We start from the raw sequence: 57,500 nt of genomic DNA, 5'->3' as shown, positions 1-57,500 counted from the left end.
GAGAGAGAGAGAGAGAGGCTGAGTGCTTGTGGTTTGTGGTGCCATAAAGAAAGGAGGAAGAAGAAGAAGAAGAAGAAGAAGAATTGTGGTCTCTGGTCACCCTCTGAATCTAATAAAGAGGCACCGATAAGTCTCTCTCTCTCTCTCTCTCTCTCTCTCTCTCTCTCTCTCTCTCACACACACACACACTTTTTAACCTTTTACTTTACCTCCATGCCCCTGTCAGGAGAGGGTGGAAACTAAGACAGAAGAAAGGGAATATGGACGGAGGTACAGTAAAAAGAATGAAAGGGGTTGCAGTTGGGGGCCATAGGGACGCCGCGAAGACTTCAAAGTAATGTCTACGGTGGGACGCGTGAGGTACTCTGACGGCCCTACCCAGCTACGGAGATATTAAGAGAACAGTGAATGTAATTAGTGCCATCGATGTCCAATGACAGATATGGCGAATGTGGGACAAAGGGAATGAAAAATAACTATTTTTAAATCCATCTAATTTCCTTGTTCTTTGTAAATACCACCCGAATGATCTTTGTCTAAATGTTATCTTTATCTGAAAAGGCATTGTTCGTTCAGCGTCGATATGAGTAGCTTTATCCTCGATCATTATTTAAACTGTATCTGCATTCTATCTATTGTTACAGATTAGCTATGCGTTACCACCCTAGTACAATTTTTCCTTGTATTTTAATAATTTACTTGCATTTTTATATATTTATTTATATTTATGTTAATTTATATGTTTTTTCTAATTTACATGTTTTTTTCAAATGAACAGCTTTACTTTGGAAGCTTGAATCTCAAGTAATAATAATAATAATAATAATAATGATTCCCATGACAAAAGTACTACAGAAGATGGATGCCGGGTACCAACTCAAGAAAAGAGGCAACAAAATCAACCATCTGATGTTCATGGACGACATCAAGCTGTATGGTAAGAACATCAAGGAAATAGATACCCTAATCCAGACTGTAAGGATTGTATCTGGGGACATCAGGATGGAGTTTGGAATAGAAAAATGCGCCTTAGTCAACATACAAAAAGGCAAAGTAACGAGAAACTGAAGGGATAAAGCTACCAGATGGGGAGCAACATCAAACACATAGATGAGACGGATACAAATACCTGGGAATAATGGAAGGAGGAGATATAAAACACCAAGAGATGAAGGACACGATCAGGAAAGAATATATGCAGAGACTCAAGGCGATACTCAAGTCAAAACTCAACGCCGGAAATATGATAAAAGCCATAAACACATGGGCAGTGCCAGTAATCAGATACAGCGCAGGAATAGTGGAATGGACGAAGGCAGAACTCCGCAGCATTGATCAGAAAACGAGGAAACAAATGACAATACACAAAGCACTACACCCAAGAGCAAATACGGGCAGACTATACATAACAACGAAAGGAAGGAGGGAGAGACTACTAAGTATAGAGGACTGCGTCAACATCGAAACAGAGCACTGGGGCAATATCTGAAAACCAGTGAAGACGAGTGGCTAAAGAGTGCATGGGAAGAAGGACTAATAAAAGTAGACGAAGACCCAGAAATATACAGAGACAGGAGAAAGACAGAAAGAACAGAGGACTGGCACAACAAACCAATGCACGGACAATACATGAGACAGACTAAAGAACTAGCCATCGATGACAATTGGCAATGGCTACAGAGGGGAGAGCTCAAGAAGGAAACTGAAGGAATGATAACAGCGGCACAAGATCAGGCCCTAAGAACCAGATATGTTCAAAGTACGATAGACGGAAATAACATCTCTCCCATATGTAGGAAGTGCAATACGAAAAATGAAACCATAAACCACATAGCAAGTGAATGCCCGGCACTTGCACAGAACCAGTACAAAAAGAGGCATGATTCAGTGGCAAAAGCCCTCCACTGGAGCCTGTGCAAGAAAACATCAGATACCTTGCAGTAATAAGTGGTACGAGCACCAAACCTGAAGGAGTGATAGAAAAACGATCAGGCAAAGATCCTCTGGGACTATGGTATCAGGACGGATAGGGTAATACGTGCAAACAGACCAGACGTGACGTTGATTGACAAAGTCCAGAAGAAAGTATCACTCATTGATGTTCGCAATACCATGGGACACCAGAGTTGAAGAGAAAGAGAGGGAAAAATTGGATAAGTATCAAGATCTGAAAATAGAAATAAGAAGGATATGGGTATGCCAGTGGAAATCGTACCCATAATCATAGGAGCACTAGGCACGATCCCAAGATCCCTGAAAAAGGAATCTAGAAAAACTAGAGGCTGAAGTAGCTCCAGGACTCATGCAGAAGAGTGTGATCCTAGAAACGGCACACATAGTAAGAAAAGTGATGGACTCTAAGAGCAGGATGCAACCCGGAACCCCACACTATAAATACCACCCAGTCGAATTTGGAGGACTGTGATAGCCAAAAAAAAAAAAAAAAAAAAAAAAAAAAAAAAAAAAAAAAAAAAAAAAAAAAAAAAAAAAAAAAAAATAATAATAATAATAATAAGAAGAAGAAGAAGAAGAAGAAGAAGAAGAAGAAGAAGGATATGGGATATGCCAGTGAAAATTGTAGCCATAATCATAGGAGCACTAGGCACGATCCTAAGATCCCTGAAAAGGAACCTGGAAAAACTAGTAGATGCCGAAGTAGCTCCAGGACTCGTGCAGAAGATTGTGCCCTAGAAACAGCGAACATAGTAAAAAAAAAGTGATGGACTCCTAAGGAGGAGGCAGGATGCAACCCCCGGAACCCCACACTATAAATACCACTCAGTCGAATAGGATGACTGTGGTATGAAAAAAAAACAATAAATAAATAAATAAAATAAATAAAATAAAATAATAATAATAAAATAATAATAATAATAATAATAATAAAGCTACCAAGATGGGAGCACATCAAACACATAGATGAGACAGGATACAAATACCTGGGAAGAATGGAAGGAGGAGATATAAAACACCAAGAGATGAAGGACACGATCAGGAAAGAATATATGCAGAGACTCAAGGCGATACTCAAGTCAAAACTCAACGCCGGAAATATGATAAAAGCCATAAACACATGGGCAGTGCCAGTAATCAGATACAGCGCAGGAATAGTGGAATGGACGAAGGCAGAACTCCGCAGCATAGATCAGAAAACCAGGAAACAAATGACAATACACAAAGCACTACACCCAAGAGCAAATACGGACAGACTATACATAACACGAAAGGAAGGAGGGAGAGGCCACTACTAAGTATAGAGGACTGCGTCAACATTGAAAACAGAGCACTGGGGCAATATTTTTTTTCGAAACAAAACCCAGTTGAAGACGACGTGGCTAGAAGGACTAATAAAAGTAGACGAAGACCCAGAAATATACAGAGACAGGAGAAAGAACGAAAGAACAGAGGACTGGCACAACAAACCAATGCACGGACAATACATGAGACAGACTAAAGAACTAGTCCCAGCGATGACAATTGGCAATGGCTACAGAGAGGAGAGCTAAAGAAGGAAACTGAAGGAATGATAACAGCGGCACAAGATCAGGCCCTAAGAACCAGATATGTTCAAAGTACGATAGACGGAAATAACATCTCTCCCATATGTAGGAAGTGCAATACGAAAAGTGAAACCATAAACCACATAGCAAGTGAATGCCCGGCACTTGCACAGAACCAGTACAAAAAGAGGCATGATTCAGTGGCAAAAGCCCTCCACTGGAGCCTGTGCAAGAAACATCAGACTACCTTGCAGTAATAAGTGGTACGAGCACCAACCTGAGGGAGTTGATAGAAAACGATCACGCAAAGATCCTCCTTGGGAACTATGGTATCAGAACGGATAGGGTGATACGTGCAAATAGCCAGACGTGACGTTGATTGACAAAGTCAAGAAGAAAGTATCGCTCATTGATGTCGCAATACCATGGGACACCAGAGTTGAAGAGAAAGAGAAAAGGGGAAAAAATGATAAGTATCAAGATCTGAAAATAGAAATAAGAAGGATATGGGATATGCCAGTGGAATCGTACCCATAATCATAGGAGCAATAGGCACGATCCCAAGATCCCTGAAAAGGAATCTAGAAAAACTAGAGGCTGAAGTAGCTCCAGGTCTCATGCAGAAGAGTGATCCTAGAAACGGCACACATAGTAAGAAAAGTGATGGACTCCTAAGGAGGCAGGATCAACCCGGAACCCCACACTATAAATACCACCCAGTCGAATTGAGGAAGGACTGTGATAGAGCAAAAAAAAAAAAAAAAATAATAATAATAATAATAATAAATAAATAAATAAAATAAATAAACAAATGACCTCTGTGGTGGGCTTGTTCTATATGAACAGGATTCGTCTTAATAATAATAATAATAATAATAATAATAATAATAATAATAATAATAATAATAATAATAATAATAATAATAAATTTTGTTTAACATTAGGAGTTCCAGAGAGAGATCCGAAGTGAAGAGACTGCAAATCTTAAGGAAAATTATACTTTTTCCTGGTTCAGAAATATACACAAATCAAATACAAGCAACTGAAATGGCTGACCATTCAAATTATGAATGTTCACGGCCAGTTTATCCTTTCAGAATTTAAATAAACGTTAAGTGATGCTTCTGCTTTTACAAAATGTATGTATGCATGCATGCAAGCACGTCTCAGAGTTATGCCAAAAATAATGTTACTGCATGATTATGGAAAATAATGTTACTGCATGATGATGAAATCGTTAAATGTTTTGAACATTAGTTGGCACAATGAATAAATAAATAAATAAATAAATAAAATAAATAAATAAATAAATAAATAACTAAATAAATAAATAAATAAATAAATAAATAAATAAATAAATTCATTAATTAATTGCTAAAAATAAAAACTAAAAATACCTTCAATCTGGGTATCGTGGTTCCCAAAAGAATTGCTAAAATTCGGGAACGCACACCCTTCTGGCCTTAAACCATCTATAAGAAATATATACGCTCGTAGCCCTGATAAATTTGATGGGCCTTATGCCAGCGCCAGGTCGCCATCCTCCTCAATTCAATACATACTTTAGGTATGAATGGCTTGGAACAGACCATACAGGAAATAGTTATTTATTTACAAAATGTACCCGTGTATACATTGAAACATTAAAATCGTGTATGTGTATATAGTAAGATATATTATATACATATATATAATATATATATATATTATATATATATATATATATATATATAAACGATTTTAACGTTCATTGAAACATTAAAATCGTATATATATATATAACAAACTATCCAGAGAGATCAAAGGTCCATACCCCCCATTCAGCCCGTGGAAAATCTCACACCCCCAAGGGGTATGGATGCCCCTTGCTAAGAACCCCTGGTCTGAGGAATCAAAAGCATGTATAGTTATTAACAAAATGTACCCGTGTATACATGGACACATTAAAATCGTCTATATACAAATATCCAGAGATCAAGTTCCATACCCCCAGCATGTGGTTCTCATACCCCCAAGGGGTATGGATGCCCCTTGCTAAGAACCCCTGGTCGAGGAATCCAAAAGCATGATAGTATTAACAAAAGTACCCGTGCCATACATGGCACATAAAATCGTCTATATACAAATATCCAGAGATCAAGTTCCATACCCCCAGCATGTGGTTCTCATACCCCCAAGGGGTATGGATACCCCTTGCTAAGAACCCCTGGTCTATAAGGAATACGGTCTACGGTCTGTCTCCCGTGATTTCCACCGGTAATTGACCGCTTAGTCAGGAGATTTCGTCCGCATAGGAACGGTCATAGCTGGTCAGGGCGGCGCCCTTTGAGTTCATAATGAAATTCGTCTTAGCTTTGGTTACGTCAAACGTTGAATTTTTTTTTTCTCTCTCTAACGTCTAACTGAGAGAGAGAGAGAGAGAGAGAGAGAGAGAGAGAGAGAGAGAGAGAATATGATTTTAGATGTGCAACGCTACAATGACAGGGAATAATCTATAACCAGGAAAAGTAAAAGTAAGAATAAAAAGTGTGGAGAGAGAGAGAGAGAGAGAGAGAGAGAGAAGAGAGAGAGAGAGAATGTGATTTCAGATGTGCAACGCTATACAATCAAAGGGAATAATCTAAAACCAGGAAAACTAAACATAAGAATAAAACAGGTGAAGAAAAAAGGAGAGAGAGAGAGAGAGAGAGAGAGAGAGAGAGAGAGAGAGAGAGAGAGAGAGAGAGAGAGAGAAAGTACGAGCGTTAAAATGCTTTGCAAATTCTGAATGAAATATAAGAAATTTATTAAACTAACAAAATAAAATAATTCAATCTTTTAGTTTTCATTAGTATAGTTTTTTTTTAAACACCCAAACCCTATGCAGTGTAAATTTATGTAAATTTCAAAGCGTTTCATTTACGCTCAGCTAGAACCATGCTTTGTATATGTGATTCACTTCAATCTTAAACTTTCTTATTTTACTGTCTAAGCTATGAATTGTCATCCCATATTTCCACAACCTTGCAGTTGTTTGAAAAACAACAACAGTAATATATTACCTTGGCACTATAACGCAATCTAGAACCTTGCAGTTGTTTATAACAGTAATATATCACCTTGGCACTAAAGTACAAAGAGCCAATCACATGCAACCTTATTTCTATATGTTTATCCATTTATTAGTTAATTTATCTTTCTTTTCTAATGAATCATCTCTTCTTTCTTTATTTCCCATTCCTCGAATCTTCTGTAATTCTTTGAAAGCTTGAATTTCTAGTCAGTGGTCTCTGTATAGCTGTTCCATAAGAATACGGTTCATCTTCTGAATATAATAATAATAATAATAATAATAATAATAATAATAATAATAATAATAATAATAATAATAATAATAATAATAATAATAACATTAATATTTCGGTAGAAGACCCTCTTTTATGCAAATGCTGTTAAAAAGAATGGCAGAATTAAGCGAGTTGATTTTATATGTTGTTTTTTCTATTTTCCTTACAATTCGCTTCTCAATATGAGTATTGGCCAGTTACTCAGAAACATCGCTGAGCCTGAGAAGCGAATTGTAAAAAAACCATTATAAAATCAACTCGCTTAATTCTGCCATTCTTTTTAACAGAATAATAATAATAATAATAATAATAATAATAATAATTAATAATAATAATAATAATAATAATAATAATAATAATAATAATAATAATACACGAACTCTTCACATTTTTTTTATTATTGTGGACCCCTCAGAACAATATATACTCTCGTGATAGAGTTTTCCCCCCAACCCAAATAGTAATAATAATAATAATAATAATAATAATAATAATAATAATAATAATAATAATAATAATAATAATACTGGTGGTGTGTATCACAGAAACAAATAACTTGACATATGCAGGAGCAAGATTAGTAGCAGAACTGATGGGAATCCGAACACCAACACCACCAGCACAACCAACCCAACAGAAACCAAAACAGCAACCTCCTTGGAAAAGGCGCCTGGAAAAGCAAATCATGGTGATGAGATCTGACTTGAGTAAACTGAAAGAGATGGCAGAAAAAAGGCTAAGAAGCAAGAAAACAAGGGAGGAACTCAACGAGAAATACAAAGTACAAGAGAGGGGACTAAACAACACAATAGAAGACGTAAAACAGAGGCTTAAGGCCAAAGCACATAAGATCCAACGGTACATGAACAGGAATAAGGGATACCAACAGAACAAACTATTCGGAACCAACCAGAAAAGACTATACAGCCAACTAAGAGGGGAAGACAACCACCCAGAAATTCCTGAAGCCGAACCAAGTAAGAGACTCTGGGAAAACATATGGAGCAATCCGGTATCACACAACAAACATGCAACATGGCTCCAGGAAGTCAAGGAAGAAGAAACAGGGAGAATAAAACAAAGATTCACAGACATCACGACAGACACAGTCAGACACCAACTAAAAGAAAATGCCAAACTGGAAAGCCCCAGGTCCCGATGAAGTCCATGGATACTGGCTCAAAAACTTCAAGGCCCTACACCCACGAATAGCAGAACAACTCCAGCATTGTATCTCAAATCACCAAGCACCCAAATGGATGACCACAGGAAGAACATCCTTTGTACAAAATGACAAGAGTAAGGGAAATATAGCCAGTAACTACAGGCCTATCACCTGCCTACCAATAATGTGGAAGTTACTAACAGGTATCATCAGTGAAAGGCTATACAAACTACCTAGAGGAGGAACAAACACCATCCCCCCCACCAACAGAAAGGCTGCAGAAGGAAGTGTAGGGGCACAAAAGACCAGCTCCTCATAGACAAAATGGTAATGAAGAACAGTAGGAGAAGGAAAAACCAACCTAAGCATGGCATGGATAGACTATAAGAAAGCCTTCGACATGATACCACACACATGGCTAATAGAATGCCTGAAAATATATGGGGCAGAGGAAAATACCATCAGCTTCCTCAAAAATACAATGCGCAACTGGAATACAATACTTACAAGCTCTGGAATAAGACTAGCAGAGGTTAATATCAGAGGGAGGGATCTTCCAGGGCGACTCACTGTCCCCACTACTCTTCGTAGTAGCCATGATTCCCTTGACAAAAGTACTACAGAAGATGGATGCCGGGTACCAACTCAAGAAAAGAGGCAACAGAATCAACCATCTGATGTTCATGGACGACATCAAGCTGTATGGTAAGAGCATCAAGGAAATAGATACCCTAATCCAGACTGTAAGGATTGTATCTGGGGACATCAGGATGGAGTTTGGAATAGAAAAATGCGCCTTAGTCAACATACAAAAAGGCAAAGTAACGAGAACTGAAGGGATAAGCTACCAGATGGGAGCAAACATCAAACACATAGATGAGACAGGATACAAATACCTGGGAATAATGGAAGGAGGAGATATAAACACCAAGAGATGAAGGACACGATCAGGAAAGAATATATGCAGAGACTCAAGGCGATACTCAAGTCAAAACTCAACGCCGGAAATATGATAAAAGCCATAAACACATGGGCAGTGCCAGTAATCAGATACAGCGCAGGAATAGTGGAATGGACGAAGGCAGAACTCCGCAGCATAGATCAGAAAACCAGGAAACATATGACAATACACAAAGCACTACACCCAAGAGCAAATACGGACAGACTATACATAACACGAAAGGAAGGAGGGAGAGGACTACTCAGTATAGAGGACTGCGTCAACATCGAAAACAGAGCACTGGGGCAATATCTGAAAACCAGTGAAGACGAGTGGCTAAAGAGTGCATGGAAGAAGGACTAATAAAAGCAGACGAAGACCCAGAAATATACAGAGACAGGGAGAAAAGACAGAAAGAGAAGACTGGCACAACAAACCAATGCACGGACAATACATGAGACAGACTAAAGAACTAGCCAGCGATGACAATTGGCAATGGCTACAGAGGGGAGAGGTAAAGAAGGAAACTGAAGGAATGATAACAGCGGCACAAGATCAGGCCCTAAGAACCAGATATGTTCAAAGTACGATAGACGGAAATAACATCTCTCCCATATGTAGGAAGTGCAATACGAAAAGTGAAACCATAAACCACATAGCAAGTGAATGCCCGGCACTTGCGCAGAACCAGTACAAAAAGAGGCATGATTCAGTAGCAAAAGCCCTCCACTGGAGCCTGTGCAAGAAACATCAGCTACCTTGCAGTAATAAGTGGTACGAGCACCAACCTGAAGGAGTGATAGAAAACGATCAGGCAAAGATCCTCTGGGACTATGGTATCAGAACGGATAGGGTGATACGTGCAAACAGACCAGACGTGACGTTGATTGACAAGGTCAAGAAGAAAGTATCACTCATTGATGTCGCAATACCATGGGACACCAGAGTTGAAGAGAAAGAGAGGAAAAATTGGATAAGTATCAAGATCTGAAAATAGAAATAAGAAGGATATGGGATATGCCAGTGGAAATCGTACCCATAATCATAGGAGCACTAGGCACGATCCCAAGATCCCTGAAAAGGAATCTAGAAAAACTAGAGGCTGAAGTAGCTCCGGGCCTCATGCAGAAGAGTGTGATCCTAGAAACGGCACACATAGTAAGAAGAGTGATGGACTCCTAAGGAGGCAGGATGCAACCCGGAACCCCACACTATAAATACCACCCAGTCGAATTGGAGAACTGTAATAGAGCAAAAAAAAAAAAAAAAATAAAAAAAAAAAAAATAATAATAATAATAATAATAATAGCATTGCGGCAAGATACGTTTACGTGTTGCTCTCTCTCTCTCTCTCTCTCTCTCTCTCTCTCTCTCTCTCTCTCTCTCTCTCACACAAACGCTGGATTAGGGAAACAAGAGCCTGGTGCAAGGCCTATAATCCCTACGGTGCAGCGACGGTCACGAATCGACCATCATCGTAAGAGAAACATTTATATACATTCAACACTTGTGGGAAAAAACTGAAATGAGAGGGACAGGACCTCGAAAAATACAGAATTAACGATGATTAGCTTGTTGTGATAATAATAATGACAAAGATCTACTTTTGCAATACACCCTAAAGCCAGTTTTCCTATAAGATCCCTTTATATCAACGGGGTCTGTGAGACGATATCCTTACTCAGCCTAGGGACAGGATGTTAATTTATACTGGCGTCCATTGATTTGAGGTTCGTGTTCTTAATTAATTCTGTGATTGATTAAACCGACAATAGTACCCAGTTATGTTTATCCACACCGGAAAGACCTCATTATAGCTATACCAAGGCAGTTGTGAATTTCCCCCCGCCCCCTCCCCCGGCGAGTGCGTCTAGTCTATAAGTCTCATATAGCGAGAGGAACAGTACCACACTCCTCCTAAAGACAATCAATAATCTAATGCTGTTTTAGATAAACCATAAGTACTCGAACAGCTAAAACAATCTGCATCCGTCAAGTATCTTAAAAGCAACGCCATAACAACAACAACAACAACAACAACGGAGTCACAGGGAACAAACATGCGTCTAGGCTTTCTTTGTTTCCACGAGTCTACTGCAGCAAAAGGTCAACCTTTGGCGCTGATGCTGCTGCTGCTGCCTCCTCCCCTCCTCCTCCTCCTCTGCGTTTGAATCTGGGGGGAAGGATTTCGCCCCTGGGTAAGCTGCCACAACCAGAATCCTACCCCCTACCCCCAACCCACAATCCCATCCTCCAATACCCTCTACACCTCCAGCAGATCCACGTCTGCACAAGGATGACAATGATGCTCTGTCGTGTCCTTAACTCCTTTCCATCCTTCGCCTCTCAAGTTTCGTAGGGCTACGCTTAACCAACATTACCAGAATCTAAAACTTCTCATCGTAAACATGTTAAGTAATCGCCAACAGCGACGATAATGGCAATAGGCGCAGCATTATTTAAAATATCACAAAATGCACCCTCCATGATGCTGGTACCATGATGCTAAGTTTCTGTGTATGTCCTCTTTCCTCACGCCCTTATGTCAAGTTCCTTCTTCTCCTTCTCTATCCCCAACACCTCCCAACCCCCATCCCCCTCCTACCCACCTCCAATCACCTTTTCATATATTTCCTAAATCAAGCAGGCAACCTAATTAAGGTATTCATTTTATTGCATGGTCTGTGAGTCGACCGAGTATTCAGGAGATAGGCCGAGTCATTTCAAACTTTCAATTTCCTCTCGGCGAAAATCTCGCTGCATAGCTAACTTCTCCGTTGCTTCCTTCTCTTACCCCTCCCTCCCATCTCCCTCTCTCCCTCGGTATTTTCTCTCCCTCCTCCCCCACATCAGGCCATATTGCAGCTTATGCTGTTGCCATCGCCTTCCGAGAGAGGATATTCTGTCGTAAAAGCGGGCGTGATAATCGGTCTACAAACAGATATGGGTCTAGCGATGAAACCAATATGGCGAACTTTCAAATTGATTCCATCAAGAAACATTTAGCATAATGGGCGTGAAATCAACTTTCAAGAAAGGGCACGAAGCATAGTGTATATATAGAGAGAGCCAATGGTCACTCAGCCGGGGAAACCAAGGTTCAAGGAGAACCATTCTAGGCGTGAATGACACCGACAGTCCTGAAAGGCTGTCTACGTATGTTGCCATGCCCGGTGCTACAGGTAGCACTAGACCTTGAATGCGCTATGCAGTTTTCAAAGTAACATACAATTAATGGAATCAAGCTTATAGTGGTGTTATATGGTGAATTCGGTTCCTCAGGGCCTACTAATGAAATATTTTTATCGTCACTAGACGTAGAATTGTGTATGTAAGGTTACGAGGCATTGTGAGAGTAAAATATATAACTATGTTTTGATAGCAGCCAATCTTATGATGAACACACCAACTGCTTCAAACCGAGCAATTCTATATATAAAATACTAAATTTAAGCTCAATAAAACTAAAACGTTTTCTAAAATCAAGAAACTGCAAAACTTTACTAAAGAAAATAAAAAATAAAATTTAAAAAAAACTAAACGTGCACCTAATTTGAGAGGATAAAAAAAGGATGTAAATTCAAGAAGAACACGGGTTTACGCTCTATACACATTATTATGATAATAGACACCAATGACTCGTTCGTATATTTATTAATTCATTTATTCGTCTATTTTTAGGTCAAAGAGACGTATTGAAACAAAGCAAGCTCATCCACAGGTCATGACTGCATGCATATCTCGGGAACTGTTGTGGTGGATGAGATTCAGATGAGGGTAGAAGTGGTTCATTATACATCTTTTTGGGGTTGTTTAATTACTTATATGCAAAGTAGGTCGAGAGGGGATGTTGGTACTTATACTACAGGCATGATGGATGATGCACAAGACGTATGATAATTGATTTTATGTGAATATTAGTAGCAAATTCTGGGTGAGTTTTTAATGGTGAGCGTTTAGGCCTACACGAAAGATTCCACGTTTCCAAACCCATTTTAGCATCGCAGCTGTAACTTCGAGAACAGTTCATCAAACGCCACACATCGCGCCCTCTTTTCCTCTCTTGGAAGCCCCTCCCCCCTTCTTTTAACCTCCCTCGACAACAAACCCCCGCCCCCCTATAATTCTCCCTCTCCCGGAGCGAGTCTGCTCGCCCCCCCCCCCTCCCCCCCCCCGTCCCCCTCCCCTCCCACAACCCACCTCCAGCGATTATAGTAACGGCTAACTCGTACCCGCGGTGCACTTGTTATTGTTGCATTTGCCCGGTTTTTTTTATGTTGTTCTTCTTCCCCCTTTGTTTCGCTGCTTCTACTTCTTGTTATTATTCTCTCCCAGTTTCCTTAGAGATAAAAGCATATTGTTCTTGTTGAAAGTGGTACTAAACCTTGCGTAAATGTACAGACGGAGGAGAAATGAGATGTCTATCAATGGAAACAAAAAGGGTTTCGTCCATTCCCAGCTTCGGGTTTGTTTATGCTCCGATAAGCGACAGGGCTTGAAGAGTTGCCAATTCGGGTAATTACCGCCATCTTGCTGCCTGCATCGGTCTCATTAGGACTCAATGCTTGATTTAATTGAGCATACGGGCCTTCAATAGCCTTTAAAAAAACATGCATTCAAAGGTCATCGTGCCTCTACTTCAAAGATTTGGATTATTGCATAACCAGCCCCCCTACATTCGCGTTCGTCCGGTTGTAGACTATAGACTCAGAGGCGTTAGGACGCTCGCAAGATGTAAGGTCTTATATTGGGCATTGTTAGTGTCATTAGATGCTATTCTTCTTAAAATGAATAAAAGTTCTCTTTGAAAAGACTGGATGATGAACATTGTTCCTTTCAAATTTATATATATACAAAAAGGACAGGTCGACGAGGCTAGAAGCACACCATGTAGTACTATTATACATAGAGTTCACTAAACTAAAGATTCAGCATCCTGTCTCCCAGTTATATAATAATGGCAGTGACTTTCATTTCTCTCTCTCTCTCTCTCTCTCTCTCTCTCTCTCTCTCTCTCTCTCTGGAATAAAAAACCTCTTGATGATGAGGTTTGCTGAAGTACTACGTTTTAAATGCAATGTCTTTTCCATACTTCGTGGAATATGCTGGATAAGAAATTCTTTTTGTTAAGGTGTTCTTAGTCCTAACCTGTTTCCAGAATTGTGAAGATGTTTATACAATATAAAATCGATAAAAGATTCATTTACAAGCATTTGAAACCCAGAAATTATACTGAGAAACTAAATTACTAATATATTTTCCTACGTGTTAGTCTAAAACTAGCTTTCGCGCAAGTTTTTGGTCCAAACATGAGTCTAACGCCGAGATGAACTTACCGGCTGTGTAGGCGTTGGTAAGCCCAGGAGAAATGGAGACAGCTTTCCGTTTGTGTTATCTCGCTGGACTGATAAGTTGTTTAAAAGACTAAAAAAAAAAAGAAAAAAAAAAAAGAAAAAAAAAAACGAATCCCGGTGGTATTTCTATTCAGTATGACTTCGAATCACAGCCTGTGGAAGAAAAAGGCGAGAGAATGATTGGTTAGTTTTATGTAATATGGCGTCGATATGATTATGGCAGCCGACGCGAAAATAAGTTTATTATAATTGATTTGGTTTAACAAATTAATCTGGGAAATTGTGGTGAGATGATACTGGAGATAAAAGGTTTTTATGGTATATTCTTATTCCAGAGCATCAATTAATAAAACATTAATAATTTAGACAAAATACCTTCACATACGCCTAAACATATCAATGTCACTTATAGGAAATTGTGTAACCAAGCTTATTTTGGACATTCTACACGAACTGAAAGGCAAAATAAACCGAAAACTACGAGCAAGTTGATTTATTAGAGCAAATATAACCTAAAATATTGTCTAAATTCAATGCTCGCGCCCCGCGGGCAGCTGAGAGAGCAACATGAGACCATATGAGCTGCACGTTGAGGCTAACGTGGAATACAAAGATTGAATTTAAATACCCACGATGCCTGTCTGACACTCTCTCTCTCTCTCTCGGGTGGCAGGGTTGCCATTCCGCAATGTCGACTTCAGGTTATATTTCTCTATATACTATTTACGCACTCGTATTTCTTAATATAAAGCAAGTCTAATTGTGAGGACAAAGCTGCTTTACATTTAGAATCGTCTATTAACAGGTAAAATGAGAGATAAGATCATATAAAATGAAATACACGATCCCCAAATCGAGCAAGAATTGCCAACATCACTCTTCATATTGCACAGTCAAGCAAACCAACACTAGACCTAATGGAATCGCTAGATGAACTTGAGCTATTCACGATACATTTGAACATAAGAAACTAAGATATTTGAAGACACTTGTTCATGAAGGTTGGAGGACACACCCTAGGCATCACAAGTAAATGGGAAATACCTGTTGCTCAACACGTGAAGATCGGAAGGCTATATTTAGCTGTTCACTATACCAGCTCACCTGAGAATTTGATGGTGTGCAAAGTTACAGTGAAACGTGATATGCTTTTAATGGAAAGACCAGAGTAACATATCGTCAGAATTATTATTATTATTATTATTATTATTATTATTATTATTATTATTATTATTATTATTATTATTATTATTATTCAGAAGATGAACCCTATTCATATGAAACAGGCCCACCAAAAGGGCCACTGACTTAAAATTCATAGCTTCCAAAGAATATTATGGTGTTCATTAGGAAGAGGCAGTAAGAAGTGGTCTCACTTATTAAAAAGAAAAAAATATATAAGTTAATAAATAGATAAAAATGTCTTAAAATGCAAGGAGTTTTCCCTTGAACTTACAAAGAAATTATTTATTTGACACAACAGGACGAACAAGAAACTTGACTGAAAATCAATTAACCTAAAATGAAGAAGAAGAAAGACAAGGCTAACTATTATACGCCCAACATCGGCCTAAAGATTCATAAAGATACGAGATTATTTTAAGATTTTTTTTTATGGCATCACGTACTCTTAAAACTTAATGGACTACTAATGACAAGTGAATCATTAGGGAAATCTCTGAATTATCCTAAGGGTAATTATTAAGTGCTACACTCACTCGTAACTCTCAACTGTCAAGTTTATCATTATATCTTAAAGTGGGCATGATACACTTTTTTTGTATTATTTAAAAAAAAGTATTTTAGTTAATGTTTTGATAAGGTTTGACATTTAGGCGTGTATACACACACACACACAAATAATATATATATATATATATATATATATATATATATATATATATATATATATATATATTATATATGCATATACACACATATAATATTTATTTATTTATTTGTCTATTTGCGTGCATGTGCATGTGATAGACAGACAACAAAATATATTTATTTTTATTTTCTTATTTATCAATTTGTTTTTATGTGTCTACTTGCCCATTATTTGTTTTCCTTCCCTATACTCTGTCGCCTTCAGCCTAAGCAAAGTAAAGCAAAGAGATTTTAATAATGGTATTTGTAATAAATAATATTAAAAGAAATGTTTTTTTTTTCATCTTGATGAGTAATAAAAAGTTATATTTTTCTCGGTATATTATAACAAATTGCAAAGTAAGTTTAACTTTAGTAAATAAGATATAAATGTCAAAATCTCGCCAAATAATAATAATAATAATAATAATAATAATAATAATAATAATAATAATAATAATAATAATAATAATAATTGCATTACACCCTATAATAGGTATTTCAGTCAGCTAATTATTTACACTAATTGCAAAAACATAAGCGCAACTTCCTATCCGGTTAGAGAGAGAGAGAGAGAGAGAGAGAGAGAGAGAGAGAGAGAGAGAGAGAGAGAGAGAGAGACTACCAACCGTCCATATAAGCCTAAGTTGTGTTGGCTTCGATAATACTTCGTACGTTCAGCCAAATAAGGTTCCTGACTCTCCAAGCATAGATTCTCTCTCTCTTTCTCTCTCTCTCTCTCAAGAACTGGAAACGTAGAGATAACCACGTGACCGCTGCTGCTGGTATGTCTCTAATGTCTCTTTCGTAATTACCAATTATCTCAGTAATGCTCTCTTGTATTATCTCGGTTTACCGATACGAAGCACTCTGCCTTCTCTTAGGCCTAGTCTCAATACGAAATCTAAATTTACCAGTGAAGTCGTTCTTAAAAGATAGTATTAACTCATAGGTCTACAGAAGACATAAGAATAGCGGAAATCAGTCTCACTGCTCTCTCCTAATATTCGATCCCACGAGGGAGAAACGAATTGGGACCCTGTAGGTCTAAGCACACACGCACATACATATCACGTGCACACGTGTGTATGAAAATGTGTACATGCTGTTCACATCCATATAAGGAATGAGTTATAGTGAACCTTATCTTAATCTATCGAGTTTCTTTAGTTTTTTTGCGAATTCTGAGGGTTCCAGAGCCAATAAATTCTGCCTCAATTCTAGGCAAGTGTTAAATTCCACGTTAATGCTTCATAGACCTAGGCCAGATTAGACAGAAGTGAATTCCAAGTCTACCAAAACAAACAACTTATGAAGGATTGAAAATATTGTTTCTCCATTTTATTGTCATAATGTTTATTGAGTGTATAACCGTTTCTAGTCCTAGCTATTTTTGTAGTGCGAGCGTATCTCTCAGGAAAAGTTACACTGGGAAATCCGTAGCAATTTTTATTGGTCTATTAGGTTTTTACGCCCTAGGAAGCTGTATAAATAAATACCCCACCTGCAATATATTACAATGCCTCTCAAAATGCATAGCTGACTCCCATCTTGAATTACCCATTTAGTTTCTCGTTCTAACCAAACTAAAATCATCTTCAACGTAGTTTTGGCGTTACATTAATATATAAAATAGATAGTCTCATGAGTCTACGGTTTTATTTTGCCATTGCAGAACCCTTACCCTTCTTGATAAAGGACATTTCGTGTTAGTTACCGTGCCATTGTCTTCGATGTCAGGAGCTGACAGCTTAGCATCTAAACAAAAGAAGGGTTGAAGCCCTAGACTCAGAGACTAGTCATACTATATATATACCAAGTTTTCCTTCAACCAATGCTTAAGAGGATTAAAGAAGGATTATCAGTGGGAGTGACCTAAATTGGCTTAACTGTGGATGGATCTCTTGGTATAAATACCACCTTTTCTGTAACTTTTCTCGTTCATCTACCTGAAGAGAGAGACAGCAGTCTCTGAAATAGGGTATTTTCTCTCTATATTTTGGCGTTTTATGGGCTCCTCTTATTAGATGGAATGGATATCCGATGGAATTCTGTTGTAACAGCGCATTTCTACCGGTCATACCAAGAATACGTTCAAGTTGTGTGTTTTTTTTTTAACAATGGTGTCAAGAAACATGTCTTTTGCCGTCGTATGTCTCGCATAAACCAGAAACGCAACCAATCCAACAGGACATTAGACTCCATGGCATAGCTTAACTGACGCTCTTAGGAAGCTGGAGGAATGAACCTTTCATTTAGTGCAAATCGCGTAGATTTTTTTTTACTGTTTCACATGGTCACGACGTAATTTCAAGATGAAACTATATAAGTCTAATGCCCATGGCAAAAGGCGTATATATCAGCAGCGTTCTATTCTCCTGGAAATGTTTGTGACTTCGGTCTGACTATACTCTATTTTTTTCCATCTGTCCATCCGCCTGTGGTGTTTGCGCATGGGAACACTGCACCTCGGGCTTTAAATAATATCCTATTTCGAATCTTAACGGTGTAATTCGCATACAGTAAATTATTAAAACACTTCTCAGTTGCAAATGTACACCCAGATATTCTTTTATTAACCTAAAACTTACACAAAGCGTAACTATTTACAGCCTGGGACGCAGTGTTACCAAGCGAAAACACAACAGGCGGATGGACAGATGGAAAAAAACAGAGTATAGAGACGAGAAAGTGAAGTTTCAGTCTAGAGACGAACACTTAGAGCTTTCGGTCTAACTAGAGAGAGAGAAAAAGAATAAAAAAGTTGATTTTCGGTCTAATTAAAGAAAGAAATAAGGGGGCCGAATTTTCGGTCTTATAAAAAACAAAATAAAAACAAAAAGCGAATTTTCGGTCTGACTAGAAACAAACCAAACAAAAAAAAAATGATTTTGCGGTCCAGTTAAAAAATAGAAAGTTACTTTTCTGTCTAATTAAAGACAAAAATTTTAATTTTCGGTCTTACCAGGAAAAAAAAAAATAATAATAATTCTTCGGTCTAGTTTAAAACCAAAAAAAATTACTTTTCTGTCCGATTAAAACAAAAAATGTTAATTTTCGGTCTAACTAGAGAGAGACGAAAAGAGAGAGTTTTCGAAACCATCCTGGAACTCCACAATCCTTGGAACCGTCTCCCGTTAGCGATCGCTTACCGCTGCAGTTCTGAAGTAGCCGTTGGCATAGTACTACTGTGTTGTTTATATATTTCAGCGCCTTTTGGCGCCTAGATTGTTTTTAAAACACGTTTTTTTCGTTTTACTTTTGTAAATAAGTGTTTTATAAGTTGATTTTAAGTTTGGTGATCGAATTGCTTGCCAGGAAAGCAAACTGCAAATACGGAGCGGTATACATCAGCCTAGGGTTTTCAAAAGTACCGATGGTTTCGTATTACAATACGTCAAACTTAGTGTATCAAAGCGCATATATAACTCATGAATAAAGAAATGTCCTAATTTCTTTTATATGTAAATAACTTTTGACAAATATTTTATCGGTTAATAAAGAGTGGATGTGTCATCTACGTGTTTTTTTAAATCTTACACCATGGGATAAACTGAATAAGAGGACTGGAGCAGAATTATGTATTAATGTACCAAGCGGTGTCGTCATGCTAAAGTGAACTTGAAAAGTAATTGTTTTCTCTCGACCAAATCCTGGATGTACACAACAAAATGGCGAGAAGGACGTCCATAAATATTCCTCCTATACGAAGCGTCTGCAGTTGGGAGCCCCAAGCGCTGGTTTTCGAGTGAGTAATGTCATAATATTAGCATAGGCCTAGGTTAACGGCACTTGTTTGAGTTGGTATTTAGTATTCAATGTTTTAAACGTGATATATGTATTGTCCATGCTTTGTTTTTTTTTTTTTTCTCTCTCTCTCTCGTGTCGTTTTGTTTTTTTTCCTTGTCATAGGTCTAGGGCAAAACATGCTTCTGTCTTTTACTCATGTCAAACTCTCTCTCTCTCTCTCTCTCTCTCTCTCTCTCAATTACCATAAACTTAAGAGACAGGTCGTGGGAAATACGATCTCGCGGCCTACGGGTAAATTTACCGAGTCAGGCGCACGTCCTTGAGGTCAGGTCAGGTCCAAAAGATTGTCCCTGGGGTAACCTGCTCCGGTTTGAACCCGATCTCTACCTCGTAAACAACTCTCAACAGAAGAGAAAGTTCAGCTTCGTTCAGTAGAGTTCATTTTCGCGGGCGTCTTTCTAGGTATGGAAAAACTTTCCTTTTCTTAGTGATTGACATTAGTTATGTCTAGCGTAAACGAAGCTTTATACTATTTCAGTATCTGGAATTGATTACAAGTACTTTGAAGAAAACTGACCGATAGATCACTAGAATCTAGGATGATATTGAACACTTCTTAGGCTAGTGAACGAGGCTTTTGGACATTCGCCGGCAGACTTGCCGGCCTGGGTCTAATTATGCAGATTACTTATCGCCGGAATAGGATGGGATATCAATGGGATGTGTGTTTCGGTATGACAAATTTTAGGGTAGGTACCTTTTGTATGCTGTTGGGTATCGAAACTGTCGTTTATTTTGAATGGTTACAGCTTGTAATCAAAGATATTTACGTGTATGTTTCCTCTGGTTTGCTGTTTTTTGTGTCATATAGGTCTAGGTCTATATTGCGAACGTGTAGTTTCCTCTGGTTTGCTGTTTTTCTCTCATATAGGTCTAGGTCGAAACTAAGACTTCGGCTCTCTCTCTCTCTCTCTCTCTCTCTCTCTCTCGTCTCCTCTCCCCCTCTCTCTCTCTCTTCTCTCTCTCACAGCCGGCCTCAAAGGATAGGGCGCCCGCGGTGACGCAAAACCACTTAATCGACAACAACAAACGAAACTGGAGTGGCGTCTCTGTTTGTTGTGCTCGGAGATCGCCTTTGTTTTAATAGCGTATTCTACAGCATTTTGAAAGTTGTTTTTGTGCGCGTTGCTTATTAATGAAAGCTTTTTGAGTATAACTTATTTGGTAGTACATTATCACGGGTTATTGGCCGGAAAGCAAACCCCGGTTATAGCCAACAGTTCTTGAGGACTGTAAATAAAAAGGTTGAGATTATATTACGACCCCTAAAACTCCTATGATATTATTGTTTTCGACTAAATTCGCTCATTTTGTCAAGGAGTTGGCTGCGAAGCCAATAGGCGGTGAAATCAATGTTTATATAGTACTATCGTGATTTCCAGGCTACTGCTCACACGCAGACCCACCAACAAAAACAAACATTAATGCTTGCTTCCTTAACCCGGGGCCATTGTTGGTTCATAAAGGAAGGAAAATCTCTCCACGCTTACAAGGAGAGGTCAAGCTGCCTCTCCTGAGAGAGAGAGAGAGAGAGAGAGAGAGAGAGAGAGAGAGAGGAAGGACGCGCTTGGTGATTGCACCATTCTCTCCCCACCTTACTGTTTGTTCTCTGGCTTTTAAATGTTAGCACGAAGGAGCAGCAGTCAGTGGCGTGGCCATTTTATAATTAAAGAGCTAATTTTATATATAATATATATATATATATATATATATATATATATATATATATATATATATATATATATATTATATATATATATATATATATATATATATATATAAACGGAAAATATCTTAAATATCAGGAAAACTGTAGAGTTTGACAATTTGTATTTCGTACGTGTTTTGTTTAGTACCTGGATAAAACTAAGAGGATCTTTCGTTTTATGGTTCATTCAATAGTAATATTCTTACAATTTTTACTTTAGCGAAGTTATATGCTCATTCGTACCTGGTTCTAAGGTGATGTATAAGGTCGAACACTTGAGCATATAACACTGGGCATTTGCATTAGGGATAGATAGGTCTAATTCTTGCAGCCAACTTATACTTTTAAGGAGTGTTAGACCTAACAATTGCACTTGGCGTCCTAAAGCGGAAATGCCTGGCGATCTCAGTCTACCGGTTTTAAACCGGCTCTCTCTCTCTCTCTCTCTCTCTCTCTCTCTCTCTCTCTTGGTGGTGTCAGGCTTCGAGGTACGATGTCAAATGGTTCCCCATAATTATTATACCTTATCATCGAGATATAAGTAAGAACTACCTTTTTATAGATAAAAGAAGTATAACTTTTGACTAAGTTAGAATTGAAAGCATCCATATCTAACCCCTTTAAGATGACAGGAATAAGTTAATTTGTTCGAATAACTAGTTGTAGTACCACGTCTGGTTGTTGGAAAACTGCGCAGAAAGTTATAACTCTTTAATGTTTGCTCGGAAGCCTGCCAGATGTTCAATTCTGAATGTTAATCCGTGTTTAGCTGGTCACTGTAGCTTTCTGTATAGGCCTATTTCCTGGTACATGTTGGTGTTGTACAGTATGATGATTCATGGGTCTTGTGTTTGTGATTAAGTAAATTTGATTTTTAAATTTTTTTAGTGGAATATTATCCATTTTCCAATTATATTAGGTTAGAGGTGTGTGTGATTTTCACGTAATTAAAATGTGCGTCCTCTGTGTTGGAAAACTAGCCGCAGAAAGTTCAAAAACTGGCTTTACTGATTTGCTCGGAAAGCGTGAGCAGATGCAATTTCTGAATGCTTTAAATGTGTGATATCCCGTGTTAAGTCTGGTCACTTTGGTAGACTTTCTGTAATAGGCCCTTTCCCTTGGTACAGTTGTTGTGTTGTACAGATATGATAGAATTGCATCGGGTCCTTTGTGTTTGCATGAATTAAGTAAATTTGATTTTTAAAATTTTTTGTAAGTGCATAGAATGTATCGCATATTTATCCAATTATATTAGGTTAGGTGTGTGTGTGATTTTCACGTAATTAAAATGTGCGTCCTCTGTGTGTGTGTGTGTGTTTGGTAGCGGGTAACCAGTAGTCTATAGGTACGAGATGAATTAAATTGTTCCAGAACACCAGTTAATTTCATTTATGAAATACTGGACATAACATAATTCTCTTAACTATTACTAAATATTGAACTCCTGTGATTAGTTATTTATCCTACTTACCCAAAAAGACTTTAATTATATGTAATTCACATAAAAATATTCTTCAACGCTAAACGTAATCCCCAAAGAATCAATTTTGATCGTTACATGTCCTACGGGAATAAGCTAAAGATAAAAAGAACTTCCCAGTAAAAATTTCTTTAGCGTAGAATTGAATTTAGCGTCCAAAGCAGAGCCAAGAAATCATATACTCAAATAGGAAGGAGGTATAGACGAAAACTTAAAATTTTCAGATCAAGGTCTGAGAGTGATCTTGTGCAAAGTGGTCTACTAGACCTAGACGAATCGACCAAAGATCTCCATATGTACACATACATATAATTTTCGCAGGTTCTTAAATAAAGACAATTGCCTCGATCTTGACAAAACTAACGACATTCTAGTCTGCTGTTACATCTATCAGTTCGTGATAGAGCTATAGTAGATTTTTAGCAGTGTTACATATATTCCTCGATTCTGTCAATTCGCCGAGGTATGTTACTCTTAGACTGTGATCATTTTGGGCTGTTCATTCTATCAATTAATAGAAAGTAGCCTATCTAGACATTTAAGTGGCAACTTGTGTCCATCAAAAACATGTGTGAAAACTTAATGAATTAATGATAAGTTTAATTGTTAAAAAAAAAATTAGATAATATTATACAAAGCTTGGGTGCGACTTACTGTCAACCCAAAAGCACAGCCTTTGAAATGGCCTATAGGATAATGATTTTTAAAATTAAGCTGGCTATATGCCATCTGCAGCTCTTGCACCAGGGTAGGCCGTACACTTTGAAATGGCTCCCAGATTATAGGTTTTATAATTGCATGGTTACCTTTCACTTATTAACTTTTAATTATTTTTTTTTTACTTTTTATTCTTAACTTTTCCACAAATGATGTCATCCAGTATTTTTACAAGTCGGTAGAATATCCATTTTTTTCCGTACAGTCAAAATTCGTTTCATTTTCAGTTACTAAATTTTTTTATAGTGTTTTTTTGTGTGTTCGTGAGGACTATGGACATCACTGCTAGGTCTACAGTGTATTTCTATATATTTCAAAATGCTATTTAGTTTCGGGTTTCCTTCTTAAATATTGAATCAAATTTTATTTTCGTGGATTTTTGTCTTCAGGAAAAATAATAAATAAATAATAAATAAACTAATAATTATTCATAAAAAATCATCATTAACCATTAATAATAATTATTAATTAAATAATTAAATGAATAATTGAATAATTAAATAGTTAAATGAATAGTTGAATAATTAAGTAATTTTTAAATTATTAAATAAATTATAAATAATTAATTAGTAATATTAATTAATACTATTTCCTGCAAAAATATGGCCAGCCACAAAATTCTGCATGTTGCATTTATAAACCCCCGTTGCATTTAATTCCAGATAAGGTGACCTATCTGGTTATAGGTGGAGATTATTTTTTTTTTTTTATTGAGCTGGCCTTTTGCCAGCACGGGCTCTTGCTCATAGAGCAGCAGCCCGTAGGGTGGGTGGGGGGAAACAGCCCAGGTGAACAATTCCCGCCTTGCCATACTCTGCTCAACTAAGCGTTCCCTATATTTTCATCATTAATAGCATAATTCCCCTTGGGCGTAAATTATTCTCTAGGTCAAGTGAACTTGCCATGAAAGGAATTTGTGATATATGCGAATTTTGCCTCACTAGATGATTGCCTTATCTGGAACCTTTTTTTAACAAGAGGTATTACAAATGCAATATGCAGAATCGTCGTCATATTTCTGCGTATATGTAATAGGCTGGGTTTACTGACCGAAATGTAAAATATATAGGCTTAGAATTTTTTCAAGTGCACTTTAAGGAGAATATTTAACTGCTTATATCTACATGCACACACATTATATATACATATCTAATAAAAGGAGCCCTTAAAAACGCCAAAATATAGAAAATAAGTGCTATATTTCAGAGACTACTGCTCTCTCTCTCTCTCTCTTCAGGTAGGTAAAATTACCTACCTGAAGAGAGAAAGCGACAGCCGTCTCTGAAATACAGCACGACTTTAAATATTATTGCGTCTTTATGGGCTCCTTTTATTAGATGGAATTCTGTTGTAGCAGAACATTTTACGAGTTATATATATATATATATATATATATATATATATATATATATATATATATATATAAATTATATATATATATATATCATATATCTATATATATATATATATATATATATAATATATATATAATATATAGATATATATATATATATATATATATATATATATATATATATATATATTATATATATATATTATATATATTATATATAGATATATCTATATATATATATATATATATATGTATATATATATAATATATATATATATATATATATATATATATATATATATATATATATATATATATATATAGTTTGAACATACACAAGAGAGGAAGCACTCTACGGACTGAAAGGTTCTTAATTCGCGAATTCCAATTCATCCACTTGCTTTGTATATCCTTAACTGACTTAATACCTGTTAAGTGTTATATATTACAGGTATAAACCCCAGGTGAATGCACCTTTTAAGCTTTACAAGGATTAGGTCTTAATTTTATTGTGTGTGTATATATATATATATATATATATATATATATATATATATATATATATATATATATATTGCATACGAAGTACGTTCACGTATCAGTTTCCGAAGAAGTCCCATTGTTTATACCAAGTAATTTTACGAAAAACTCATATAAACGACAAAACATGATTATAAATTACTAAAAATTAAAAAATTACTATAGAAACATTAATAAACAACTTCACTCTGAATAAATAACGTAAGAAAAAAAAAACTCGAAAATACATCCCGAAGTTCTGTTAAGATTTAATCCCAAGAAAACCTGATTTTCAAATTTGCCGCTGAAATTGATCAGCTGTTGCACAAGGGCATTGCCTCTCGCGAGCGCGCGAGTTGCCAAGTGTTGCAATTGACATCTGTTCGATGTTATTACATTTTTATCAAATTTCTTTTGACGTTTAGACTTCTAGGTTTCCTCGTGCAATTTCACTGGGATAATATTGTATTTCGAAGTTATATATAAAGCTACAATAAGCTTTGCTAACATATTTTAATCAATTAGGTCGGTTTAGATAACCGAGGTTTTGTTAATTTTTAATCCTGGAAAATTATTTTAATACTGACGAGACTAGACAAGTGAACAGTTAACTTTTGTAGGTAATTTAGAGTAGACAGAGAGCTGCCTGCGCACGATACACATTCTTCATACTCTTCCAAGTTAATAAGAGAGAGAGAGAAAGAGGGATTACCCCCTGCACACACTCCCAGCCCCTCAAGTCGAGCCAACCAATCAGCTGTCAGCAGACGGCGCGCTTGGAAAACCTCAGGGCGATATTTACATCGAATAGTCGGTCGCTAGAACGCACCTTTAGGCACCTTCACTAAGTTCACTTACCTTCGGGACCTTGAGTTGTGCAGACGTGCTTGGATTTTGTTTATAAATTGTGCTTAGAAAATATATCTTTATTTTCGTAAACAAGCTATGATATTTTTAGTAAGTCCCCAGTGTGAGCATATATACTTTCTTACTAATGATTATTAATTTTCTTTAGGTGAATCGATTTTATAACTTGTGCACTTAGCTTTATTTTGAGATTTTTCATTCGTAGGTTATTACATTTTTTTGATTACGAATTAACTACAAGAATACTTACTGGGATAAGTTCATTGTCCTTCCGAAACCACCGCCTGTGTTAGAACGCATCTAAGATGGCAGACGACACTCGATGAGGATCTCGTCAAAAATGTATTTACCAAAATAAGGCTGAAGAAAAGTGATAAATCAAACGAGATATGGACAGTCAGATGTTAAATTACGATTTAGAAACAATGGCGGCAGCCACAACCTTCGAAAACGACCTGAAAATGCAGAAATAGCGTGAAAAGTAAACGGCGTACCTCGTTCCCAAAATGGCCGTACCCAACAGGGCGGCAGATGTGAATTAGCGTCTCAGTTTGCTACAGACAGGCTGGGTGGGAGGGTGCGAGCCTGATTCCCTCCCTTCTTTTTGACTTCAGCCCTCCCCACAAAAACCAAATCTAAATTCTTTCCATCATGAAGTGCTAGAAAATTATTAAGTCTCATTCTCTCGACATCAAGTTTCGCAAACAATTGGACTTTATTTCGGAATATAATTCGTGTAAATTTACTGAAAATTTGTTTTTAAAAAGGTAAATTGAGTGAAGCCCGAACGAGGGTAGTGTATAGTACGTGTGTGTGATGCATGTCTGAAAATACGTGATTTTTTAATACGTATAAGCTGTATTACGTGTTTGTTTAGTGGCTGTTTGAAATATGCATTTAATTCATTGTTAAGTGGTGTTTATAATGTGTTTAATATAAAGCTAAAATGGTCTACCAGAAGCCCAGGCTATTCCCATTTTTACCGAATGAAATAGCCCGGGCTATTGTTTACGTTTTACTGAGGAAGCTTTATTGTTTACATTTTAAGCAAGAAGCTTTTTTTACATGGTGGTTTAAAATCTAGACTCTAATTAATAACAGCCTACGATCAACTACATGATAAAAAGTTATCTAGAAAGTGCATCGGGTACATCTAAAAAAAACTGATGATTAAGATTTTTGTTACTTTGGGGAGGAAACAAGGGTCCAATTTATGTAGCTTTGCCTTATATTGTGGCCCCCTGTATTTATCGATTTATGCAGATGGATATTACCTTTTGAGATTGTGTATACAGTGGTGGAAATGTATTATGAATATTCCTAGCAATGACCTGTATTTTATAAGTACTAGTAGCAATGACCTGCATTTTAAAAGTACCCCTAGCATGGCCTGTATTTTATAAGTACTCCTAGCAGTGCCCTGTATTCCATAAGTACTCCCAGCAATGATCTGAATTTTAAATCTAAAGCTTCAGATTTTGTTTTGTGGGTTTTTTAAACTATCCCGAATTATTTAGGCCTTAAATTTTGCCGGCAAAAATATAAAACTTAAATATTTGGAATGTTCTTTATGGTAGATTGTAATGAAAAAGGCCTCGTCTAGTCCCTGTTGGTTAGGATATGGTAAACTTTTAGGAATTCCGTTCTTAAGGTAGCTACCCTTGGCTTACACCATGTATGCTAGGTTAGGCTATAACCTAAAGATATCGCTGTTTATTTTTTTATTTACTTTTTTTTTTTACGAAATAAGATGTTTAACAATGAGTTTTAGCACCTGAACAAAATTTAAATCAGGAAATCTGTAAGAACAAATTTTTTCCCGACCCTGAACTACCCTAGGCCTAACCTACCATGTCCTGTACAGCCAGACAATGGCCTAGGCCTACTTTGTGCTTCATATTTGTATTTATTTTATATGAAAAATTGAGCATACTAGTTTGCAATAATTTCATGATGAAAATGCAATTTCCCTCTTCGCCATAGGTAGGCCAACATAGCATTCTTCTTGTAGCCATGTTGCAAGTATCTTGATACTTTTGTGGTAGTGCTGATTGTTGCATTATGAAATTTGCAAGTTTCAGCTTAATAGTTAATGAAAGTGGAATAGGCTTTGCTTAGGTTATTGGTTTGTATCCTAGTTTAGTTGCAATGTAAATTAGGTTAGCTAGTCCTCATGACTCAAATTGTTTAGCCAATTCTCTATTTAGCAAAGAAAATGGGGTATGATAGTATTTGTAAGATTGTAGTTCCGGATATTTTTACATCTTGCTTATATGAAGATTTGTAGACCTACCTCAGTAGATTTTTTTTTAGTCTTGTAGTGTTAACCTTAAATTACATTATAAGGAATATTAGCTATTGTAAGGAGGACATTACATTAGAAAATAGCCCATCATATACTTCTTATGGTTAACAAGAAAAAATTAATGTATTAATTTGTGGTTCTGTTTTTCTCACAGAGTTCCTTACATAAGTTGCTGTATCATTGTTAAGACCATTGTGCAGTATGTAGATAAGATGTTTTATATTTTGTAGGCAATACGTACATCAAGAAATCAATGTTTGCAAGCTTTACTAAGGGTATTTTTGTTGGAATTTGTAATATCTCTAAAAACTAATTAATTTTATTAATCACATAATTGTAATTTCCTTTTGCAGAGATAAGAAAATGAGCAATAGAGAGATGTTGTACCGTTCTGTCCTACAGCAAGGCACCGCTGCTTCAACTGAATCCCCATCCTTGCCAACAAGAGACTTGTCTCCAATGTCAAGTCTAGCCCTAAGCTTTCACAATGCTGCCCCTTTCTCCAACTCTACCCCAAGACGAAAACTCTCGCTTAGTTCATCCACTTCAGATTCTTCGTTCAGTTCCTGCGAGTTATCGTTCGGTAGGTGAATGCTTTGCAGTTCGTGTTTTTTATAAAAATTTATGATTGCAGGAATATTTCCTGCCTTTCGTTTGTATTTTTCCTTATTTTCGTGTCTTTTATGATAATGGCCACATTTTGTTTGCATTTACATCCATCTCTAAGGTACTAAACGTGGCACCCAGTTTACTCATACATTTGTAGTTGCTGGTAATTTTCAGTTTAACTGTATGATAAACATATGTATTGAAAAATTTTCTTTGTGGCTTATCATCAGTGATTTCTATCTAAAATTAAGATTTTTTGTCTCTGAAGGTAAATCTCAGGAAAATAGGAGCTTTGAGGAACAGGGAAACACAATGCTGATGTCACCCACCCACAAGAAAATAATCCGCGAGAAGGAGCAGTTTGCCTCCCCTCGCAGTGAAGAAACTTCAATGATGTCTCCACCTGCTGTGAGCCTTTTGTCGCCTTCAAGAAAGATGATGGCTCGCGATAAGGAAAACTTCCCCTCCCCCTACTTCTCACCTTCGCATTCAACTCACATTCCTCATCGGCCGCGTTCCTCCCCACTGCAAGATGTCCAGAATACTGTGAACAGAAACCTTACCTTTAGCCCTATGAAGAAGGTATGGTACTTGACTCCATTTCAGTTGGCAACATCTTCCGTGACATAGTCTGGACTATTTTGTTACATGCATATGAGTCAAATGTGTTCTGTCATTTGATGATTAATGAATGAAAACCTGGTTATGCGTTACAGAGACTGCAGATGATTTCTCCCACCAAGTTGGTCCTGTCGTCACCCCGCAAACCCTCCCCTCCAGACGACTTTGATACAAATTCTCAAGATAGTGGTTACTCAGAGAGTGGGAAGAAGGTGGATGATAAATGGTAAGATTGTTGTCTGAAGTTTTTTTCATTTTTAAAATGCCATAAATTTGTCCATGGGTCGATAAAAATGAAGGACAAAAATATATTTGATTCGGTATATATTTTTTTTATACATGATTTAATCTATTTTTCATTTCAGTAGTTTATGTAGTTGTATTTTTAGCATAATTCTTTTATTTTTTGGTTTATGGCAGTAATTAGATTGAACTGCTTCGTGTGGTTTTGTCATTATTTTCCCAGTCCTTTGGTATTTTGAATTTCGAATTGTGCCTGGCTCATTCAATTATTTATTTATTTTTATTATTTTATTTATTTATTTATTTTTTTCTTTTTGTTGCAGTTTCAGTGTCCCGGTGAGTGTTGCTCCACGCAAGCTGAATTTAGACTTGTCCCCGCCGAAGGTGAGGTCTTTGGTATCTCCATCAAAAATCTCAACGTGCACCACAACCACTACAACTCTGATGGCATCGACACCTGTGACATCAGGGACTTCAACGCCAAGTGGTGATGAAAATCGGAAACCCTCAAGGAAGTTCTCTTTAAACAAGGGGGATGAGGAAGATAGCATGCTCATGGATTTGCTCAACGACAGTCCAAACAAAGCGGACCAGCCTCTAGGTTTTGCCAATCTCTTGTCAGCTCCTATCCAGAAAGAGTCCACCCCTTTCGATAATTCATACCAATGGCGGCCTACCATCAAGCGATGCCTCTCAATGGTGGATATAACACCAACATCGTCTAGAGTGAGTTGAATGTTGTTATTTCGTTAAATGGTATTGGTGCCTGTTTTGCAAAAAGTTTCCGAATATGTTTCCAGTTGGTTTTAAGATGAGCTGTGTTTGATTGACACTTTACACTTGAGTATTTGTAAAGTAATTCAACAAATTTTCCAGGTTGAATCCATGACATCTGGTGAGCGAATGAGTCAGTCAAGATATGGTCGTTTTAAACGGCCAGAAGCTCCAGTTGATCTGTCAGGCTTTGTTGAGTTCAAAAAAAGAAGGGAGGATTCCGACCGAACCATCTCTCCCTTAAGTTCAGCCACTCCTACTACTGCTGTTGGTTCATCTCCTCTCACACAGAGACAGGTTTCTGCACCTGAGCCTAAAACTGAAGAAGTGCCAAAGCCCAAAATTGTTCGCTCCCATTCTGAAAGTCATGTGTCCATCATGAAGGCTTTGAATAAATGTTGTAAGTATAATAATATTTGTTTGGCTGTAGTATAGACTTGAATTTTGAAATAGTGTTCAAGCCATGGCACATTTTTTATTTTATATTACATTTTTTTTAATGTACTTAGGCAGTACCAGTACTATATTCATTTATGCAGTTTACCAGCATTCATGATTTTTGTATCTCTTTCTAGCCAACCACAACGGTGAGCTCACAGGGGATTTCTCCAAACCTATAGCCTTGCCCACCATAGAAGGAGGAAAGCATCCAGATCTGAAGGCAATCAGTGTGGACACAATGGCAGATTTGTTGAAGGGTAAATACTCAGAACAGATTGCCTCCTTCAAGATTTTGGACTGCAGATATCCTTATGAGTACGAAGGTGGCCACATAGCTGGTGCAGAAATGTTCCATCACCCCAAGATGATCATCGACCATTTAATGGCTCAGGAGGGAGCACCTATCATCGGCAAGGAAGGAACTCCACGCCACGTCCTCATCTTCCATTGCGAGTTCTCTGCCGAGAGAGGTCCCAAGGCGCAGAGGCTGCTGCGAGAAACGGACAGGGCGACGAACAAGGAACATTACCCGGCCCTGCATTTTCCCGAGACCTACTTATTAGAAGGCGGTTACAAGGCATTCTTTGAGAAATATCCGGAGCTGTGCACACCCAAATGCTACGTACGCATGTTAGACTCAAATCATGCCGAAGACCTGAAACACTTTAGAGGGAAGAGCAAATCGTGGCAGGCAGAGAACAAGCAATCAAAGTGCAGAAATACTTTACCAAGAACTGGATTGAAGAGGTTGGGTTTATGATGATTGTCAGTGTTATAGGTTTCTCTCTTTCTCCACTTGTACAGCATTAAGGCGTGCAATATGTTCCCGTATCTTTTGTTGTGTACAGAGATTTTTTTTTTTTAGTCCAGGTCTGGTTATCTTCGGTAATATGCATTGCCATGTAATGTGGCATTAATTGTAGGTTTAGTTGAATACCAAAGGATTAATTTATATATGTAAATATTTTTTTTTTTTTTTTGTCATAGATGTTTTAGAGCACTATGGATACCATCTGGACTTGATTTTGTTGATTATTTTTCTCTTGTTTTCCATCCACATACTTAGCAGCACTTTGGTAAGGTTTTGTGATTTTTTCTCCCCCGTTTTGTGCATTGGTTTAGTCGTAAATCTCTGGCCCACTATGCTTTCACTGCCATTCAGTTTGTGTAATTACTGATATAGCCCAGAGTAAATTTTTGTATTGTCCACTTGAGAATGCTTGTTAAAACCTCATGGGTACAGTTGGGTGTTATTGCAGAATATGAAATATGTTTTCAGGATCTGCAGTTGAGATGGAATAATTGTATATTCTCTCACAACTAATTTGTACCTCGTGGAGACTTGCATAGGATTCTGGACACCTGTCATGGCCTAATAATAACTCATCTTTTATATATTCCAATGCAAGTCTGTGATATATTACACATCAGCTTATAGAGACGGTAGTTCAAGAATTGTTTTTCCGTGCCTAATTGATTCTATTTCGAAATGGAAGCGTACTGTATCTTGCTGGATACGTTTATATTGCTCATTTTGTTTTTAATATATTTTACCAGTGAAATAGTGTTGTGTTGTGTGTAACTGTGTAAGTTGTACTTACTGTGCTAGTGTTTACGAGAATAGAGTTGTCATCGGAATTTGATTTTCTATTTGAAATTCTGACACTCAGAAGTTCAGTCATTTTGGATGTGTTAAAAGAAAATTCTTGTTATATTTATTTTAATCATGAGGACACTTGCAATCTTCATGGTGGAGTTGTTTTCATTGTGAGGTTTGGTTGCTTTCAATTTGCTTAACGCATGACAACTGTAATCTGTGTAACTGCTAGGCTTCGCCGCCAAAAAATTTTGAAAATTTTCCTAGAGATCTCGGTGTCACCTGACATCAACAAACAATATTACATATCAGAAGGGGCCAGAAGCAGAAATGAAGACAGCATATCTCTCTCACTCTCTCTTCTCTCTCTCTCTCTCTCTTGTTTATTCCAGTCGTGTTATGTTTTCACCCTCCCGAATGACTTTTGTTTTCAATTTTTTCCTCTTATCCTGGAGACTGCAAGAATTTCAATATTTTTGTTAATGGTATAACATGGGGTTGAATATTATTATGTACAGATTTCATTATTACACATCTCTCTAGTCCTGTGTTAGGGTTCTTGAACCCAAAAGCTCTTTTTTTGGAATTTTTTTTTTCTTTCATGTGTACTGTTCACAATAATACAACCAATTTTAATGAGTGTTTTTTCCTTTTACCCTTTACGTGTGGTTTTTTTAAGTTTTATTTTATTTTTTTTTTTTTTTATGAAATAGCAAAAATATTTGGATTTAAAATAAATGTTAGTAGGTCAAACCTAACAGTTAAGTATAACATAAGTTATACTTAAAAGTTAGTTGGTCAAACCTTACTTGAATATACTTAAAAGTTAGTAGGCCAAACCTAACAGTCATACTTAAATATACTCAACAGTTATAAAGTTAGTAGGTCTAACCTAACAGTTATACTTAAATATATATACTTAATATTTCTAACAACAGTTATACTTAAAAGTTACTAGGGCTAAACCAGCGGCTATTCTTAAATTAAATATGCTTAAGATTGTAGGCTTACTATATATTTTCACACTCAAAACTTGGTTTCCCACTTAAAATAATTCTGGTCATTATAATCACTTCATCACACCGCCTCAGTGGCGTGACCGGTATGGTCTTGGCCTGCCACCTCGGTGGCCGCGAGTTCGATTCTCTGTCATTCCACTGAGGGGTTAGAGATGTGTATTTCTGGTGATGGAAGTTCACTTTCGACGTGGTTCGTAAGTCACGTAAAGCCGTTGGTCCCATTGGTGAATAACCACTGGTTGGTTCCATGCAACGTAAACCACCATACAAACAAGCAAGGTTGTTGACAATGGTTAGCCAAATTGGCTACCTAAACTATGCAATAGGTGAAGTTGCTGTATACGGAATAATCCCTTTCAGAAAGCTCATTATTGAACGGCTCAGTGCCTCCTTTGCCTAAATTAAGTGTACAGTGTGTTGAGAATTGTAATTTAATTCAAATTTACTAGGGGATGAAGGGCAAAAATGGTCTCGTGGTACTAGGCTGCAGTGTATAATGTAGAACTGTTGCACCGTTTCTATTTTAGTTGGTGTTAATCAATATTGCTACTTTAATATACGGCACTCATTGTGGAAGTTATCAAAATTCTCCGAAGGATGGTTAATAGTAACACTAAAGTATGGCGCCGATAAATAACTAAAATAACGCGCACTGAATTTAACCAGACAAAAGCTAACACTGATCAGTTAATCAGTTTGACTTGGCATAACTCGTCAAATTAAAACCTATAGTTTTGTATGTAAACAAACTTTTATAACAGTAATCACTAAATCTGCGTATTTATAATATCGGCGTGAAGCCAAAGTAATTAATCTTTGAACGAAGTTTCGCAAATGTTTTAATTGAATTAAAATAGAACATAATACTATGTCTGACTTTGTGATTGGCACTAAGCAGGCAGTGTTGTTGCTTCGTCCACTCTTCTGCTGCAACGTCAAGTTACGTCATTTAAATTTATTTTAAAGTGAAAGAGGACTAGAGGAGGCAAAGAGAAATATGAATGTGATCTGCCGCAAATTTTCTCGCAAACCCAGTCGGTGGATCCCCAGGCTTAGGAAATGTAATCAAGAACGAGATCATGGCTGCCAAGTTGATTAGATGGCCTAGTGAGGGAGTACAAAGTTTAAACTAATTGGTGAGTCGTGTTCCTCGTCAGTTTTACGATTTATAATTATTATTATTATTAATATTATTATTATTCAGTCCGTAGGAAAAGCCTTTCTATTATTATTATTATTATCAATATTATTATTATCATTATTATTATTATTATTATTATTATTATTATTATTATCCAGTCTGTAGGAATAAATATAGTATCACATCCTACCGGCCATGACCCAACTTCCTTTTAGATTAAAAAAAATATATATTTAAAGAAAAACTTGTTTGCATTTTTCACTCTGAAAATGAATAACTGTATTGCTTGAATTTAGAAACTATTATTATTATTATTATTATTTTTTTTTTTTTTTTTTTTTTTTTTTTTTTTTGCTCTATCACAGTCCTCCAATTCGACTGGGTGGTATTTATAGTGTGGGTTTCCGGGTTGCATCCTGCCTCCTTAGGAGTCCATCACTTTTCTTACTATGTGTGCCGTTTCTAGGATCACACTCTTCTGCATGAGTCCTGGAGCTACTTCAGCCTCTAGTTTTTCTAGATTCCTTTTCAGGGATCTTGGGATCGTGCCTAGTGCTCCTATGATTATGGGTACGATTTCCACTGGCATATCCCATATCCTTCTTATTTTCTATTTTCAGATCTTGATACTTATCCAATTTTTCCCTCTCTTTCTCTTCAACTCTGGTGTCCCATGGTATTGCGACATCAATGAGTGATACTTTCTTCTTGACTTTGTCAATCAACGTCACGTCTGGTCTGTTTGCACGCATCACCCTATCCGTTCTGATACCATAGTCCCAGAGGATCTTTGCGTGATCGTTTTCTATCACTCCCTCAGGTTGGTGCTCGTACCACTTATTACTGCAAGGTAGCTGATGTTTCTTGCACAGGCTCCAGTGGAGGGCTTTTGCCACTGAATCATGCCTCTTTTTGTACTGGTTCTGTGCAAGTGCCGGGCATTCGCTTGCTATGTGGTTTATGGTTTCATTTTTCGTATTGCACTTCCTACATATGGGAGAGATGTTATTTCCGTCTATCGTTCTTTGAATATATCTGGTTCTTAGGGCCTGATCTTGTGCCGCTGTTATCATTACTTCAGTTTCCTTCTTTAGCTCTCCCCTCTGTAGCCATTGCCATGTGTCATCGCTGGCTAGTTCTTTAGTCTGTCTCATGTATTGTCCGTGCATTGGTTTGTTGTGCCAGTCCTCTGTTCTGTCTGTCATTCTCCTGTCTGTATATTTCTGGTCTTCGTCTACTTTTATTAGTCCTTCTTCCCATGCACTCTTTAGCCACTCGTCTTCACTGGTTTTCAGATATTGCCCAAGTGCTCTGTTCTCAATGTTGACGCAGTCCTCTATACTTAGTAGTCCTCTCCCTCCTTCCTTTCGTGTTATGTATAGTCTGTCCGTATTTGCTCTTGGGTGTAGTGCTTTGTGTATTGTCATATGTTTCCTGGTTTTCTGATCTATGCTGCGGAGTTCTGCCTTCGTCCATTCCACTATTCCTGCGCTGTATCTGATTACTGGCACTGCCCATGTGTTTATGGCTTTTATCATATTTCCTCCATTGAGTTTTGACTTGAGTATCGCCTTGAGTCTCTGCATGTATTCTTTCCTGATCGTGTCCTTCATCTCTTGGTGTTTTATATCCCCTCCTTCCATTATTCCCAGGTATTTGTATCCTGTCTCATCTATGTGTTTGATGTTGCTCCCATCTGGTAGCTTTATCCCTTCAGTTCTCGTTACTTTGCCTTTTTGTATGTTGACTAAGGCGCATTTTTCTATTCCAAACTCCATTCTGACCAGAACCAGAGGAGAAAAGGTTGGATGCTTTTGAGATGAAGCTGCTGAGAAGAATACTTGCCATTAAATGGGATGATTATGTTAGAAATGAAGACATCAGGGTGAGATTGAGGCAAAGGCCAGTCAGTACCAGGTTGAAGAGGGGAAGGCTGAAATGGTTTGGACATGTTGAGAGGATGGAAGAGAATAGAGACCCCAGGAGAGCACTGAGAGCAGTACAAATAGGAAGAAGACGCTGGGTAGACCAAGAACGAGGTGGATAGACATAATTGTCAGGGATCTTGAGGATGAAAATCAAAACTTAGAGGTAGCGAGGGAAATGGCTCGGGATAGAGACAGATGGAGAGGAACTGTATCAGCCTTATGCCACTGGCCAGTGGCGGGAAGATAAATCTAAATCTAATCCTGATGTCCCCAGATACAATCCTTACAGTCTGGATTAGGGCATCTATTTCCTTGATGCTCTTACCATACAGCTTGATGTCGTCCATGAAATCAGATGGTTGATTCTGTTGCCTCTTTTCTTGAGTTGGTACCCGGCATCCATCTTCTGTAGTAATTATTATTATTATTATTATTATTATTATTATTATTATTATTATTATTATTATTATTTTGTGGTAGAAGTTTGTGAGTGGGTGGTTAATTGGTGTAAAATAAGTTACGATATATTATTATTATATATTATTAAAAATATTCATAGCATGAATTCAAATGTAGAAACAAATCCACATTATTATTAGTAGTAGTAGTAGCAGCTTAACCTGACCACAACATAAGACATTCCACTTTAAGACTCGTAAGGCTGCCTCGGTATTTTCGTTCTTAGTCTAGAGTTGAAAACTTCTAATTATAAGATTCAAGTTGCACAGATTAGAAACTTACTAGCCAGGCAGATAACAGTTCCTTTCCGCCAGCTCGATCCTATTGTATTTCTCCCAACTATTTTTTACTTTGTTTGTTTGTCTCTTACATTCTAGACCCAGGATAGTGCATATTATGAGCCCAGCTGTTATGAGGAATAACTTGAGTGTGAGATGAGAGTTAAGACTATATATAAAAGTAGGTATCGTAATCAGAATTTGAGTAACAACTTGAGCGTGAAATGAGAGAAAAGACAAGACTATATATATATATATATATATATATATATATATATATATATATATATATATATATATATATAAGTAGGCCTACGTTATCAGAATTTGAGTAACAACTTGAGTGTGAAATGAGAGAAATACTATATATATCAGTAGGCCTATGTAATCAGAATTAAGAATTAAAAACTTGGTGAGTAAGCTGAATAAGGAAATGTCCTCAATTACGCCTAGAAAAAAAAAGTTCATTAAAGTATAGGATCGATGTGTGTGTGTGTGTAACATTAATGTATTTGTTTGTTTATATTTTAGTAGAGAAAATATACAATATTTTGCAATATTAACAGAATTACATTCAGAATTTTATCTGAACAATTCCGAGACGTATCCGCCCAAGACCAAACCCCGCCAAGCCCTGACCAAGGAAGGTCCTGACAACCTATAGACCGAATCGCCCGCTCTCTCTCTCTCTCTCTCTCTCTCTCTCTCTCTCTCTCTCTCTATATATAATATATATATATATATATATATATATATATATATATATATATATTCCTCCTCAAAAGCAAAGAGTGAGCAAACCATCAGTCAACAAAAGCGCGCGCTATCTCGTACGTAGACGGCCAAGTTTTAGAGGCCATAAAAGAAGAGGGTTGTGAACTACATCTCTCCGCGCTGTGATTTCTGTAACAAAAAGTCTCCATTCTCTCCCCTCCCCACCCCCGTCTCCCTTCACTCCCCCCCCCCCCTCCTCTCTTGATCAAACCGGTGAGGGAAAGATAGGCTCTTTTTCATTGTTGTTTCTGCCACGTGTGTTATATACGGCCTTCGAAGCAGCAGCAGGCATTTGGAACTCGAAGCTGGAGGGAGGGAGGGAGAGGGGTTGGTTTGGAAAGGAATTGGATATAGTAGAGCATCATTTCCATAAAAAAAAAGGGAGCAGGAATAAGAAGAAAAAAAATGGAGGGAAGTGGTTGGTAGCCTCATGATGCAAATTTCATTTTGGTGTTTCTCTGTAGAAATTTACAACTGCCTTCTACTGTGGTGGTGCAGTTACTAGTACTATCATTCTATCCACCTGAGTAACTTGGATTGCAATCGTTTGGATCTCTCTCTCTCTCTCTCTCTCTCTCTCTCTCTCTCTCTCTCTCTCTCTCTAACATAGGATCGCGATTTCCTTAAATTACTGTCAATATCTATAGGAAATCTCGGTGATTGCATAAAGTTCGGTTGAAACCTGAAAATGTGATTTTCTTATGACGATTGCTAGGCCTATTATAGTTAAATCTATCTTTGAGATCAAAGTATGATATTAATTGGTTTAATGATCGTATAACATACGAGTAGTAGCCATTAGTTGCCCAGGAGTAGGTGCTCATGCTGGTATATGGCCAGGTTTCAATCTAAAATGGCTTTACTTTGAGTGCACGTGAATCAAGTTTTCAGTTCGTAGCTTAACTTTAATCCATTAGAATACTTGTGTTGAGCATCTTAATCTAATAGTCGTTAACACTGTTAAGTTTATAAAATTAATATACTATGAAATACTCAAAAGAATTGCGAGAATATAGGATTGTACAGTAAGTTCCAAAACTGAAGCAACAAATTTCAGAGAATTTCGTTCGAAATTCACTAACTGGCAACTACAACTCGTAGCTGAAAAAAATTTTTTTTTTCTACAGTGAAAGCTCTATCAAGCAAAATAAAGCTAACATATGATGCACAAATATCAAATCTATAATATTTATAACAATCATAAGAAAAAATTACGGTAATAGTAATTATTTTAAAGTATAGCAATTACTTCAAGCTATAGAAACGAAACAATTTGAAATTCTCGTTCAACACAGGATTACCAACATTACCAATTTATAGTTCGAGCAATGTGGAAACAAATATTTAATATTATAGTGTAATATCAATTATTTTAGCGAAGATGCATAAAACCATGCAAGTATCAATAGAATGTGAAGGGAAAATCTCCGCGACATTAAACATAATCAACCATGAATGCACCTAGATTCAATGGAGAAGTTGGGGGTGGTTGGTAATTCTGATTCTAGCTTCTAGGACCGAGCATAAAACACCATCTTCGAGAAAGGCTCTAACCTCTGCTGCTACCTTCAGGTGACTAGGCCTAGTTCCGGGCATTGCAAGGCTTACAATGCAGGGCCACTGTCTGTTATTTACGCAGATAGAACCTTCAGGACCGACACCAGTACCTGTCATTGCACCTGGGAAACAGACTCGCTATATAAAAAATAAGAAAGTCGGTCGCAAGCAACCAGAACACCCGTAAAATCACCATCTGGTTAAGTAGGGAGAACGGACCAGAACCCCAACCCAACCTACCCCTTCCCCCCTCTAACCTCTACCTCTACCCACAATACTAACTCCACCTTTTTCACTTCAACCTATTACCTCAAATCTTCTAATCATATCCCAACCGTGAAATTTAAGACTGAATTTGCGTAAGTGGGCGTATCATGAGGCAGTGATATCACCCAAATTCATATTTCCACTGACAACCAGTAATCGGTTCGATCCAGTCAAGTATTATGCATACAGAAAATTTATGAATTTGGGGGGATATATATATATATATATATATATATATATATATATATATATATATATATATATATAAAGAAGCAACTGAGCATGACCAATAGGCCTAGTGCTCGATTCTTAAAACAGACCTCTGGTTATTCCTGATAGGTAAAATTGTCCTGAGAGAGAGAGAGAGAGAGAGAGAGAGCATAACAGGGGATACTCGAATTAAAATAATGCTCGCCAAGCATATTCACACTCCGGATCGTATGGACAAGAATAGTCTCACTTATGCACTGAAAAAAAAGTGGAAACCTACGAAAATACTTATTTGGTGCGACCCTGAACGCAATTCCGCATGCAAAATTTTGCACAATCGAGAAATTCCATGAAATTATTAACTAACAAGCTGGAAAATATATTTCCTTGATTCTTGAAATAGGCCTAACCATGTAACCAACGCTAAACGCGCACATGACTTGGATTTTTTTTTTTTTTTTTTTTTACACCAACTTGTCTTATTTATATTTCATTTATTGAGATGCTAAACTTCACTGTGCTTTATCAAAAGAAATCATAATAACTTTCGATATAACGCTATAAAAGTAGAAAGTTAATTTACAAATATTAGGCCAATGCTTACGTATGCACACGGTTCCTGCTGCCACTCTATGGTGAACACTTCATATCACACTTTGGAAGCCCCAGATGCTTCTTTGGGGAATTTCTTTTTTTTTCTATTAATAAACAATCACTGAACTAACATTGATCATTCACTGGGGAAATACTTTGTGCGCTTATACAGTTAATCACTGATACGTATTATCAGATAAATAGGATGACAATAATTGAAATAAAATATACTAACTGGCAACCCCATGAGTTTCTATAGAAGTACGATCAATTCTGAGATTTGTCGCTTCACTTCTGGAACTTACTGTACGTATCAATGTGGAGTTCTTGAAGAACGTTATCCTAGTATACTTCGCCTGCTTATCATCTGTAAAATTGCTAATCAAAATTGTGGCAAAGCATGTGATGTTACAGTTTGCATAACAAATCTTTGTTGAATAGATTCTCTCCGTGAGAAAATCAGAGGACACGTAACGGTTATGGCTTCAGCATCAGCTAAAATCGTAAATTTATGCCACCGAAGCAACGTGGTACTACGATATGACCATCTCTTGAAATTGCGCCAAGAGCATCAGGATAACTTTCGCTGGTTAAGGGGTTCGTCTTGTTGTTGGGCTTATCCAGACTTTTTTTTCTTTTTTCTTCCGCGTTTTCGTGTCCTTTTGCAACCTCTCTCTCTCTCTCTCTCTCTCTCTCTCTCTCTCTCTCTCTCTCTCTCTCTTGTGCAAGTATATGAGTGTATGATTATATTGCAAACGTATGAACCGGCTTTCTGCCATGTTGGTTTTAACTATTCTGTTTGCTTTCGAGACTGCATGTGTATACGGATGCATACACAGACATGCGCGTGCACGCGTGTACACACACACACACATACATACAAAAGGACACACACACATAAGGCTCAGGCCTTGTACACACCACACCATTCTCGCGCTTCTATGGTACTAAGGCCCGTCTTTTCCAGACTACTTTCACTTATCTGCAAAGCATTTTCTAGGTCCTCCTGTCGTCTTTTTTCCATAAACGTGTGAATGATATTGATGGAGAATTCTGTCTGAAGAGAAGGAAGACTCATGTAGATGCTGTGTGTTAACAGCTTAGTGTAGGAGGTATGAGACTAGCATGTGTATGTTACAGCTTAGAGATATGAGACTAACATGTGTACGTTGCCTATTACAGTCGTCTCCCACATAATACGTCTAATGGCCAGGAAGGGTATACACTTGCATATGAATGTTTATTAAATTAATACGAATTCTTGAATAAATATGGAAGTATAAATTAAGGAAAACTGAAATTCGGCCAGAGCTTTATAAGTTGTTTTTTTGGTATTCTTTAAAAAAAACGGAGATATGATTTTTTCAAACTTCTCTGATAACACTGCTACTGAGATATTGTTCTTGTGGAGGCTTATCTAAAATCTTTGATAGTGTAGTTTTATTATCTCTTAAGCAATATGCAACTCAACAGATTGTCATAAAAATAACAAACGGCTATGAATTAAATAAAAAATGATAGCGTTGTTATCAACGAATCTGGTAGCTTGGACTTGTCTTCGAGTGACAATAATTTTCAGCGTCATCTGAAACACCAACAATACTAACAAGCATTTCATGTTAAATAGGGATAAGACTTTCCATTGAACCGTGATTTTTCCAGCTCTTTTTAAGTCAAATGTGCAATCACATCTTCCTGGCGTGCGCTTACACACTGTCATTCCTGTAGTACGACTATCAACACCAAGTCGTGATCTAGCTTATATGGCCGTAGTTTCTGCATTATTTATATTATTATAATTATGGAGAAACTGTTAAAAGGTGTGTGACCAGATTTCATATACGGGGTAATGAGTATTTCACATGTGGATATGTTCGAATGTCACGAAGTTGCTGTTTAGCCCACTCGTACCCGTTTATTGTCCCAGCATCAGCCTAGAGTTTCCAGACGCCAACCATTTTTTTTCTTTCTTTCTTTTTTCATTTCAGGCTGAACAGACTATCAGAGCCTGTGCTGACTTCAGGTTGTTTCTGTCTAACTAAGGTAACAACATTTTTCTTATAGCCAGCATATATAGATTCAAAATATGAGAAGTAAAAACAGCAAAATAATAGGTGGAAGTAGATACTTAGACCGAATGTACATTTGAATAATCAAAGCGGTTGTCTGATGCGATATAAATGGGTTACTTCGTTCAACATGTAATGAATATTATTTAAATAAATGATTGTGTTGTACGATGAGACTAAGGTCACGCTGCTACTTTTTTTAAAGCTGTTTTCTACAGTTCATACGTAGCTTATCAGTGATTGTAGTTGCAGTGTGCGCTGACATTAGAGAGAATCTTACGTTGTCACTGAGCTGACGGGAATTAGTGATATTTACCAAGCGGTTGCAGTCTTATCTTAACAGATCGATCAGTTATTTCTTTACAATATCTCTCTCTCTGCAGAACTGCCAGAAACCTATATGCGCTGTATGCAGACATTCTCGTATTTCCGAAATGATTAATGACGCGTGTCATTTGTTTTCCTTTTTTTAAATTGCTGGAGTACTGTTTAAGTGTTTTTTTGTCAAACAAAGTTGTCTGAAGTGGCGGTTTCCGTCTTATCCTGGACGTTTTGTGCGAGTGAGGCTAACTTCAAGGGGTATATATATCTCTGTCTTGGCTATTTCGCTGGTAAGGTTGATTGCAATAGACGCTTCCTCGGTCAACCCTAGTACTAAGCCTGCACGTTTTAAGTTAGTACGTGCTACTCGATTTGTCTGTGATCCGTATTTCGCTGGTGACGTGACATTTTTCATCCCTTTGCTTTTGTGTGCGTGTGTTTTTTTTCTGTTGACTGATTTATTTTCTGTTCTATTTATTCCCTTTTCACAAAGGATCAGTATTACATTCCCTTAGTTTTTGGGAGTCTAGTTCATCTCTCTTTATATATATATATATATATATATATATATATATATATATATATATATATATATATATATATATATATGTTGTATGTGTTATTTATATTCATGTATTTCAGCGTGTTTTTCATTTATATAAAATACACAAACTCTTTCTATTTAGAAACATCTGCACCGAGACCGTTAATTCTGATGATCGTTGCGAGTGGGGCCTTCAAAAATAGTCATGCTCGCATGTAAGCAAAGCTCTCTCTGGCAAAGCACCGGTTGCCGGGGCATGGGGTACGAGATGACGTGACCTTCAAGCAGATCCTTGATCGAATGCCTTCAGGACACCGTTCTTTTATTTATTTTTTTTTTCTATCCAGTTTTTATTACTTAGTCTATTAACAACTGGTTAATATAGTCGATTACATGACTTGATTTTTGTGGATGGCTTTATATTTATTGATTTATTTTTATATTGATTTATTTTTACTAAAATTTCACTTTTACGGATTATACGATGTTCTGATCTCTGAGGATGAAATGAGAATCGAGGATATCGTGAATTTTTTTTTCTGTTATTTAGAAAAAATACATTTTGAAGTTCATTTTACGATTCAATACAGATACAATATATGTAATTTATTTACAAAATCAACAAATATATAGTCATCATATATTTTTTTCATTATAGATCAGTATACTTAAATTAATATGTATATTCATACATGAATATCTTTTTACTGTAATACAACAGTATAATATGAAGATAAAAGGCCCACTATATGGTTGCAACGTTAAAAATAGTGTTTTATGGGCCTTTTATCTTCATATACTTACACATATACACATACCTACATACTGTTTATACATACCCATTACACATACGTATATATCTGTATACCCTAAAGTATGTATATACATATACGTACACATACCCACATACTGTTTGTACATACCCATTACGCATACGTATATATATGTATACCCTAAAGTATGAATATACATATACGTACAAATACCCACATACTGTTTATGCATACCCATTACACATACGTATATATCTGTATACCCTAAAGTATGTACATACATATACGTACACATACCCACATACTGTTTATACATACCCATTCATTACACATACGTATATTTCTGTTTACCCTAAAGTATGTATATACATGTACGTACACATACCCACATACTGTATATGCATAAACGTACACATACCCACATACTGTATATACATATACGTGCACATACCCACATAATGTATATACCATACCCATTACACATGCATAAACATCTGTAAACACCAATAATTTTTTAACTATCGTGAATTAAGACTTGGTGCATCGTAAATTGTGGAAGGGGAAAAAACGCGCGCGCGCGAAAAAAAATATCATCAGACACAAAAGCGCGCCAAAGTGTCATTTCCCTCCTCCCGCCGCCGGCAGGACAGACAGGCAGGCAGCCGGAGTTCATGACGTGATGTCTGCTGCTGCTCTCCTCCTCCGTCTGTCCGTCCTAGGAGTCTCAGCCCCAGGACCCACGTCCGTGCCAGGTTGAGCAGGGGAATGACAATTCATGGGACTTCCTCTCTTTTCTCTGAAATGTTATGGCAGTGAATGTTTCATTTTTATAAAAGTAGTCCGCTTATTAGGTTTGAGTCTGGGATCTAAATTCATGGTCCATTTTTTTGTTTCAAATTTAAGTGGAAATGATCATTAAACAGGATGATAGTTGAGCCTACGAACTAAATTCATGGTCAATTTTTTCCCCTCGAAATTCAAGTGGAAATTATCAGTAAACAGAATGATAGTTGAGCCTACGAACTAAATTCATGGCCCATTTTTTCCTCGTAAGTGGAAATGATCATTAAACAGGATGATAGTTGAGCCTACGAACTAAATTCATGGTCAATTTTTTCCCTCGAAATTTAAGTGGAAATGATCAGTAAACAGGATGATAGTTGAGCCTACGAACTAAATTCATGGTCCATTTTTTTTTCTAATTTAAGTGGAAATGATCAGTAAACAGGATGATAGTTGAGCCGGTGAAATAAATTCCTAGTCCATTTTTTCCCTGGGATTTACTGGAAGTTAAATGTTCAATATAAAAGTATTGACGACTGTGTTTATTCTACCACATAACAGCATAATACCATCTTCGTTCGTACGCGTTTCAAATCACGGGCATAACACGTTGGAATTTCATCATTTTAGTGTTCACAGGAAAATAATACTGAGACATCTGTATAATTGCGTATTTTCGGCTTATAAAGTGTTTAATGTCAGGAGAAATGCATTCTTGTTTGGGACCAGTCGACTCTTTGTCTGCGTCTGTTAATTTTAACAAGAGCTAATAACTTTAAAGACAATATATATATATATATATATATATATATATATATATATATATATATATATATATATATATACTATATATCGAGAAAGGTGCTTAAACGGCCAAATTTATTAATTTCAGGATATTTTTGGATCCTATAGGGAAACAAACACTTATTGTAATAGTAAACCGCACGTGACCTTAAGTATAATACGGAAGTATATAAATCAAAGTCAGCATCTATAATTCCCTTGAAGTACATATCTGTATATATATATATATATATATATATATATATATATATATATATATATATATATGCGAATAACACAGGAAGATGATAGGCAGAAATCCAAGAGCTTTCGTCTTTATCAAGAAAAAGTCTGCCTATCATTTTCCTGTGATATTCGCTTATTTAATGAGGTCACGTGCATCTACTTTGATTTTTTAAGCACACACACATATATAAATATATATATATATATATATATATAATATAATATCTATATATATATATATATTTGCTGTGCATAACATGGAATATTCCCTCACATACGTAACAAGGGATCTTACCAATTGAAATCTTACTAATTCATTCAAGAAAGCAGATTTCATACATCAGCGTAGACTTTTATACTTCTATCACTTCATTGTCATCAGTGACTAAGCCATTGTCCTTCATATACCGATCCTTCTCTGACCATTATTCCTTATCGTAATGGCTATCCTGAGCCTTGTTTTGAAACTTACTCACCGTATATATACCATATGTCACGGATTCTACCTCGCCTACGAAACCTGCTGTCCGGTTTAGAAGCCATTCGAGATCGTTTGGCGAACCCGTTTAGGCCAATTAACAAGGGAGTGCTTCGGTCAATGACAGAAATATCCTAATCTCCCCCCTCCCGCCCAGGAATGTAAACTCGTTCAGAACCGTTCGAATTTGGCTTCGTCGGAGCCTTTAGGGATGGGTGTTCGTTCTGATATTGACGCTTCGAATTTCAGATTTAGTATATATGAGATATATAACTGTTTGTTTCTTTCGCAAAACATGATTATGATTTAGAAATGTCTCTAGGCTCCATAAAGGCGGAAATGCAAACCAGTCTCGTCTCACGATCCGAACGCACTTTCGCGCCAAATCGCCGAAGAAGGAGAAGGGAAAAAAGCGCGGGAACCTTCAACCTCCCAAGGCCACCACCGTCAGAAACACCCAACGACCTCCTCCTCGGTCACGTGTCAAGGGAGCCGGCTGAAAGGATGAGAGGAGACGGATGGATGGATGGATGTGAAGCAAGAGATGATAAACAGATGACTTGGCGAATATGAGAGTCGGGGTTATCTGAATTTTCAACTGGGCGATTTTGGATACGACGACTGCAAAGGCTACAGAACTACTCTCGACGTCAATTTATAAAATTATGATAAATATCATTTCCGCTTTGACGATAAACGCACGGATGGCGTCATCAACGACTGAATGCTTTATTTATACGTTATTCTTGCACCCTAGAATTCTGGTGACGACTTCGCCCAAACAGGTTTTGCGAGAATCGGTTGGAAAGTTCCGACACTTCGAGTCATAAGTGTTATACCTACCTCGGGATTCTCTCCGTAGGGGTATAGTGCCATCAGTGCACCGCGTGCAGTACGCTGTATGCATCACTTTCAAGGTTCTTTGCAGCGTCCCTTAGACCCCAAGCTTCAACCCCTTTCATTCCTTTTACTGCACCTCCTTTCCTATTCTTTCTTCCATCTAAAAAAAAAAAATAGTTTCGTCGTGCAATTGCGAGGTCTTCCTCCTGTTACACCTTTGTAACCGTTTTACAGAAAATGTACCTATCAGCGCCGAATGACCTCGTAGGTCCCAGCGCTTGGCCTAAATTGTTTATCTTATCTCCTCCTATCTCGGGATTCAGTCTGTTATAGCGCTAATAAAAATGTTGATTGATTATAATTAAGCTTCATTTTTTTTTCACTGCAGTTTCAGTGTTATTTATTTCTATCAACTTATCTCTCAGTGCTTGTAGGTTTTTAGAAGTGGGATCTTTGTTGTTATTATTAGGTATTATTATTATTATTTATTTTTTTGCTCTATCACAGTCCTCCAATTCGACTGGGTGGTATTTATAGTGTGGGGTTCCGGGTTGCATCCTGCCTCCTTAGGAGTCCATCACTTTTCTAACTATGTGCGCCGTTTCTAGGATCACACTCTTCTGCATGAGTCCTGGAGCTACTTCAGCCTCTAGTTTTTCTATATTCCTTTTCAGGGATCTTGGGATCGTGCCTAGTGCTCCTATGATTATGGGTACGATTTCCACTGGCATATCCCATATCCTTCTTATTTCTATTTTCAGATCTTGATACTTATCCATTTTTCCCTCTCTTTCTCTTCAACTCTGGTGTCCCATGGTATTGCGACATCAATGAGTGACACTTTCTTCTTCTTCTTCTCCTTCTTCTTCTTCTTCCTTCTTCTTCTTCTTCTTCTTCTTCTTCTTCTTCTTCTTCTTCTTCTTATTATTATTATTGATTATTATATTATTATTATTATTATTATTATTATTATTATTATTATTATTATTATTATTCAGGGGTCACTGACAGAAGTAACAGAAGGAAATGAGAAATACTGAAAGAGCTCGTTTATTAGAAAAGATAATTAGCAAAATTATATTAATTATTATATTTACAATAACTAGCTCCATATCTCCTCCTTCCACGTGACGACATTAAATTTTTCAAGACTGACGTTCAGTGATAATAATAATAATAGTAATAATAATAATGGGAAGGTAAATTCACAGTAATGTGCCTGTTTGATTTTGTTTAAAAAACAAACAAACAGATATATTTCTGTGAATTTACTATCCAATTTTATGGACTCATGTGATAATGAGTTTTGTTTTGTTTAATAATAATAATATAATAATAATAATAATAATAATAATAATAATAATAATAATAATGATAATAATAATAAATAAAGGTCTAGTAATGATATATGATCATACGATAGATGAATGATTTATTATACAATATTTAGATATCGAAGATGGGCATAAATAATTTTTTTTACTATTTTCATCCCTCAAATAAGTAAAAAATCTCTCTCTCTCTCTCTATTCTCTTCAAACCTTAATTCTCAGTATCCTCCGTGTAACAAAAATAGTACAAACAAATCATAAGAATAAATGAAAACTTATTCTAGCAAAGAAAAAATTATTTATTTTCATACCCTTGAATCATTTACATTCATAAAAATTAAACACCGGAACTCGATGCATAAAAAAACATTGAAAATAATTTTTATATTTTCTCTACTGTTTTTTTTTTATATAGTTCCCCATCATGGTCATATCGTACTATCAATTTCGAATGGCTGTTTCAATATTATCTAAATCGTTTAAGATCAATCTCTCGAGGAAACTAAAAAATATATATAAAAATAAATAAAAAATAAAAGTTCCACACTAAGTGGATTTCTAACGCGAATAACATACATCTAGAAAGAGTATTTTTTTAGTTTTGTATCATATTTTGCAAAGTATCAACCCGGAAAAGGCAACTACGAGGAAAATGAAGGTATAAAACATATCGGAGTGAACACCTAATAGTAATAAAACAAGAGTGAAAGAGATATCTAAGTGCCCATGTCCCTAGCACAGTCGAATATCTATTCTTTACAGTAGGTATATTTTTATTATTATGTGTGCTAATTCTACGAGAATAATGTGCAATCTGTAATAATAATAATAATAATAATAATAATAATAATAGGTATTTTGGTAGAAGACCCTCTTTTAGGCAAATGCTGTTAAAAAGGATGGCAGAATTAAGCGAGTTGATTTTATATATTGTTTTTTTCTATTTTCCTTACAATAAAATAGAAAAAACAATATATAAAATCAACTCGCTTAATTCTGCCATCCTTTTTAACAGAAGAATAATAATAATAAGACCCTTTTTCGTGCACAGTCGAAGTTTATATCTAATCTTTAACAGTAGTTATAATTTTTAGTTATTATGTGTGCTAATTCCTACTCCATACCATAATAAAAATATTAAAACCCTTTTCGTGCACAGTCGAAGTTTATATCTGATCTTTAATAGTATGTATGTATATTATTATTATTATTATTATTATTATTATTATATTATTATTATTATTATTATTATTATTATTATTATTATTATTATTATGTGGAGCTACTAATTCCTCCTCCATACCACATAAGCCTTAGATTCATACGAGAATAATGTGCAATCCGTAATAATAATAATAATAATAATAATAATAATTATAATAATAATAATAAGACCCTTTTCCTGCGTATAAATCTTTGTACATCGTTGACAAAACACTAGAAGTTCTTAACCTCTACGAAGACCACTACTTCTAATCGTCATCTCCATAACATAGGAGAAACATTCCTTCATTCCCCGTCCCCCTAAACTGAGAACCGCACTAACTATGAAGGAGGAATCTGTGTACGGACACAGAAGACGTCCTCCTCCACCTTCAACGTGAGGTGCCACGTGAGAGGTGTGCCACGGGCACCGCTGCTCCATGGTGTAGTAGTACCCGATTCAGGAGCCACCTGCGGTGGTTGAACCCGGCACGTGATCAGCTCCTAGGGCGGGAAAAGATTTTGGCGGGAACTGGTGGCACGATTATTATTATTATTATTTTATTATTATTATTAGCTTTATTATCCTGTTCGGCAATGGTTAGGTTGTGGTGTGAGTTGGTTGTAGTTACGATTGAGTTATTTTAAGAGATAAAAATAGAGGGTATTATGTAATTTAGACTATATACTATATATTACTTAAATAACAATAATAATAATAATAATCTAAGCAGTATAATAAATTCACCATGGTGCATTTGATTTACCATATATATATATATATATATATACTATATATATATATATATATATATATATTTTGGTAAATCAAATGCACCATGGTGAATTTATTATACTACTTAGATTATTATTATTATTATTTAAGTAATATATAGTACAAGTCTAAATTACACAATATATATATATATATATATTATATATATATATATATATATATATATATATATATATATATATATATACATACATACACAAACATGGTAAATCAAATGTACCATGGTGAATCCATTATACTACTGAGATTATTATTATTATTATTATTATTATTATTATTATTATTATTATTAATTATTATTACAACTTTCAACTGATAATGCAATACGGCATGTGTGCCCAAAAAAATCACGTTTGTAGAATAATACATTCATATACCGTTAAGAAAAACTGTAGGAATTAGATTTGAGATTAGTGATCTCTCTCTCTCTCTCTCTCTCTCTCTCTCTCTCTCTCTCTCTCTCTCTCTCTCTCTCTCTCTACAACAAGGTCCCATATATATGTGTGTGTGTGTGTAACCAAAATTGATCTTATTTTATTTTCAAAACTATATGAAAGTTCTGCTAACCCTTTTTATAACTTTGGTATTCAATCTTACATGACGTGCCTGGAGAAACAGAACGAACCTTATATTAGTATTACATTTAGATGTGATATGAACTGGCTATACATTACATTTGTACACGGATCTACAAACCGGGCTTTGAACCCTTATTAAGCATTGCAGCGAAAAACCTTGAGTGTTTCCGAGTGTCCGGGAGGAACAATCTTGAGTCTAGAGCTCTGTCTAGATTCTCCAGACTCAAGTTTATAGGCTCCTTACCCTTGTTCTTCTTTACTTCGAGGAGAAGGAGATTTGAGGTAACCTAAAATGCTTTGGTACCTCTCGTAGTTTCTACCAATGACGTGATACGACCATCGACAGTATAACTTATCACGCAGAATTCTCTAGAAAAATAATTCCATAGATCGAACATTTGCAGTTCTTATGGCAGTCGATAAGGTCTATAGAGATGTATCTATAGACCTCGACAGTTGACACCAACTGTATAAAACAGTTGAATTGCTTACTGCGCATACTTTAAATCATTACAATTTAACAGCTATCAGGGCTATGGGTTACGATGCTCACAGTAGATACAGTTACGATCCTTGTACTACAAGTTTCAATCAGATAAGGTGATTTGAATAAGAATAATAAGCAAATAATAATAATTGTGATCATAGTTTATCGATGATAAATCGAGTTACATTCATTTTCATATACACCATAACACTACGAACATACAGACAGATCAAGAGGCTGTACACACACACACACACTCGTCAGACTGTCTGTTATAGCCGGGTCAGAGGATACACTCAGTGTGTGTTCTGGTTACCATACAGCTATAGCAGTACGTATAAGGGCGGTGATATCATCATTCGGTCAACGTGAGGTTCCACGTGAGTCGTGTCAAGGTCCAGGAAGACTGTGGTGTTAATGTTATCGCGTGATCAGATTTTTCTTTCTTTCTTTTCCTTTTCGCGCCATAATTTCTGGCGCGAAAGACGTGATTTTGACGTAGGGGATATTTGTACATTTGTTTTATATATTTATTATTATTTCATTATTTTTAGTTTTCCTTTATGCCAGCATTAGCTCTCTAGTCTAGATCATGCTGTAGTTCCTCCGTAAGGATGAGATGAACAGGCAATGAAGTCTTAAGGGATACGGGCTGATATCGGTTGCCTCCTACTGAAAGGAATATTCTGAAAGATGGGTATTTTCCTTCTTCTTCTTCGTATCGTAATCAATGTTAACTGGTTATCTGTTCATTTCCAAATGAGGACTCTTTCACTTAAGGAATCCCTGTCTTATATTCTACGCTAGACATATGTGTGAGTGTTTACGTGTCGCTATAGACATGTGGGTTTGTGTACGGTTATGGATAATGTGTACTTGTGTGTGCGCTCGTGTGTGTGTGCGTGCTGTCAGCTAGAATTGATCTGGTATTTCAGAACCTGATGTGAAGGCACTGCTAAAATTTCTAATTCTGTAATATTTACGATAACATGGTATTCTCAATTTCCCTTTTGCCTAAATTCTCTTATTTCAATTCCATCGTCAACAGTGCGCAATGTGGCTTTCGTTTGTTCTTCTTCTTCTTCTTCTTCTTCTTCTTCTTCTTCTTCTTCTTCTTCTTCTTCAGCTTTTCATGCTGGAATTAATAGACCGATCTGGGCCGTAGCTCTTCCCGCCAAGTTCGTGCACCCATCCAACACCTGTCAGATCTTCCCGGGAAATTGAGGTTCCCGCGTTCAGTTTAAAATCCAGCACCTTCCAGATACCAGGGGAAGATAAGGAATGGATGGCGAGGTATATAGATAAGACGGGCTAATGTCCAAGAATCTACCTTGAATTACAAAAAGAAAGGAATTTATTAATGACCAAGGTATGGGGTGATTTAGATTATGGGGTGGACGATTCAATTATGTCCAATTTCTGGGGTTTGGTCATAGATATCTCAGAGGAGGTTTCTAGTAGACAGATATCTCAGAGGAGGTTTCTAGTAGACATAGATATCTTAGAGGAGGTTTCTAGAAGACATAGATATCTTAGAGTAGGTTTCTAGAAGACATAGATATCTTAGAGTAGGTTTCTAGAAGACTAGAATCTTAGAGGTGTAGTTTCTAGAAATACATAGATATCTTAGAGTGGTTTCTAGAAGACATAGATACCTTAGAGGTAGTTTCTAGAAATACTAGATGTTCTTAGGAGTCGGTTTTCTAGAAGACATAGATATCGCAGAGGTAGAATTTCTAGAAAGACATAGGATATTTCTTGAGTAAGGTTTCTGCATACACAGATATCTTAGGAGGTTTCTAGAAGACATAGATATCTTAGAGGAGGTTTCTAGTAGACATAGATATCTCAGAGGAGTTTTCTAGTAGACATAGATATCCCAGAGGAGGTTTCTAGTAGACATAGATATCTCAGAGGAGGTTTCTAGTAGACATAGATATCTTAGAGTAGGTTTCTAGAAGACATAGATATCCCAGAGGGTGTTTCTAGAGAGATTCGTTTCAGACAACTCACTGGAGAGGCCAGGTAGACTTAGATACGGAAGTTGACACTTGTTGTAGAGATAAACAGTGACTGAAAGGTCCTCATCAGTAGTAACAGGAATTTGACTGATATTATGTTCGTGAGATACCATAAAATCACTCTCCTTTGAACCACTATTATCTAAATAAACACCATATACAATTTTGAGTTACGTTCACCTAATTTGGTGTCGCGTTATCACTTTATTTGTTATTTTTTAGATTAAACAATTCAGTGTTGTTATTTTGTTCTGTGTTTTTATTTTCTCCACAGTTGATTTTTTTTCTTCGTCTATACTCATCCAAGACTCACAAATATGTTAGTTTATTTTAATTTTTTTTCTTTAAAAGAAATCTATTGTGCTGGCGTTGTCTGTCCATCTGCCCTTAGATCTTAAAAAGTACAGAGGCTATAGGCCTGCAAATTGGTATATTGATCATCCACCCTCCAGTCATCAAACATGCCAAATTGCAGCCATCTAGCCTCAGTAGTTTATATTTTATTCAAGGTGAAAGTTAGCCATAATCGTGCTTCTGGCAACGATATAGCCGTGGTTCAAGTTTCACGGGTCACGGCTCACACTAGTGTTATACCGTGACCACCGAAAGATAGGTTTGTTTTGGGTGGCCTTGATTATACGCTGTAGCAGCTGTACAGAAAACTGGATTCTGTGGCAGTCATGACTTAGACCCCTTCCCTGCCGTGAGGGACCAAGATTCGCTGAACAACAGCACCATTATGGAATAAATGTGCTACGCTGTCGAACTTCTCCTAGAACTCCAGAAGTTCAGTGGACGTCTACCCTGAAACAATTCTCCGCGTATTGTGATAATTTACTTTCATTTATATAACTTTATGAATTTGATAATTCATATTTTTCTAGTCTAATAACTGCTTTCTTTGTGTATTTCCTGTTACATTCTATTGCTTCTTTCAAATAAACACCGTCTAATTATACTTATGATAAAATAATAATAATAATATTAATAATAATAGCTGGAAATTGTCTTGTCCACGGCTCTTGTAATTTAAAAAAAACACACATAAACACATTTTATGGAAATCGGTCAGATTGCAATACCAAGAAACTGAGACATCTTAAGACAAAGATTATTAGATATAATGTTTCAACAGAATCAATTTACCTGTAAATTATATACTTTATTTATACGTCACAGATACTCAAGATAGGTAAGACACAAGCTCAGTCACAATGGTGGAGAATATTCGTCATAATAAACAAATGTTACCAAGCTTGTTGAGTTACAACAAGTCTGATGAATAGAATGTAGTCTTAGGAAAGAGAGAGACAGAGAGAGGATTATATAGTTCATTTTCGCTACTTACTTATCACTGGATGTCTTTGAATTTACAATAATATAATGTCAAAACAATTGTTAGATCAAACTGGTGCTACAGCAGGTTTTCCATCTGACAACAATTCTTTCAAATAACTGAAAAGAAAGAGAGAGAAATAGAAAGAGAAATAAAAAGAATATGCCATTGATAGCACCAAAACCGTTAGAGAGAAACGCCGTCGAGGAGGAAAGAAACCACTGCTGCTGAAATTCAATTCAACCTGCTGGGTGGATATCCACCCAAAAATCTTTTATTATAAGCCACTGACAGAAACCATTTCTCCACGGGCAAGTGTGTAAGGCAGTGGAAGAAGCAGAAACCACCTTTCTAGGACGAGAAAGAGAGAGAGAGAGCGTCTCTTTCTCCTCCTCCTGCTTCTTCTTCTTCTTCCTCTTCTTCTCCTCCTCCTTTGGTCTCTCAAAGACGTCAGGGCATGTGTCCTTGAAAAGCGGAAACGAGATAAACGCCAGGCTTCCAGCCATGGTCTAGCGTTTTAGTCTAGTTTTTTCAAGTTTCGCGGCTGAAACCGACTCTATTTTCTTTTTACAAGATGCTCAGTCTACGTCTCGTCGTTGCATATTCGCGCATGCGCAAGCTGAATCGGTTGGAAATGTCAGTAAAGTGGTGTTTGACGTTAAAAAATCCACCTCTCGAGGCTGAAATATCTTTCTCTCCCCTTCCGGGCCTCAACCGAGAAGAGTCCTCACCAGATGGTATGCCATGGCTCAGACAGGTCCTTTCGCCGATGATGCTTTTCGTCGAGTCAGCTAACTCATCTTCGCAAACTTTCGGACGTAGCCTGTGCACTGGTAAAGTTTTACTCTCCTATAAACCGTTAAAAGTATATTCCTACTTAAATAAAAACTCTATCAACAAAACTTCAAGGATATTATAGTGTCAGACTAATATAACGTCGCATCTGTCGTCGAAATGGCCAGGAACAAAAAAAGAAAAAGAAAAAAAAGCGCCCGACGAACGGACTCGACCATTTAAAGGTCCAGCACATTACTCCCCCCACCAGTTTCCAACCCCCCCATAACAACAGTCAACCCTCATTCCTGACCCCCCCTCCCCCTCACCCTATGTGACGCCTCCCTACATCCTCCCAACATACCCCCAAAAATACCAGCGGCTTCTTTTACACTTTCTACGAACTCGTCTTTCCCCTCACCGATGCTTCGTGTTGTAGAATGTTCTAAAAGAAGCGAGAGCCGTTTCTCTGGTTTGTACTGTAAGATATCATAGGCCTAGACTGATCTTTTATCAAATAATGATTGTGGTTTGAAAGTAATTATAATAGCACCCTCAAAATATCCCCCCAAAACACAAGCGCTCCACTGTATGAACGTAGATCAAGTAGGTATACAATCAAGAGCTAATTATGTGGTTTTAACTGCATGGCTCATAGGCCTTGTCATTTTTTAAGATTAGATTATGATTGTGGTTTAATAGTGATTGTAA

General features: G+C 36.7%; 1 protein-coding gene across 3 annotated transcripts; it reads left to right on the top strand.

Moving 5' to 3' along the window:
• Positions 1-19,346: 19,346 nt before the first annotated feature.
• Positions 19,347-33,835, top strand: LOC135197272 (M-phase inducer phosphatase 2-like). Of its 3 annotated transcripts, none has more exons than XM_064224385.1 (7): positions 19,347-19,902; positions 29,268-29,497; positions 29,792-30,105; positions 30,240-30,370; positions 30,711-31,113; positions 31,264-31,561; positions 31,737-33,835. In XM_064224385.1, exons 1-7 carry the CDS (start codon positions 19,826-19,828, stop codon positions 32,360-32,362), a joined length of 2,079 nt encoding a protein of 692 aa, XP_064080455.1. In that variant the 5' UTR covers positions 19,347-19,825; the 3' UTR covers positions 32,363-33,835. The 3 variants fall into 3 exon arrangements, with proteins under 3 accessions (XP_064080455.1, XP_064080457.1, XP_064080456.1); XM_064224387.1 differs by lacking the exon at positions 19,347-19,902 and adding an exon at positions 26,604-26,699; XM_064224386.1 differs by lacking the exon at positions 19,347-19,902 and adding an exon at positions 27,146-27,376.
• Positions 33,836-57,500: the final 23,665 nt, after the last annotated feature.

This window comes from Macrobrachium nipponense, chromosome 18 (genome assembly GCF_015104395.2).
Source record: "Macrobrachium nipponense isolate FS-2020 chromosome 18, ASM1510439v2, whole genome shotgun sequence".
In the NCBI taxonomy this organism is placed as follows: domain Eukaryota; kingdom Metazoa; phylum Arthropoda; class Malacostraca; order Decapoda; family Palaemonidae; genus Macrobrachium; species Macrobrachium nipponense.
The sequence above is the reverse complement of the archived record's forward strand: the minus strand, read 5'-3'. Positions and strand labels throughout refer to the sequence as shown.

Bases quoted from the DNA above. Each gene is read 5' to 3' on its own strand.
- LOC135197272 (XM_064224385.1), top strand. From the start codon at position 19,826: ATGGCGAGAAGGACGTCCATAAATATTCCTCCTATACGAAGCGTCTGC. The intron at 29,498-29,791 runs GTAGGTGAATGC...TTGTCTCTGAAG, and splicing joins TTCCTGCGAGTTATCGTTCG to GTAAATCTCAGGAAAATAGG. The intron at 30,371-30,710 runs GTAAGATTGTTG...TTTTTGTTGCAG, and splicing joins AAGAAGGTGGATGATAAATG to TTTCAGTGTCCCGGTGAGTG.